Below are 71,450 nucleotides of genomic sequence, written 5' to 3' on the forward strand. Positions count from 1 at the left end.
TCACTGTAGTCAGGCAACATACTCTGTATCTTTTTAAATGTATTGAAACATTCTTTATAATCTAATATCTGGTTAATTTCTAGAAGTACCCACATGCGCTCAAAAGTCACGTATATTCTGCATTTTTTCAATGAAATGTTCTTTAAATTCACAATTAGGTTGATCATGTTGTTGAAATCTATATCTTCACTGCTTTTTAACATATCTGAGGTAGGTATGTTAAATCCTCCATGATTATGAATTAGTCTATTTCACCTCTAAGTCTATCCATTTTGCTTCATATACTTGAATCTATGTCATAGTCATATCAAAATTTAGAATTGTTGTAATTGTTGTATCTCCTTGGTTGATTGATCTTTTATTACTATAAATTTATCTCCTCCATCCCAAATAGCTCTTCTTGTTTTTCTTTTGGTTAGAATTTATATAGTGTATTTTTCCCATTCACTTACTTTAGATGTTTATGTGTTCCTATACTTAAGTTGCATGTCTTATAAGCAGAATACAATGGATTTTGTTTTTTATCCAGTGTGACACTCCTATTCTTCTAACTGGAGTATTTACTCTATTTATATATTTTTTATTTACTCCTCACTTTACTCCATTTATGTTTAGTTTAATTACTGAAATGTTTTTTTAAAGGTTTTATTTTATTTTTATTTTTAAATTTTTTTATTGGAGTTCAATTTGCCAACATATAGCATAACACCCAATGCTCATCCCGCCAAGTGTCCCCCTCAGTGCCCATCACCCAGTCACCCCAACCCCCCGCCACTACCCCTTGTTCATTTCCCAGAGTTAGGTGTCTCTCATGTTTTGTCACCCTCACTGATATTTTCACTCATTTTCTCTCCTTTTCCTTTATTCCCTTTCACTAATTTTTATATTCCCCAAATGAACGAGACCATATAATGTTTGTCTTTTTCCGATTGACTTATTTCACTCAGCATAATACCCTTCAGGTTTAAAGGCTTTATTTATTCATTCATGAGAGACATAGAGAGAGAGAGAGAGGCAGAGACACAGGCAGAGGGAGAAGCAGGCTCCATGCAGGAAACCCCATGCGGGACCGGATCTGGGACCGATCCCGGACCTCATCCCAGACTCCATCCTGGGACTCCAGGATCATGCCCTGGGCCAAAGGCAGGTGCCAACCCCCTGAGCCACCCAGGGATCCCCATTACTGAAATGTTTGTGTTTACATCTACCAACTTAAAAATTTGAATACAAGTCCCTTATGAGATATGTGTTTGGCAAATATTTTCTCCTCCTCTGTGGTCTGTCTTTTCATTCTTTCTTTTGCAGAGCAGAAGTTTTTATTGTAATAAATAAGTTGAACTTATCAATCTTTCTTCCGTGAATCATGCTTTTGGTGTTGTCTCTAAAAATTCATCATTGAACCCAAGGTTACCTGAATTTTCTCTTATATTATCTTCTAGAAGTTTTATAGTTTTGCATTTTGCATTTGTGTAAATGGTCCATTTAGGGCTAATTTTGTGAAAAAATGTAATGATGTCTGTGTCTAGATTATTTTTTTCCTTTTGCCATTGACCTATTTGAATCTTCTGCCACAATACCATGCTGTGTTGATTACTGTACCTTCATAGTAAATCTTGAGGTAAGGTAGTGTCAAACTGTGACTTTGTTCTTTTTCAGTATTGTGTTGGCAACTCTTTTGCATTTCCATATAAACTTTAGAATCAGTTTCTTAGTAACCACAAAATAACTTGCTAGGATTTTGGTTGGGATTAAATTGAATGTATAGATCATTGGGAAGAATCAACATCTTAACCATCCTGAGTCTTCCTATCCATGATCATGGACTATCTCTTTAGTTATGTAGATCTTGTTTGATTTCCTTCAAAAGAGTTTTATAGTTTTCCTTATATAGATCCTGTATACATTTCATTAGGTTTATGCCTAAATATTTCTCATTTTTGGTGTTAATGTAAACAGTGTTGCATTTTAAATTTAACTTTCCAATTTTTCATTGCCAGTATAAAGGAAAACAGTTGAGTTTTGTGTATAAACTTTGTATCCTTCAACCTTACTATATTTGCCTGTTTCAGTTTTTGGGTTGATTCCTAGGAATTTTTTATATAGTCATATTATCTGCAAAAAAAAGAAAAGACAGTGCATTTGTTCTTCTCCAATCTGTGTGCATTTTATTTCTTTTTCTTATCTTATTATACCTCAAATGCAATGTTGAATAGGAGTGGTGGGAGGGGGCATCATTGTTTAGCTCAGAATCTTAGGAGGGAAGCATATATTTTCTCACCATTAAGTATAATGTTAGATGTAGTTTTCATGTAGGTATTCTTTACAAAGTTGAAGAAATTCCTAGTTTTCTGAAAGTTTTAATAATCATTAATGTGTTTGATTTTGTCAAATGCTATTTCTACATCTATTGATATGAACATATGATTGTTCTTTAGCTTGTTGATATGATGGATTAACATTAATTGATCTTCTAATGTTGAATCAGCTTTTACCTATAATAAATAACCACTTGTTTATAGTGTATAATTCTTTTTATATGTTGTTGCATTCAATTTGCTAATATTTTGTTGAAGATTTTTGCCTCAATGTTTATGGAAAATATTTGTTTATGTTTTTCTTTCTTGTGATGCCTTTAGTTTTTATATTAGGTTAACACTGACTTCAGAGAATGAGTTAAGAAGTGTTTCCTGGGCAGCCTGGGTGGCTCAGTGGTTTACGTGCCTGTCTTCGGCCCAGGGTGTGACCCTGGAGTCCTGGGATCAAGTCCCATGTCGGGCTCCCTGCATGGAGCCTGCTTCTCCCTCTGCCTGTGTCTCTGCCTCTCTCTCTCTGTGTGTCTATCATGAATAAATAAATAAAATCTTAAAAAAGAAAAAAGAAAATGTTAAAAAAAAAGGTTTCTTTTGAGGGTGCCTGGATGGCTCAGTTTAGTTTGTTGACTCTTGATTTTGGCTCAGGTCATGATCTCAGGGTTGTGAGATCAAGCCCTGTGTTGGGCTTCATGTTCAGTGCAGAGTCTGCTTGAGATTCTCTCTCTCTCTCTCTCTCTCTCTGCTTGTCCCCCTCTGGCACTCTCTTTCTTTTTTTCTCTCTCTCAAATAAATAAATAAATAAATAAATAAATAAATAAATAAACAAAATCTTTTTTAAAAAAGAAGTGTTCCCTCTGCATCTAATTTTGAGAAGAGATGATAAAGAACTGGTATAATTTCTTTTTCAAATATTTGGTATAATTCACCAATGAAACCATTGACACCTAGTCCTTTCTTTTTAGGAAGGTTATTAATTATTGATCCTATTATTTTAGTATAAATAGACCTATTTACATTATCTATATTTTCTTGTGTGAATTTTTGGTAATTTGTGTCTTTTGAGGAATCAGTCCATTTTATTTATGTTATCCAATATTTGGGTATAGAATTTTTCATAATATCCCTTTATTATCCATTTAATATCTACAGGATCAATAGTGATAACCTTTCATTCTCAAGATTAATAATTTGTATTTTATCTCTTTTTTCTTGGTTAGCCTGACTAGAAGTTATACAATTTCATTGATCCTTTTAAAGAACTAGCTTTTGGTGTAATTGATCTATTCTATTGTTTTCTCTTTTCAATTTTGTTAATTTCTACTCAAATTTTGATTATTGCTTCTCTTCTGCTTGCTTTAGGCTCTTATTGCCCTTCTTTTCTTAATTTTCTAAGATGATAGTTTATAGATTTTTTATCTTTCTTGTTTTCTAAATATATGAATGCATTAAATTCCATAAATTTTCTTCTAAGCACTGTTTTCATTGCATACCACAAGTTTTGATAAGTTACGTTTTCACTTTTGTTTAGTTAAAATATTTCAAAATGTCTCTTGAGACTTCTTCAACCTAGGTTTCACCTAGTAACATGTTGTTTTATCTCCAAATATTTTGAGATTTTGTAGCTATGTTTCTTTTGTTGATTCTTAGTTCAATCCCATGTGATATGAGAGGATACTTTGTATGTTTTCTACTCTTTTAAACTTGTTAAGATGTATTTTCTGGCCTAAAATGTGATCTATCTTGGTGAATATTTCATGTGAGCCTAAGAAGTATGTGTATTCTGCTGATGGTGTTGGATGAAGTATTCTACAAATGTCAATTTAGATCCAGTTGATAAATGGTACTTTTTCTCCCCCTTTACATGAAACAGGAAGACTAGAATGGGGCTGGAGCTGACCAGTTGTTTTTCCTCCTGGGACAGATATGAAAAAGTAGCTTCTCTTTCAGAACAGCCTTGTTATGAAAAACCCTCTGGACATATTTCAGCATGGTTACTTTTCCGCTGGCCACAATTCAAACTGGTTATTTTTTCCTTCCCCTCCCAGAAACAGGAGGGGGTTTTTCCTCTAATTTTTGCTGTGAGAACCTGTTGGGGTTCCTTGAAGTAAAATCAGTGAATGTGTGCCCCCCCCAAATGCTCAGCCATGAATTTCCACTCTTAAGTTAGTACACACTCAGCGTCTAGCAGCTCATCAAATTTATCACGTAAGTGTCCTTTTTAAAAAAGATTTTATTCATGAGCATCCCGGATGGCTCAGCGGTTTAGCGCTGCCTTCAGCCCAGGGCGTGATCCTGGAGACCCAGGATCTGCATGGAGCTTGTTTCTCCCTCGGCCTGTGTCTCTGCCTCTCTCTCTCTCTCTCTCTCTCTCTCTCTCTGTTTCATGAATAAATAAATAAATAAATAAATAAATAAATAAACAATAAGATTTTATTTATTCATGAGACACACACACACATGAATAAATAAATAAGATTTTATTTATTCATGAGAGACACAGAGAGGGAGGCAGAGACATAGGCAGAGGAAGAAGCGGGCTCCCTGCAGGGAGCCCGATGCGGACTCGGGACTTGGTCCCAAGGACCCTGGGATCACTACCTGAGCCAAAGGCAGCTGCTCAACCCTTGAGCCACCCAGGTGCCCCATCACTTAAGTGTTCTAAGTAGTTATTGGCCCCAGAGACTTCTGCTTCAAGGAAGCTCACCTTACCTGTGATTTTGCCTATATCTCCAGATTTTGGGAGTGTTGGTTTGCCCTATCACCTCAGTTCTCTGACAGATCTTAGAAAAGTTGTTGATTTTCTATCTGTTCAGCATTTTTTCTTATTGTGAGGAGGGTGGTGAGGACTTCCAAGCTCTTTACATATTGGAGCTGAAAGTCAAAGTCGCTATTACATTTTTAGTTTTAGAATTTCCATTTATTCCTTCCTCCCCCATTTCAGTTTGTGGGTGAAATTGTCTACCTTGTTATCTATTTTCTTGAACATATTAATCATAATTTTATTTTTTTGGTATATTTTTCTATTGGAGTTCAATTTGCCAATGTATAACACCTAGTGCTCATCCTGTCAAGTGCCCCCCTCAGTGCCTGTCACCCAGTCACCACATCCCCCAGCCCACCTCCCCTTCCTTTCAAAGTCTGTGGGATGCCTGGGTGGCTCAGCGGTTGAGTGGCTGCCTTCAGCTCAGGGCATGATCCTGGGGTCCTAGGATCGAGTCCCGCATCAGGCTTGCCACAGGGAGCCTGTTTCTCCCTCTGCTTATGTCTCTGCCGCTCTCTCATGAATAAATAAATAAGATCTTCAAAAAAATAGTCTATGCTTGATACATCCAATAGCTTTATCTCCTATAGGTCTATTTCTTTTGTCTATTTTTTTTCTCTTGGTTTCTTTTTCTCCTTTTAAAAATAATTTCCATTTGTCATGTCTCTTGGTATGGTTCAGTTTGAATGTTGAACATGGATGAAAATTCTAGAAAATTGAGATGATATTTTCTTTATTCGTAGAGGATTTTCTTTTGCTTTGCAAAGGCAGTATAAAAGTAAATTAGCTTAAGTGAATGAAGAATTGAACTATTTTGAGGTTGGATTTCAATCTTTGTCAGATCTATTCTATTTCCAGTTCACTCTTACTTCTAAGGTGTAATCCTTCAGGGGTTCTGACAACCTGGGGAATTTATCAGTTCCCTCAATCTTGGAAGTCCCCAAACTCCATTTTTAAAATTTTCCTCTGTACTTTGAAGCTGCCAAAGCTTTATCTTCCCAGTCTCTCAATTGCCTCTTTCTACTTGGTTTCTTTACTTCTAGCTCTATACCTATTAAGAATTGGTGAATGCATAAAGGAGAAAATTAACTCAGACTGCTCATTTAATTTCTTTGTAATTTCCTTTTCTCCAGGATATTAGCCCATCAAAACCTGGCTGTCTAGTTGGTTCTGAGTTCTAGATTTTTAAAAAAATTTTTTATTTATGATAGTCACACACACACACAGAGAGGCAGAGACACAGGCAGAGGGAGAAGCAGGCTCCATGCACCGGGAGCCCAATGTGGGACTCGATCCCAGGTCTCCAGGATTGCACCCTGGGCCAAAGGCAGGTGCTAAACCGCTGCACCACCCAGGGATCCCTAGATTTTGAATCTAGATTTAGCTATGTGTGACTCCTGACAACTCTATTCAGGTTTCTGCCTCTTCACAGCTTGTTTTCAGCCTCTTGACCTATGTTGATAATGAACTGGTCAATGTCTCAAGAGGAGAATAGGTGTAAAATGTCAGGTTTCACCTATAAGTTTCTCTTCTCTCCAGGATTTTGGTAGCTCAATCCTGGCTGCTTTGGAAGCTCTCTGATGTCCTTAAATAATTTCATCTGTTTAAATACAATAACTATACTTCAGTTTTTCTTGTCCTAAGTGGGAGGATTGGTCTTCTATTAGTAGACCATTATAGCCAGGAGCAGAGTATCTTTCACAACTTTGAGCATAATATTTTCATTACCATCCCATGCAAAATGTTTTCTAATTTTAATTATACTTTTCTTCCCATGCATTATTTAGAAATGTATTTCCTAATTCCAAATAATATGTGGGTTTTTAGTTGCACTTTTATTATTGATTTCTAGTTAGTTGCACCATGGTTAGGGAACATAGTCTGTATGATTTTAATCTTTCTGAAATGTTAAAACTTGATGTATGGCCCCACATATGGTCAATTTTTATACATATTCCATATATTTTTAAAAATAATGTATCTTTGGGGTGGGGCCTGGGTGGCTAAGTTGGTTAATCGTCTGCCTTCAGCTCAGGTCATGGTTCCTGGAGTCCTGGGATGGAGCCTTGCATTGTGCTCCCTGCTCAGTGGGGAGTCAGCTTCTCTCGCTGCCCCTCTCCTCTGCTTGTGCTCTCTCTCAAATAAATAAATAAATAAATAAATAAATAAATAAATAAAATATTAAAAAAATAATGTATCTTTTGTACAGTCTCATGCCAACCAAAGTTTGAACTAATTACGTCAAGTTTGCTAATCATGTTCAAGTCTTTTATATCTGTGCTATTTTTATTTGCTTATTCTGTCAGCTAAGAAAAGGGATATATTAAAATCTTCCACTCTATTATTATTTGTCATACTGTCCATTTCTGGTTTATATATTTTGAAGCTATTTTATTAGATGCATACAAATCTAGAATTGTTATATTTTTCTGGTGGATTATACATTTTTCCTCATGAAGTAACCCTCCTTATCTGTAGTAATGCTTTTTGATGTAAAGCCCATTTTCTTGGATATTAGTATCTCTTTACTAACTTTTAGTTAGTGTTTTCATGGTATATATTTTTTCCTATTTTTGCACTTTCAAACTTTCTGTATCTTCAAGTTTTTAGATGTATCTTTTGTGAACAGCATCTATCTGGGTTTTGTTATTTTTATCCAATATTGCAATATTTGTGTTTGAATGGAAGCATTTGGTCTGTTTTTATTTAATGTAATCTCTGATACATTTAGGATTTAATTTCTTATCTTATTTAGTGATTTCTATTTGACCTGCCTACTCTACGTCCCAATTTCTTTCTCATCTTCTTTTGGATTTATTGAATATTTTATTATTCCTTTTTCTTCTATTAGCTTGATAATTGTACCAATTTACTATTGTTAAGTGATTATATATTACAGAATAGATTCTTGATTTTTCTTTTTTTAAATTTTAATTCTTCATTTTTCAAAGTTTATTATGAATTGGTATTTTTACCCCTTTTCCAGACAATCCACAGGATTTAAAATGCTAACTCCACTTACCCTCATCTCAATTTATATGCCATTGTTGTCATGCATTCCAACTTTCTATATGTTTTCAACCTTATTGTCTTTATATTTCAATGTTTTAAGCATTCTTACAATTGTTTCATATAGTCAAGATTCACATATTTGCACTTTCCTTTGTGCTTCTTTTCTTCCTACTTTGTAGGAAGATAAATTTTCATTATGTCTGAAGAACAACTTTTAGAATTTCTTCTAGTATGAATTTGCTACTGATATTTCTTTTGGCCTGAGAATGCCCTTACTTCACTGACACAGGTAAATAATATTGTCTATGGGAGTAGATCTAAATCGGCATTAATTTCCTTTCAACACTTTAATAATATTCTTCCATTGCTGTGCAAAAGCTTCTTATCTTGATGAAGTCCCAATAGTTCATTTTTGCTTTTGTTTCTTTTGCCTTTGTGGATGTATCTTGCAAGAAGTTACTATGGCCGAGTTCAAAAAGGGTGTTGCCTGTGTTCTTCTCTAGGATTTTGATGGAATCTTGTCTCACATTTAGATCTTTCATCCATTTTGAGTTTAGCTTTGTGTATGGTGAAAGAGAGTGGTCTAGTTTCATTCTTCTGCATGTGGATGTCCAATTTTCCCAGCACCATTTATTGAAGAGACTGTCTTTCTTCCAATGGATAGTCTTTCCTCCTTTATCAAATATTAGTTGCCCATAAAGTTCAGGGTCCACTTCTGGATTCTCTATTCTGTTCCACTGATCTATGTGTCTGTTTTTGTGCCAGTACCACACTGTCTTGATGACCACAGCTTTGTAGTACAACCTGAAATCTGGCATTGTGATGCCCCCAGATATGGTTTTCTTTTTTAAAATTCCCCTGGCTATTCGGGGTCTTTTCTGATTCCACACAAATCTTAAAATAATTTGTTCTAACTCTCTGAAGAAAGTCCATGGTATTTTGATAGGGATTGCATTAAACGTGTATATTGCCCTGGGTAACATTGACATTTTCACAATATTAATTCTGCCAATCCATGAGCATGGAATATTTTTCCATCTCTTTGTGTCTTCCTCAATTTCTTTCAGAAGTGTTCTATAGTTTTGAGGGTATAGATCCTTTACATCTTTGGTGAGGTTTATTCCTAGGTATCTTATGCTTTTGGGTGCAATTGTAAATGGGATTGACTCCTTAATTTCTCTTTCTTCAGTCTCATTGTTAGTGTATAGAAATGCCACTGACTTCTGGGCATTGATTTTGTATCCTGCCATGCTACCGAATTGCTGTATGAGTTCTAGCAATCTTGGGGTGGAGACTTTTGGGTTTTCTATGTAGAGTATCATGTCATCGGCGAAGAGGGAGAGTTTGACTTCTTCTTTGCCAATTTGAATGCCTTTAATGTCTTTTTGTTGTCTGATTGCTGAGGCTAGGACTTCCAGTACTATGTTGAATAGCAGTGGTGAGAGTGGACATCCCTGTCTTGTTCCTGATCTTAGGGGAAAGGCTCCCAGTGCTTCCCCATTGAGAATGATATTTGCTGTGGGCTTTTCATAGATGGCTTTTAAGATGTCGAGGAATGTTCCCTCTATCCCTACACTCTGAAGAGTTTTGATCAGGAATGGATGCTGTATTTTGTCAAATGCTTTCTCTGCATCCAATGAGAGGATCATATGGTTCTTGGTTTTTCTCTTGCTGATATGATGAATCACATTGATTGTTTTACGGGTGTTGAACCAGCCTTGTGTCCCAGGGATAAATCCTACTTGGTCATGGTGAATAATTTTTTTAATGTACTGTTGGATCCTATTGGCCAGTATCTTGTTGAGAATTTTTGCATCCATGTTCATCAGGGATATTGGTCTGTAATTCTCCTTTTTGGCGGGGTCTTTGTCTGGCTTTGGAATTAAGGTGATGCTGGCTTCATAGAACGAATTTGGAAGTACTCCATCTCTTTCTATCTTTCCAAACAGCTTTAGGAGAATAGGTATGATTTCTTCTTTAAACGTTTGATAAAATTCTCCTGGGAAGCCATCTGGCCCTGGACTCTTGTGTCTTGGGAGGTTTTTGATGACTGCTTCAATTTCCTCCCTGGTTATTGGCCTGTTCAGGTTTTCTATTTCTTCCTGTTCCAGTTTTGGTAGTTTGTGGCTTTCCAGGAATGCGTCCATTTCTTCTAGATTGCCTAATTTATTGGCGTATAGCTGTTCATAATATGTTTTTAAAATCGTTTGTATTTCCTTGGTGTTGGTAGTGATCTCTCCTTTCTCATTCATGATTTTATTAATTTGAGTCTTCTCTCTCTTCTTTTTAATAAGGCTGGCTAATGGTTTTGCACAGCAAAGGATACAGTCAACAAAACTCAAAGACAACCTACAGAATGGGAGAAGATATTTGCAAATGACATATCAGATAAAGGGCTAGTTTCCAAGATCTATAAAGAACTTATTAAACTCAACACCAAAGAAACAAACAATCCAATCATGAAATGGGCAAAAGACATGAACAGAAATCTCACAGAGGAAGACATAGACATGGCCAACATGCATATGAGAAAATGCTCTGCATCACTTGCCATCAGGGAAATACAAATCAAAACTACAATGAGATACCACCTCACACCAGTGAGAATGGGGAAAATTAACAAGGCAGGAAACCACAAATGTTGGAGAGGATGCGGAGAAAAGGGAACCCTCTTACACTGTTGGTGGGAATGTGAACTGGTGCAGCCACTCTGGAAAACTGTGTGGAGGTTCCTCAAAGAGTTAAAAATAGACCTGCCCTACGACCTAGCAATTGCACTGTTGGGGATTTACCCCAAAGATACAAATGCAATGAAACGCCGGGACACCTGCACCCCGATGTTTCTAGCAGCAATGGCCACTATAGCCAAACTGTGGAAGGAGCCTCGGTGTCCAACGAAAGATGAATGGATAAAGAAGATGTGGTTTATGTATACAATGGAATATTACTCAGCTATTAGAAATGACAAATACCCACCATTTGCTTCAACGTGGATGGAACTGGAGGGTATTATGCTGAGTGAAGTAAGTCAGTCGGAGAAGGACAAACATTATATGTTCTCATTCATTTGGGGAATATAAATAATAGTGAAAGGGAAAATAAGGGAAGGGAGAAGAAATGTGTGGGAAATATCAGAAAGGGAGACAGAACGTAAAGACTGCTAACTCTGGGAAACGAACTAGGGGTGGTAGAAGGGGAGGAGGGCGGGGGGTGGGAGTGAATGGGTGACGGGCACTGGGTGTTATTCTGTATGTTAGTAAATTGAACACCAATAAAAAAAAATAATATTCTTCCATTGTCTGGCTTTTTTTAAAATAAATTTATTTTTTATTGGTGTTCAATTTGCCAACATATAGAATAACACCCAGTGCTCATCCCATCAAGTGCCCCCCTCAGTGCCTGTCACCCAGTGACCCCCACCCCCTGCCCACCTCCCTTTCTACTACCCCTAGTTCGTTTCCCAAAGTTAGGTGTCCCTCATGTTCTGTCTCCCTTTCTGATATTTCCCACTCATTTTTTCTCCTTTCCCCTTTATTCCCTTTCACTATTTTTTATATTCCGCAAATGAATGAGACCATATAACGTTTGTCCTTCTCCGATTGACTTATTTCTTTTTTTTTTTTTCGATTGACTTATTTCACTCAGCATAATACCCTCCAGTTCCATCCACGTCGAAGCAAATGGTGGGTATTTGTTGTTTCTAATGGCTGAGGAATATTCCATTGTATGCATAGACCACATCTTCTTTATCCACTCATCTTTCGATGGACACTGAGGCTCCCTCCACAGTTTGGCTATGGTGTACATTGCTGCTAGAAATATCGGGGTGCAGGTGTCCTGGCGTTTCACTGATTCTGTACCTTTGGGGTAAATCCCCAGCAGTGCAATTGCTGGATCAAAGGTCAGATCTATTTTTAACTCTTTGAGGAACCTCCACACAGTTTTCCAGAGTGGCTGCACCAGTTCACATTGCCACCAACAGTGCAGGAGGGTTCCCCTTTCTCCACATCCTCTCCAACATTTGTTGTTTCCTGCTTTGTTAAATTTCCCCATTCTCACTGGTGTGAGGTGGTATCTCATTGTGGTTTTGGTTTGTATTTCCCTGATGGCAAGGGTTGCGGAACATTCTCTCATGTGCTTGTTGGCCATGTCTATGTGTTCCTCTGTGAGATTTCTGTTCATGTCTTTTGCCCATTTCATGATTGGGTTGTTTGTTTCTTTGCTGTTGAGTTTAATAAGTTCTTTATAGATCTTGGAATCTAGCCCTTTATCTGTCATTTGCAAATATCTTCTTCCATTCTGCAGGTTGTCTTTGAGTTTTGTTGACTGTTTCTTTTGCTGGGCAGAACCTTCTTATCTTGATGAAGTCCCAAAAATTCATTTTTGCTTTTGTTTCTCTTGCCTTCATGGATGTATCTGGCAAGAAGTTACTGTGGCCAAGTTCAAAAAGGGTGTTGCTGGTGTTCTCCTCTAGGATTTTGATGGAATCTTGTCTCACATTTAGAGCTTTCATCCATTTTGAGTTGATCTTTGTGTATGGTGCAAGAGAGTGGTCTAGTTTCATTCTTCTGCATGTGGATGTCCAGTTTTCCCAGCACCATTTATTGAAGAGACTGTCTCTTTTCCAGTGGATAGTCTTTCCTGCTTTGTCGATATTAGTTGACCATAAAGTTGAGGGTCCACTTCTGGATTCTCTATTCTGTTATATTGATCTATGTGTCTGTTTTTGTGTCAGTACCACACTGTCTTGACGACCACAGCTTTGTAGTACAACCTGAAATCTGGCATTGTGATGCCCCAAGCTATGGTTTTCTCTTTTAATATTCCCCTGGCTATTCGGGGTCTTCTCTGATTCCACACAAATCTTAAAATAATTTGTTCCAACTCTCTGAAGAAAGTCCATGGTATTTTGATAGGGATTGCATTAAACGTGTAAATTGCCCTGGGTAGCATTGACATTTTCACAATATTAATTCTTCCAATCCATGAGCATGGAATATTTTTCCATCTCTTTGTGTCTTCCTCAATTTCTTTCAGAAGTGTTCTGTAGATTTTAGGGTATAGATCCTTTACCTCTTTGGTTAGGTTTATTCCTAGGTATCTTCTGCTTTTGGGTGCAATTGTAAATGGGATTGACTTCTTAATTTCTCTTTCTTCAGTCTCATTGTTAGTGTCTAGAAATGCCACTGACTTCTGGGCATTGATTTTGTATCCTGCCACACTGCCTCATTGCTGTATGAGTTCTAGCAGTCTTGGGGTGGAGTCTTTTGGGTTTTCTATGTAAAGTATCATGTCATCTGCCAACAGGGAGAGTTTGACTTCTTCTTTGCCAATTCGAATGCCTTTAATGTCTTTTTGCTGTCTGATTGCTGAGGCTAGGACTTCTATTACTTTGTTGAATAGCAGTGGTGAGAGTGGACATCCCTGTCTTGTTCTTGATCTTAGGGGAAAGGCTCCCAGTGTTTCCCCATTATTTGCTGTGGGCTTTTCATAGATGGCTTTTAAGATGTTGAGGAATGTTCCCTCTATCCCTACACTCTGAAGAGATTTGATCAGGAATGGATGCTGTATTTTGTCAAATGCTTTCTCTGCATCTATTGAGAGGATCATATGGTTCTTGTTTTTTCTCTTGCTGATATGATGAATCATATTGATTCCTTTATGAGTGTTGAACCAGCCTTGCATCCAGGGGATAAATCCCACTTGGTCATGGTGAATAATCTTCTTAATGTATTGTTGGATCCTATTGGCTAGTATCTTGTTGAAAATTTTTGCATCCATGTTCATCAGGGATATTGGTCTATAATTCTCCTTTTTGGTGGGTTCTTTGTCTGGTTTTGGAATTAAGGTGATGCTGGCCTCATAGAACGAGTTTGGAAGTATTCCATCTCTTTCTATCTTTCCGAACAGCTTTAGTAGAATAGGTATGGTTTCTTCTTTAAACGTTTGATAGAATTCCCCTGGGAAGCCATCTGGCCCTGGATTTTTGTGTCTTTGGAGGTTTTTGATGACTGCTTCAATTTCTTCCCTGGTTATTGGCCTGTTCAGGTTTTCTATTTCTTCCAGTTCCAGTTTTGGTAGTTTGTGGTTTTCCAGGAATGCGTCCATTTCTTCTACATTGCTTAATTTATTGGCGTATAGATGCTCATAATATGTTTTTAAAATCGTTTGTATTTCCTTGGTGTTGGTAGTGATCTCTCCTTTCTCATTCAAGATTTTATTTTATTTATTTATTTATTTATTTATTTATTTATTTATTTATTTATTTTAAAGATTTTATTTATTTATTCATGAGAGACACACCCACACACACACACACAGCGGCAGAGACAGAGGCAGAGGGAGAAGCAGAGTCCATGCAGGGAGTCTGATGTGGGACTTGATTCCGGGTCTCCAGGATCACGCCCTGGGCCAAAGGCAGACGCTCAATGGCTGAGCCACCCAAGCATCCCCATTCATGATTTTATTAATTTGAGTCTTTTCTCTCTTCTTTTTAATAAGGCTGGCTAATGGTTTATCTATCCCATTGTCTGGCTTTATTTTTCCTGTAAAAAGTCAACTATCAGTCTACTTCTTATCCCTTTGAAGGTAATCTAAGGTTTTTATTTTACAGATACTTTAAGATATTTTTCTTGTCTTTGGTTTTCAGTATTTTTACTATAATATGAATAGGTGTGATTTTCTAAAATTGACCTTGCTTCAGATTTTAATGGCTTCTTATATGTGGCTTCATGTTTTGCAAAGTTCAGAAAATTCTCAACCATTACTTTTCCAGATATTACTTATGTCTCATTCTCTCCTCTGTAAATTTCTTTTTTTCCTCCCCTCCTAAATTTAAGTCCACATATGTTAAAACTTCCCTCTGTATGCTCTCTTATCCATTCTTAATTTTTTAAATCTTCTGTGACTCTGGAATTTATTCTAGATCATTTCTTTCAACCTACCTTCTTGGTCAATAATTTTCTCTTCATCCATGTATACTTTGCTGTTAAATCCATCTATTCAGTTTTTTTTCCCCAGTTGGGGATGGAGTCCAATGCAGATTCAACTCATGACCCTATGATCAAGACCTGAGCTGAGATCAAGAGTTGGATGATTAACTGACTGAGCCACCCAGGCACACTGCCTTTTTATTTAGTTCTTATTTAAGATTTTTAAATTTTTCAGTTCTAGAATTTCTTTTTTTTAAAAAACAGTTTATTTATTTATTCATGAGACACACAGAGAGAGGGAGAGGCGGAGACACAGGCAGAGGGAGAAGCAGGCTCCATGCAGGGAACCCGACGTGGGACTTGATCCCGGGACTCCAGGATCATGCCCTGGGCCAAAGGCAGACGCTAAACCGCTGAGCCACCCAGGGATTCCCATAGAATTTCTGTTTTATGCTTTTTTATAGTTTCCATTTATCTGCAGAAATCCTCTATATTGTCCTTTATGTCATTAAACATAGTAAGCTTATTTATTTAAAATCTATGTCTGACAACCCTAATATCTGAGGCCCCAATGAGTCTTTTTCTATTGTCTATCATTTCTGATGATTTCTGTTAATTTTGTCCTGTCTTCTTGTGTATTTGTTTGTTCTCTATTATGTGTCAAATATTGTATTTTATAAAACTTCAGAAATAATTTGAGAATGACATCTTTTCCCTCCAAAGAAAATTTATATTTGTGCTGTTAGGCATGTAGGAGTGTTAGCACTCTGTGATTACCTTATTCTACTTTCCAGTGATTGAGATTATTAAAAATTAAACTGATATACTTGTGACAGCTTGTCTATCTCTTGTTAATTCTGACTCTGAGGTGCAGCTTTTTCGACATCACAATCTAAAAGACACTGGGCTTCATCAGGTTCACCTCTAGGCAAGATTTTGATCACAATATCTGTCTCCCTAGCCTTCAGAGGCTGTCCAAAATTCTGCCTAGCCTCTCAACAACTGTACACTGGGAAAAGTGGCCTTACATTAAAGCTCAACTTCCCCCAATCCTATTCTGAACCAGTTAGTCCTAACTATCTTGTTAGCCTTCTAGTACCCTCAGGGAAGTTAAAAAATGTTTGGTTCTGGGTACCTAGATCAGCAGGAAGATTGGTTTCATTTACTCATCTCCCATTTCTGTAACTCACCATTGAGGCCTTTTGGTAAATTTTTGTTAAAATATACCAAATATACAACAAATTCTACAAATCTTAAGTGTTCATCTCAGTAAATATTCATAAAATGAGCAAGAAACAAAAAATTAACTTCATAGTGGAAGCTTCCTCCATCCCCCTATCTAGCCAATAACACATACCAAGGGTAACCACTATTCAGATTTCTAACACCATAGATTAATTTTTTGTGTGTTCTTTAAACTTTATGTAAGTACAATCACATGGTATATATTCTTTTGTATCTTTTTTTGCTAACATAGTCTGGGAAGTTAATCCATATTGTTGCAATGATATTCATTGCCATTTATGAATATAAATCCCATTTATGGGATCCCTGGGTGGCGCAGCGGTTTGGCGCCTGCCTTTGGCCCAGGGCGCGATCCTGGAGACCCGGGATCGAATCCCACGTCGGACTCCCGGTGCATGGAGCCTGCTTCTCCCTCTGCCTGTGTCTCTGCCTCTCTCTCTCTGTGTGACTATCATAAATAAATAAAAAATTAAAAAAAGTGTCACTGGAAAATAGCTATAAAAATAAATCCCATTTATGAATATACTGTATCTTATTTATTTATTCTATTATTGATGGATATTTGGAATATTTCCAGTTTGGGGCTATTATGAATAGTGCTACTATAAACATCCTTATATGTGTCTTTTGGTGAACATATGCATGCATTTCTGTTGTGTGTAAGGTCATCAGTTGTGCATATTTTGGACTGAAGACAAAATTAAGATTTGAGGCCTGGAGTGTAGCAAACTAAGCAAGGTAAATGCTGCCTTGTGTGGGTCTATCTGGAAAGCCAGGTGATCTTCCCCAAGAGACAGATTTGTTTATCTCTGTGTCCTATTGACCTTAACAGTTGGCACTGCAGCTAACATGTGTTTTGTCTTAAATCTTATTCTCAGAAATAACCAGTGGTGTCATTTTGACAAAAGTCACCGCAAAGAACTCCCTAAACACATGAAATCATGTACAAATATTTTTAAAAATCTAGTATTTCCAAGACATATGAGTGGAGACAATGAATAAATATTTCAAATTTCCCTTTCATGCCTTATTTCATGAAATCTGCTTTTTCCTGGATCCAAGAGACATGATGGATATTAGTGGCTGAGCAGAGAGGGAGTGAAGAGATGAGCTATTTATTGCTTCCTGTATTCTAGAAGAAGAAAAAAAGTATAAATAGTTGCTCCATGAGAAGATAAATTTTTTCCCTGAAAATTAGAGAAAGACAAATCTTAACACAATGGAAATGTATTTTCTTTTGGCTTTTAAGAGTGGTAAATAAAAAATGGATGACAGGTCTGATGCACTGGGGGAAGGGAGAGAAGTGGGCACACTCTTGAATCACTGATGGTGGAAGGGGAACTTGGGTGGAAAGGGATCATAGCTCATTGGTGATGTGTATTTCAGGTTACCAAGAATAGTGAAGAGGTGGTCTTTTTGGTCTTTCCATCAGCTCCCTGTCTAACTTAGAGAGATGTGTTCGTAGCTGAGTGAGGAAGGAAGAAAATTTTCTGGTTGTGCTCGGGTTGGTGTGAGAATGAACATTATCTGGGGAATCTTGGAGTCAGGATGGGGTTTGAGGCAGAGACCTGAAGGGGTAGAGTCGGGTTTCCCTACACCCCCAGGTTACCCACTAGTTCATTTTAGTTCTCTAGATTATGGACGGGGTCATGGGGAGAGTTGATGCTGGAATACAAGAGTGAAAGGTGAGAATTGGGAGCACCTGGGTGGTTCAGTGGTTGAGCGTCTGCCTTTGGCTCAGGTCATGATCCTGGGGTCCTGGAATCGAGTCCCACATCAGGCTCCCAACAGGGAGCCTGCATCTCCCTCTGCCTGTGTCTCTGCCTCTCTCTGTGTGTCTCTCATGAATAAATAAATAAAATCTTAAAAAAAGAAAAGTGAGAATCATTTGATAGAGTCCTGAATCCATAAAAGCTAAGAATTGTGGTTTACCACCCAGAACTAAATCTTCACCAACCGCTATCTTTTGGTTTCCTTGTTTGTCTGTAGAGGGCGGCACATCTCAAGGGAAAGAAAGAGAAAAAGGATATGAAACTTAGTAAAAACTAAAGTGTTTCTTCAAGGAAATCTGGAGTTTGAACTGCCACAGGGGGATGGTAGAGGCAAACTTGCAACCAGAGCCCATTCCTCAACCCAACCCTGTCTATCTTAAAAAAAAAAAAAAAAGAAAGCAATGCTTAATCACAATCCTTTTTGGCTCTGAGAGAAGCAGCAACAAAATCAATGGGGCAAAAATGAGGGGAAGGTGGGCATATGAAGGGAGATAAACGAGGTCAAGAGAGAGGCTGGAGGGCAAGGAAATGGAAAAAGTAAGCATTTGGGGGTGGGAGTGGGGTGGGATGATAAAAGTGTTTGGAACACAGGGTGGAGGGTGTGCCTGAGATCTAAATAGGAGACATTTGAAAACTAGATTTCTCACTCTAGGGAGAGGGCACTTATGTGCCAGTACATCTACCGATCCCCGTTCTCTCTTGCTTAACTGTAGACATAAATTTAGGCAAGGAAGGAAGGAAATTGCTCTATAGAGTGTGATATCCTGGAGATAACCAGTGGAGGGTAGAGATATCCAAGTCAGGATACAAGGTCCAGAGGTAACTCAGAATCTTCCTCTCCCAGCCTTTGGTCTCCTTCCTTCTTACTTTGGTGCTGGAAAAGTCCAGTGTTGTACCTCTGAGGAAACAGGGGAAATGAGTATAGAGGAAGCAGAGGGAATGAATATAAAGGAGGAAAAAGCCAAAGAAGAAACATTTGAAAATTTAGACCCTTGGTGAGGAGAGAAAGGTATTGATATCCTTGTATTCTGAGTGTTGACATATCCATCTGAGGAAACTCAGATAAAATATCTATGTATTTGCATTGCCCTATTGGATAGCAGTTAGCACAATTTGTGTCTAGGAAACGAATGTCCAGCAATCATCACAATTATATAGCATTTGCAAGAGGGTGAACTTCTGTGATTTGCATACGTTGGATGTGCTCAAGTAGGTGATTTAATGTAAACAGATCTGGAGGTCAGGGGTAGAATTTACTGAAGTGCTTACTCACTAATTAGAGAAGGGTGCAACCACACTAAAAGATGAGCAGAGCAGGGAACATCACGCAAGATGAGGACAATTAAGGATCTAGGAAAAGATAAGTCCATGGTATCTGGCTGAATGAACCATGCGTAGTAAGAACATGGGGCCTCCCAGGAGGACACTGTATGAATAAAAGAGAATCAACCTTTCCCCAACTAAAATTACCTGTTTTTTGGTGATGCTGAAGATATAACAACTTTTAGCTGTATTCTTGACCTCTCCAGGCATCCTTTCATTCAGGGAAAAATGTGGTTTGCTCAGCTCAAGGATGCTGGGTTTTCATTTAGCCACGATATCAATAGTCATTTGGCCAGTCTCCCCATTGTTGGAAACACGATCCTCACTCCCCACCCTGCTATTAAGGAGAAGGCTTTATGTGCTCTGGATAACTTGAATGCAAGTGTTGAAAATCAGGGCCAGATTAAGATGTACGTCAATGAAGTGTGTCGGGAGACTGTGTCACATTGCTGCAACTCATTTCTGCAGCAGGCCGGATTAAATTTGTTAATAAGCATGACAGTTATTAATAACATGCTTGCCAAGCCCATTTCAGACGTGAAGTTTCCTTTGATATCAGAGGGAAGTGAATGTGCTGAGGTTCAGGTTTTGAAACTGTTGATAGGTTTGTCTGAAAAGCCTGTCTTGGCAGGGGAATTGCTGGGGGCCCAAATGCTGCTCTCCTTCACGTCCCTCTTTATCAGGAACGCCAACAGACAGGTTCTCCCGCAAACCCTGGCCTCTTAAATGGCCACCTCGAACAGAATGGAACCGAATCCACCCAAAACCCTTCCGGTGAACACACACTCGTGTCGTTCTCATGCAGAGAATCTGCAGTGGATGCCATCGGAGATCCAGCCTTAGCCAATCACCACATCACGGGGTGAAAGTTACACTTGCTAAATCGAGGACCACACTCTTAGGGGCCAGGCAGGGGTTCTCACAGAGCTTTGAGTGACTCCTTGGTTTTGCAGTCAGTCTGCAGGCAACGTGCATTGTCAATGACTCCCTTGCGGCCTTCCTCGTGTGGCAAAGGGATCCTTTCAGCTGCCAGCTGTGGCTACAGAACATCATATTAGAGCACCGCGAGGGATGCCTTGCCTGTGCTGGTCTCCCTGTCTAAGCTGGACCGTTTGGGGGAGACCAGACGCATATCGGGCTCGTGCTGAAAATGCATCTGTTGCTGCTTAGGTTGAATTCTTTTTCCTTTACTCCTCCTTTGCGAGGTGATGGATGGTGAACCCGTTGATCCAAAAAAGTACACTGCCTTTCTCTGTGCTGTACTGACTTAACTTCACCCACCCACGCCTATGTTTGTATGTATCATCAATAAAGTTGTGTGCTTTGATTGACAAAAGCAAGACATGGAACTTGTCCTTGAGTTTACAGTCTACATGCAGAGGAAGACAAAAATATGCAACCAATGCGACCTAAGTAGGGTGCTTGCTCCCTGACAGGTGCACACTTCTCAGTGCTCCTAGGAGGCAGGGGGAGAGGCTGGCTGCATGGCTCAATATAAGCCTCAAGAAGGGGCTGGGTGCTGGGGGCGGAAGCAAGGGAGCAGAGGTGGGCTGTGTGGAATTAGGACTCAAGGAGACAGCACCTGTGAAGCAGGTGACTCAGAGTCTGGCACCTGGAGCAGAGCAATCCCTCAATGAAGATGCCTTTCCTTAACTGCCAGCCTAGACGGAAGGTCAGTATCCTTGGGGCTTGTCTGCACAGCCTTGGGGACCACTCGGCAACGCACCTCTGTGCATTTAATGCACAAGAATGGCAATGACAGTTGTCCTTTGCTGCGTGGTATAGTTCTCTCTGTCCTGCGAAGCAGCTGTTAAACCTACCTCCAGGCCCACTGCCTTCCTTGGGACCCCAAGCCCAAATCCCTGGCAGAGTGAGAAGGGTTGGCCCCGCTTCCTTTGGGGAAGCCTCCTTTCTGGCCTCTCCCCGGTACCTTTAGTGACATCCAAGAAGGGGCCAGTGAAGCACCCCCCTCCCCACGAACTCCCCATCAGGGTGGTAAGGCAGACGCTGGGGTTCCTGGCAGGGCTATGCTATGGCTGGTCCATCGGGAGACAGCTCTGCCCCTCCCCGCATCCAAGCTCCTGACACCACTTGGAGGAAAGGAGGAACCCAGCCCTGTGTACAGAACCACTCTGTGGATCCGGACGACTCATGCTGCCACCCCTCCCAGCACTGCCAGACCCCTCCCGGCAACCCTTGGCCCCTGCATCACCAAAGCCAGGTTCCCTTCCCTTAGGCAGTGCTGTCTCTGTGCCTATTGCCCTCTCCTTGTCTCGCTGGGATGCTGTCTGAGCCCTGTGCCCTGGGCATCAGCACTGTATGTGTGCTCTGCCCTCTGACTGCTCTCCTCCACACAGACCATAGTCTTATTTTTTCCTCCATTCTCCTAGAGTTTGGGTTGCGGGTAGATCACAACTCTTCAGCTTGTACCCATCTGCCCCGCACTTTGGGCTGACTAGCAAGTGCGGGTGGTTGTCTGCCAGCTCCCAGGACCATCTCTGGGGAGTCTTCTAACCTGCAGTGGGGACACTGCCTCTTCCCAGGCACTGGCACCTTAGATGGCCAGCATGTGACTTGTGGTTGCTGTGACGCCACACCCCCAGCAGGACGCGCGCGCGCGCGCACGCGCGCACACACACACACACGCACGCGCGCACACACACACACACACACACACACACACACACACACGCACGCTGGGTGCCACCCTCCCTGGGCTTCCTCTGCTGACTGCTGGATCCTGTCATGTTTGCTAAGAGTTGCTAATGCGACCACCCCTTTCTCCCAAGCCAGCCTCAGGTGGACTGGGCAATGTTTCCAGTCAGTTTGCTCTGCAGGCAGCTCCCACACTCACTTGTCCCAGTGGAGCATGCTTTGGTCTTTGCTGTCTTCAGCGACAGACACCTCTTTAACCTCAGCACGAAGGCAGGAGATTTTCTACTTCCTCCTGGATGGGGGTCCCAAATTAACAGGCACTTCCCTCCTCCTCTGTGCTCTGCCAAATCTCCATCTGAGTGCTGGCACAGTTGTCCTCCGTCTCCAAGGCAGGCACTTGGCACTTTCAGGCCACAGCTGACTTCTAACCCAGGGAGGGCCTTGGAGACTTTCTGCTCATCTCCTGAGCAACTGTCTGTCACAGGCAAGCCTTGGCATCCAAGGGTCTCCAGGGTGTAGTCTTGGCCCAAGGCAAAAGCCTCCTGTGCATCTGTTGGCCCTGCCCTCCCCCAAACACTCCCCTGTCTGGTAGCTCAGGCCCCCGGTCTGCCCTTTATCCCTTGGTTGGTTGCTGTGCCAGGGCAGGAGCCCTAGGGCCAGTGGAAGGGATTCGGGAGCAGGCCTGCCAGTCAGGACCTGATTAAGACATTGAGAGGCTATCAGCACCAGGAAGACCATGGTGCCCCCTCCCATACCTAATTCAAAATGAAACAGCATGGGACCACCAAGCACCAAACTTGCCTACCTGCCTGCTGCAACTAACAGATTCTTTCTGGGCTTCTCCATGGTAAACACTTGACAAGGTCATCAAAGCTGCAGCTGTCAACACTGTGTGGGGAAGTGCCCTGCCTTGATGGGGTCCACCCCAGCCTAGCCTGCCTCTTGGGTCACTCTGAGGGGCCTAGTTCCCACAGACTGCCTACCAGCTCCCGAAAAGGCCCGGTTTTGCTTCTTTTCATCTCCTGATGACATCTACATTTGGTGCCTGTAAGTACTGGCTGCACACTAACTCCCAGTGCCTCCCCAGCTTGCTACCTCTCCTGGGGATTTTGTGATTTAACCCCCACACTCACCTGGCCCCCAATAAGTGCACACACAGGAGGTTGCAGACATCCAGCTTCCCACCGCATACATCCAGTCTCAAACTTTGCCTCCTCGCCCGGTTTCAACCACCATCCCCTCACTTTGATGTGTGCCACCCACAGATAGGCACAGCCCTCACCAAGCCTATGTCTAAGCCACCACAGCACCATTCGGCTTAGAGTTTGACCACTGTGGCCATGACTGGCCCCAGGATCCCTTCTGGGGGCTCCCTTGGTCTAGGATTTAGATGGGTGCCTCACTATAGTCCAGCACAGTCCTGCAGAGGATTGGCCAATCAATCCCTTGTCTGCCACTCATGCTGCATGCATCACCCCACCCACCCTCTGTCACTTCCCTCCTCTCTTTGCTCCTGGCCTCCTGTTCCCCCTGAGGGAAGACTGCTTTTCCCTTATTGCCTCTTGTTTTTGTGTGTGGCTTAGGATGCCCTCCCTCATGCCCTGATTACAGAAAGAGTCTTCTGTAGGGTTTCCTTTTTAAAAATATTTCATTTATTTATTTATTTATTTATTTATTTATTTATTTATTTGAGAGAGAGAGAGAGAGCAAAAGTGTTGAAGAGAGAGAAACAGGCTGCCCATCCAGCAGGGAGCCCGATGTGGGGGCTCGATCCCAGGACACCGGGTTCATGACCTGGGCCAAGGGCAGCTGCGTAATTGACTCAGCCACCCAAGTGCCCCTCCTACATGGTTTCTTAATGCCTTCACGCTTTTCCTTGAGGACCATTTGAATGGTAAATAGTTCTCCAACCTTTCATTTTCAGGCTGTAGGTGTCCTTAGGTCTAAAATGAGTCTCTGGTAGACAGCAAATAGATGGGTCTTGCTTTTTTATCCAGTCTGAAGCCCTGCAACCCTGCGTCTTTTGATGGGATCGTTAAGCCCATTCACGTTCAGAGTTACCATTGAAAGATATGAATTTAGTGTCATCATAATACCTACTCAGTCCCTGTTTTTGTGGATTATTTCTTTGGGTGTCCTCCTCTTTCTTTTACAGAGTCCCCCCTTAATATTTCTTGCAGAGCCGGTTTGGCGGTCACATATTCTTTCAGTTTCTGCCTATCTTGGATGAATAACCCTCAATAACCCTCGTCGTTAGATCCTCCAGTTTGGATTGCATCTCATTCAATTGATTTTTAATTTCTGCCTGATTGGATCTAAATTCTGCAGTCATGAAGTCTCTTGAATCCTTTATGCTTTTTTCCAGAGCCACCAGTAGCTTTATAATTGTGCTTCTGAATTGGCTTTCTGACATCGAATTGTAATCCAAATTCTGTACCTCTGTGGCAGAGAGGACTGTTTCTGATTCTTTTGCGGTGAGTTCTTCTTTCTAGTCATTTTGCTCAGTGCAGAGTGGCTAAAAATGAGTTGTACTTGTTAGAAGCGCAAACTCTTCTCTCTGTAGCGTTCCGGCTCTTCTCTCTTTAAATCTCAGGTCGAATTCGTAGGTTTTCAGGATGATTTGAAACTTATCTAGGTAAGTTGGTGGGGACAGGTGACTTGGGGACCCTACTCCTCCGCCATCTTGCCCCGCCCTCGCCTTCACGCTTTTCCACTTCAAGGGTTGTCTCACAGATCTACTTGGAATTTACCTTCATGCAAGGTCGGAGGTGTGGTCCAACTTTACTTCTTCCCCCAAATGGATAACAGACTAAACCAGCACCATTTATCACTCCATTCTCATGCTGCTGTGTGACATGTCTGGGATGCTCATGCACGCAGCCGAGCATCCCCTCTGTGGCTCCCTGGTGTGAAGCCTCTCCTGAGGCACAGCTGTCTCCCAGGAAACTCTCACTCAGGGGCCCTCAGCTCACTGGGGCCCCTATGGCAGGTGCCTTGTGTGTGAGCAGGGAGGTGGGTGTTGGTGCTTGTGAGCAAGCCTCTGCCCCAGGTTCCTTCTCAGGACATACTCCTGCCTATAGGAAACTGTCCTCTGGCCTACTTTAGCAACATGGGGAAGTGGGGACTGGTTTCTTCTCTCATCAAAATTACTTTACTTGTGTGAGAGAATAGCAAGTTGAATAAAGTGTGTTGTCTGTATTTTCATCAATATTAACTATGTTATTGTATCATACATGTGATTTTACATTTTCTAGAGTGTATAATTATCTTTGTAATGATATACAAAGAAAGGCATAGCAGTTTCTACCTCTTGACAGATATATTGGGTGTGCATAGGAAAAATTCAGTGAGAGACTAATTTTTTCTGTTTTTTTTTGTGCTTTTTGAATTTTGTACATATATATATATTTCTATTCCAAAATAAATTTAATAAGAAACAATTATTATTCATTCATATAAAAGTTCCTGGTGTAGCATTATCATTCTATAGTCATTTTTGTGAACTCTCTTGTTAGTTTATTTTGCTTCCTTTTTTTCTGAATTTTAAGTACATAAACATAATTTACAAATTATGACAGTTTTGTCTTTTCCTGTACAATATTTTATAGCTCATTTCTTTTTCTTATCTCATTGTACTGTCAAAGACCTCCAGAGCAGCAGTATTGATGTTACAGTGCATGCTTGTCTTGTTTCCCATTTTAATGGTTGATATTTCAGCAGTAAGGTTGATGTTTGCTGTGTAGGTTTTTGAATAAGGAATCCATCATATATTTATATAACAGAATTTATAAAGCAGTAAAAATGAGTGGGCTAGATTTCTATATTTCAGTCTAGACAATTCTCAGTAACCTAATGTGTGAAATGAGCAATTTGTAGAAAGATATGGTATAATGCCATTTATATAATTTTAGGCATATGAAACAATCCTATATAGTATTTTGATACATTTATTTCTAGAGTAATTTAAAGTGCATACTGAAAGATGCACATCAATTTTACAATATCAATTACCTCTGGGAAGGGATGGAACAAAGTGTGACTCCAATGGTTTATGTTGTTTAATTTGATCTGCTAATACAAATCTTTTAAACAAATGCAAGAAAGTGTTCGTATTTATTAATTATGAATGATTTGTACATATAATCTCATTTTTCCCTGTATCTCTCTTTTTATTTTTTTTAATTTTTAGAAGATTTTATGTATTTACGACAGAGAGTACACAAGCAAGGAGAAGTGCAGAGGGAGAGGGAGAAGTAGACTTTGATGAGCAGAGAGCCCATCTTTGGGCTTGATCCCAGGACCTGGGGATCATGACATGAGCTGGAGGCAGATGCTTAATCTACAGAGCCACTCAGGTGCCCCATCTCTATTTTTTTAACTACAAAGAAATATGTACTGTTTGCCTAATACAACCAATAAAAAAAGATCCTCACCTAGGCATATCCTAAAATAAGTCTAGAATAATAAAGATTAAGAGAGAGGATTTTACCCTCTAAAATCTTTCGAGGGTAGGGGGAAAGTCATCTACAAATCATATTAGCATCAGACTTCTTATTCATAACACTGGATAGTCAATGTCAATGAATAAGTGTCTTAAAATCTTTAGAAAACATGCGTTTCTCTATTATCCTATCTCTAAACACACTATCAAGGGTTATGTGGTGACAGTAAAGATGTTTTTAAGACTGAAAATATTGGCAGCCTGGGTGGCTCAGTGGTTTAGCGCTGCCTTCAATCCAGGGCGTGATCCTGGAGACCTGGGATCAAGTCCCATGTGGGGCTCCCTGCATGGTGCCTGCTTCTCCCACGGCCTGTGTCTCTGCTTCTCTCTCTCTCTCTCTGTGTGTGTCTCTCATGAATAAATAAATAAAATCTTTAAAAAAAGACTGAAAATATTCAGGAAGTTTGTCTCCTGTAGACCTCCTCTTAGGAGTTATTTGAAAATGTCCTCCGGTAGTACTCAAGCCAAAGGGAAATACAGAATCAAGGAAATGGTGATCCTCACTTGGGAAAGCAATAAAGGTTAGTTTTAAGATAACAGCTAAACAGCACACTTTGTTGACCAAACCAAAGTGGAACAAGATGGCAGAGGATTTGAGGTAGTGGGTGAACTCATGAACAAAGGGGGACTTGATAAAGTCAGTTGAGAGGTTAGAAAAACTAGAGGCAAATAAGGGAGGAAAAACAAGTAGCAGAATCTCTAAGAAAATATTACAGTGATGGTTCCCAGTGAACCATGCCTTCCCGTATCCATACCATTGTGTGGTCCCCTCCCACATTGACTCTGGACTTGACCATGTGAATTTTGGGGGGCAGTTTGAAAATAAGGAAAATGACCCATAAAGAGGCTTGAACAGTGCATTTTCCATGGGGCTTGCACTCTTCCTACTCTGAAACCACCATGTGTGGAAGTCCAACCTAACCTGCTGGAGGAAAAAATCATGTAGAATAGACATGAACTGTCCCAACTGAGGACCCTTAGAAAGAGCTGTCAGATAAAATATAAGACTCTCAGTTAAAATTGAATTTCAAATGAACATAAAACATTTTTTCAGTATAAGTATGCCCCAAACATTGCATGGGACAAACTTATACTAAAACAATTATTAATTATTTACTTGAAATCCAAATTTAACTGGGCATCTTTTATTTTTATTGCTAAATCTATCAGGAGCAGGGGGAGGTGCAGAAGGAAGGGGGAAAGCAGACTCTCTGCTGAGCTGGGAGCCCGACTGCAGCATCATGACCTGAACTGAAGGCAGACACTTAATTGACTGAGCCACCTAGGTGCCCTTTAGTTTATTTTTATATTATGTTCTGTAACAACTGAATCTCCCAGTAAATTTTTTGCTTTCAACTCCATAAGTTGAAAATCATGAACAGAATTTAGATGATTGTAACTGTATAAATGATGCTCGTTGCTGAGACATGTAGCGTCCTAATACTCAAATCTATTTTGTATAGTTTTAGAAAATGATTCACATATCACCTTGGGAATGATATTTCAAGTTGGCAAAAGACAATAAAATACAGCTGGCATAACTTGGTATGTAGAAGATGATGAAAAAATAAAGGACAGTAGAGCTGGTATCCTTATTCTAGAAAGTGAGAAGTGAACAAATCCTGGTGGAAGTTTAGGGAAAAAATGTTCATGTATATCATTTAAAGTTACATTTAGCTACTTTATTTTAATTGATTTCATGGCCAGTTTCCTCCATAAGAAAGCAAGCTTCATAAAGGCTATTCTGTCTTGCTTGCTACCAAATTCCAAATGCTTTGAATAGTGCCTGGCACACATGGTGCTCAATAAATAGCTGTTGACTGTATAATGAATCTATGCTTACTAATAACACTATAAACATTAGGAATAAGAGAGGGGGAAGAAGAATTATAAAATAAGTGAGCTACAGTGTCCTATTTTCATAGCAGAAGGTCATTAGAGGTACAAGCGTATTTTTGGCATTTTGTAGAAAACCACAAGCTAGTTCTCAGTCTTGGCGCTAGAAGCATTTTGGGCTGGAGACTGTTCTGTGCATTGCAGTATCCCTGGCCTTTACCTTCCAAGATGTCAATAGTGCCATTTTCCTCAGTTGCGACAACTAAAAATGTCTCTAGTCACTGACAGATTTCCCCTGGGGGCGCAAAATTCTGGTTGAAAACCACAGCAACAGAAGGACCTAAAAATCAGAACAGTTGAGAAAGGTTCCCACTGGACTCTAGAGAGTGGTACCATGTCTAGGGAAGAACAGGAGGGGGAAATTATTCAATTTCATCATAAATTCTGTACAAAATGCATTGTTATCATAGGCATGTATTGGTCTGAGAAATATTAATGTTTATAGAAAAGTAGCAATGAAGCAGAATCAATGAGACTTTGAGAAAAGCTAGCAATATAGGATGAGAGAGAAGGAAGAAGTCAGTAATAACTAGGTGTCTGGCAGGTGCAACCGGATGGATGGTGGTTGTGTCCACGGAGACAGAGAAGACAAGAGGTGGAAACATTTTCATATGGGACTGGAGAATGATGGCTCCAATTTCAAACATGTTGAACATGAAATATCTGCAGTATATGCAATCTGTTGGCATTAATTAATCTTGAAACTCAGGATATATTGACTTATGAGTCATTAACATATAGATGATAAATGAAGCCATAGCAGTGGATGAATTTCCTGAAAAGAGAAGAGACCTGAAAACAGCACCTCAAGATAAAGAGTGTGTCACTTTCTGTTTTTTTCCATGCATCTGCATTTTAAAAATTAATTAGGACCACATCATAAATGTTATTTCACACATTTTAAAACAAAATTCTCTTTGCAAACATAATGCTTATTTATTGAAAATATTTTAAAAATATAGAGGTAAGCACAATTTCTTTTTTTTTATTTTTTATTTTTATTTATTTATTTATTTATTTATTTTGTAAGCACAATTTCTGTCCAGAATCAGAATTGCAGCTTTAATGCCAGACAATCAAATTGAGTAGGCACTGAGCACTAATTATGTGTGAGGCAGATGGAGATTCAATAGTAAAGAAAACAGTCACCATTCTTGTGTTCACAGAGCTTACCATGTAATGGGGAACACAGAAAACACAATGGAGTGTGATGAATGCCAAGAAAATTAGTGATGAAAAGCCACTTCAACTAAAGATGCAATAGGATATGATTTAAGCATCTTTTGTGTTACCCATTTTTCTCTTAACAGACACAAGCTTAGTTGCCAGGACAGGAAGAAACTGTGTTTCTTTCCCCCCTGTGCCATGTAAGAGAGCTCAGAAAGGCTGGCAGAAAACATGCCGTTGTTTGCCTTTCCTGGCCTGACTAGAGGCTCTGTTGAAACCAAGCCTGGGAGGATACTGAGCTCTAACTCCTTCACAGATAGCATCTCCATTAATTTGTAGTTAATTTTTTTTTTTTTAGTGTACTAAGAACACTCCGTGTGAGAAATAGTCTCTTAATAAATTTGTATATTTCTTAAAGCACGTACAAGTTGACAACAAGAGCCACTACAGAGCAGGATATCCATAATAAGAAGCATAGAGAAATGGGCAAAATAATGAGTAACAGAGACAGGTCAATTTGCAGGAAGTAATCTGTCACCAAGGTAGTGCTGGAGAGGAGTCTTCCCCTAAGCAGCAAGGAAGAGGAGAGACTGCACATGCTACAGCCCCATAGCTACCTCTGTCTAATGGGACAGAGACATAAGGAAATGGGACATAAGGAAAATTTTTGGTATCAGGGAAAACAACTCTGACCCTTGTCTTTAAAAAAAAAAAAAAAGATTTTGGGATCCCTGGGTGGCGCAGCGGTTTAGCACCTGCCTTTGGCCCAGGGCGCAATCCTGGAGACCCGGGATCGAGTCCCACGTCGGGCTCCCGGTGCATGGAGCCTGCTTCTCCTTCTGCCTGTGTCTCTGCCTCTCTCTCTCTCTCTGTGTGTGTATGACTATCATAAATAAGTAAAAATTTTAAAAAAGATTTTATTTATTTATTCATGAGAGACACAGAAAGAGAGGCAGAGACTTAGGCAGAGGGAGAAGCAGGCTCCCTGGGGGGAGCCCAATGCGGGACTCCATCCCAGGATTCTGGGATCAGGACCTGAGTCAAGGGCAGACGCTCAATCACTAGGCCACCCAGGTGCTCCCTGACACTTGTCTTTGATGGACTTTCTAAAAAAAGAACTGGTTCAATAAAACCTGATAGCCCTCAAAGATGAGGAATCAAAATAGAAGTGGCCCAATAGGTAAACATAAGTAATACACCACAATGAGAGAAAAAGGGCCTGAAAAATGCAGGACAGATAAAGAAAACTCATCAGAAAAAAAGTAGATGAAAATTGTCACCAAATATTTCTCCATGAGTTAGAAAGTTTTAATGAAGCAATTAAGCAAGAGCTCAAGAAAGGGATGGCAAGATAAGAATGAACCACAACATGAGCTGTCAGGCCTCAGGAAAAATGTTAGAGAATCACAAAGAGGAAAACAAAAGTGACAGAAGCACAGGGAAGAAAGAAACGATAGCAAAACTCTAGCAATTGCTGTCAAGTCTATGTAAATTTAGGACAAAGACCAAAACAAATGCAGTGACTGGTTATGGAACAAATGTAATGGTGATAACCCAGATGAAATAGAAATGATATAACTAACAGTAATTGGGAGAGGGAAGAAAAAGGTGGGAGGTAATATAAATATGGTGATGTTCTTATCCTTAGCAGCTGCAGTCAAAAGACACCATCTAAAGCAGACAAACCTGGCAATAAAGGTCTAAGTATATTCAGTAGCACAAAGGGAAACACCAAGAAATATAGCTTAATCAACTAAAATTGGGTGGATAAAAAGAGGAAAGGGAGAAGGGAAGAAAAGGAAATATGTATAAGCATTGAATCGTTATTTGTAATATCAAGAAAAAATAGGAAATAAAACACTAAATATCCACACATAGGGGACTATGTAATTATGACATATTTATGCAATAAAAGATTATTCGGCTATAAACCAAAAAACATTTTTATGTAATGATATCAAATGATTGAGAAGATTTTTATATATGTGTTAACACACACACATATGTATATATAATCATCTATGTATATACATAGATATAAAATTTCTCTCGAATGGTGCATGAGAAACTGGTAATATTGCCTGTGGTGGGGGAGAGCTGGGTAGTGGTGACAGAGAGGTGGGAAGGAGATTTTTAATGTATACCCTTTGTTATGTTTTGAACTTTTTTATCTTTTGAACTTTGAACCATTAGGATATTACTAATTTTTTACAATAAATTGAAGATGACGTATAAAGAATTGGTTGACCTATCTTTGCACAGCCTTGTGGACAGCACGTTATGTGAGATGCCTGATATATGCTTTGTAGAGCTTCGTAATTCCACATACAGTGTTTCTTGTTCCAGCCCCCAAGGACTGAGGCAAACATATAGGGAGGGAGGGCAGTGACCTGGTTACCTACTTGGCCCCCTGCATCCCCACCAATTCTTAACCTTGGTCTGGTGCAATCCCTTTAGCAAGTAAACATGATACTGTTACAAAAAATTCAACTAATTTGAATTACAGGGGGGAAATAATTCTCCCTGTAAATAATGTTCTTATGTAGCCCATTCACCATTAAAACTACTGAGGATTATAACCTCACACAAAGAGAAGCAAGCTACTGCTTGTACCTTGCTCAAGAAACCTAAAGTTCTTAAAGCTCATTTTAAAAACTTGTAGCCATCACTTTAGAGTTTTGCTAAATTCCAAAAGCTTTCCTTACACATCAGGAAGCAGGCCTGGAAGACTCTGACTATAGATCTTTGCTAGATGCTGTAGGTAGTGAGAACTTGGGACCTAAAGGAAGTGTCCATCGGAGAGGAATTTTGTGGAGGGAGAGAGAAGAAGGAATAACAACCAGCCATATCTTCTGGCTCAAAGCAATTCCTAGATAGAAACCCTGAGGTTTCGTCAATCTTGTCAATCATTTGATATCACTACATAAAATGTTTTTTGGTTTATAGCCGAATAATCTTTTATTGCATAAATACGTCATAATTATATAGTCAGTCCCCTATGTGTGGATATTTAGTGTTTTATTCCCAATTTTTCTTGATATTACAAATAACGATTTAATGCTTATATATATTTCCTTTTCTTCCCTTCTCCCTTTCTTCTTTTTATCCACCAAATTTTAGTTGATTGATACACCCTGGGGGACAGGGGTGTCTTAGAAATTATTAGATCAGCTATTGGAAAATCTCAGAGCACTGGGGTTAGTTTCTCACTTCCCTAGGCACAAACTGCAAAAAGTGTGGGGTCTGACACAGGGCAGCCCAGGTAGCAAGGTAGAACAGGCTGAGAGAGAAGACTGGTGGGAACTTACCCCTCTCCCCATTACCTCCCTTACCTTCGCATGCCCCTTCCCCCCGCCCTGTGTAGAGTCACCAAGTCCATCTACTACCCAATTGAAAAGTCTGGATAGTGAAAAACACAGAACTCTAGATACATATTTACACATTGACAATTGGTCCTTATGAGATGCAAATATTTATTCAAAGGGAAATCCATGACATGGTTATTTGAAGTACTTATTTGTAGTAATAAGTTGAGCCATCAAACTACCTTTCCTTCTTTCCAAATCATCCCATATCCATACATCCAAAAACAAAGGACAATAGAATACAGATGGCTAAACTTAATGGAGACCTTGTCAGGGTTAAAAAAAAAAAAAAAAACATGCTTGAATAAACCAGAAGAACCAGTCTAAACTACTCCATTGCCAGGGGAGAAGGAGCAAGAGAATACAAATGAAAAATGAAAGGGCCTATAGGGAACGTGGGGGAGAGCATTTTGGGGAACAATAGGACTTAACTCTTTTTTTATATATTTTAAGATTTTATTTACTTTTTTGTATATTTTTTATTGGAGTTCGATTTGCCAACATATATTACAACACTCAGTGCTCATCTCATCAATTGCCCCCCTCAGTTCCGGTCACCCGGTCACCCCATCCCACCACCCACCTCCCCTACCACTACCCCTTGTTCATTTCCCATAGTTAGGAGTCAATTCTTGTTCTTTTCCTTTTCCCTCCTCTTTAGGAGTGATCATGGTGAAGCACTGGAACTTTCCCCCCTTTTTTATTGCTGTTCTGAAAGCAGCAGAAACCATAGATAGGTCCAGTGTGTTGGCACATGGAATAAGAACAGTGAAATCAAAGTACAGGGCAGCCCAGGTGGCTCAGCGGTTTAGCGCCCCCTTCAGTCCAGGGTGTGATCCTGGAGGCTCCGGATTGAGTCCCATGTTGGGCTCCCTGAATGGAGTCGGCTTCTCCCTCTGCTTCTGTCTGTGCCTCTCTCTCTCTCTCTCTCTCTCTCTCTCTCTCTCTCTCTCTCCCCCTCTGTGTGTGTCTCTCATGAATAAATAAATAAAATCTTTAAAAAAAAGTACAATAGCATTGTAAGAGGAGGTAAAGGACATGCCTATTCACAAGGTAACAAAAACAGACAAATACGTGGGAATGAAACCCAGAAAGAAATGGGAAAGATCATTATAAAGAAAGCTTCACTAAGTGAAATAAAGATTTAGATAAACGTACCTACATGGGAAAATTGTAAAGATGCCAATTCTTGTCAATTAAACCACAAACTTAGTGCAATGTCAATTAAAACGTTTTAAAAAATTGGAAATCTGCAGGAACAGGGCGAGAGACTGTGGCGGGCCACCCTGCCTTCCTGCCACCGCCACCACGGCTGGCTCAGCTCAGGGCTGTGTGTCGCCAGGCCTGATCCCTGCAGCGCGGGGCAAGCAGCCTCGCCGGCCTCCGCCGGGCTCAGGGAGTCTGAGTGCGTCACCTGGACTCTTGCAGTTCCCAGCAGAGTACGTGCCACAAAGCAGATGTGGTGGGCAGCAGAAGCTTATAATTCTACAGATGACAAAGAAGCCCGTAGGTGGGGGATCCTCTCTCACCCCAAATCTGGGAGAGTGATTTCCCAGTGATTACTTTGGCTGACACAAAGAACAGGATTCTTCTCTTCTTTTTGGCCGCGAAATGCCTAAGTGCACCACACATACCGTGAGGGAAGAAAGGCAGAGCTTCTTGGATGGTGGTGGACATTCCACTGGAAGAATGAGGGCAGAGTGTGACATCTACACCACAAGGGTGCAGTGTGAACTTCCTCATCTCCCTCCCCATTCAGCTCCTTGCCTCCTCTATCCACTGTGGTGTTTGGTGAGTTTTTCCATCACTCTGGACAAGAGGAGGAATTCCTCAATTTTAACGTCAGGGAGGGGGTGGTGTTTTAAGCAGTGCCTCAACCAAAGCACCCTCCTGTGGTTTCCTCACACCAGAATCAAAAAGCTGCTCATGGGGGGGGGGGTGGGGGCTGTCTGGCCGTCCTGGCATCTGGCTCCCTGCATGGAGCCTGCCTCTCTCTCTGCCTCCCTCTTTCCCTCTCCCCGCCACTCTCTCTCTGCGCCTCTCATGAATAAATAAAATCTTTAAAAAAGAAAGAAAGAAAGAAAGAAAGAAAGAAAGAAAGAAAGAAAGAAAGCTGCTCACCCACCACTCAGAAGAGGCCTTTCAGAAGCCAGGGGATGAATACAGCAAGGCCAATAAAGAGTACTATTTTTTGAACACCTCCTTGTTCAGAAAGGTTTTGAATTTTTATTACATGGGGAGGTACCTGTCATGGAGGAGCTATATGTGTTTTTGATCTGCCAGAAGATGGAGTACTGGGGCATTGAGGAGCTCTTCATCAGCTTCTGCTGTAGTAAGCCCTACCAGGAAAGCAAGGAAGAAAACCACGGGGACTGGAACCAGAAAAGCAGGAGTACCAACTCCTCCTCTGAAGAGTCTTCTCTGAGAAGGAGCTGGAGAAGTTTGACAAGATGTGATTTGGTCAACTCTGGAAGAAGATCTGGATTTGAATGGAAAACCCAGCCTACTGCTTGTCTGCCAAGCTCATTGCCATCTCCTCCTTGAGCATGATGCTGGCCTCCATTGAGGCTATGTGTGTCCACAGTATATCAGAGTTTCAGAATGAGGATGAAGAAATGGATGACCTCATGCTGGAAGGCTTGGAGACCCATGCATCACTTGGTTCACCTGTGAGTTTACCATCTAGCTGGTTGCCTGCTCCCTGTCAAAAGAAATTCTGGAAAAACGCTCTGAACATAATTGACCTCATCTTCCTTATTCTCTTCTATATCACCTTGGCGGTAGACACCAAGGAGGAAGAGAGTGAGGACACTGAGAACATGGGCAAGGTGGTTGAGATCCTCAGGCTTATAAGGATTTTCCAAATTCCCATGCTTGTCTGGCACTCAGTAGGACTTTGGTCTCTAGGTCACACTGAGACATAGCTATCATGAAGTTGGGCTGCTGCTTCTCTTTCTCTCTGTGGGCTTTTCCATCTTTTCTGTGCTTATCTACTTGGAGGAGAAAGATAACCACATATCCGGCCTTACCAGCATCCCTCTGCTGGTAGTTAGCCATCATCAGCTTGACTACTATGGGTCACGGAGACACCCACCCAGTCACCTTGGCCAGGAAGCTTATTGACAGCATGTGCATTATCTGTGGCATCGTGGTGGTGGCCCTTCCTATCACCATTATCTTCAACAACTTTTCCAGAAGCAGGACACTGATGTGGACCAATGCAGTGAGGACCCACCAGAGAAGTATCATGAGCTACCTTACTATAACATCAGAGATATTTATGCACACTGGATGCATGTCTTTGTTACCAGTCTATCTTCCGTGGGAATTGTGATGAACAATCCCAATTCCTCAGATGCTTCAAGCATTGAAGACAATGAGGATGTTTATAACACAGCATCCTTGGACAATTGCACTGCAAAATGAGCAAGGACATTTGTGCCTGTATCTTGTTTCCTTTCATGATGTTAGGTTAATGGAACTTTATGAACCTGAATGGGTTCATTCAAATCATTTAATTCGGGATGCCTGGGTGGCTCAGCGGTTGGGCACCTGCCTTCTGCTCAGGTTGTGATCCCGAGGTCCTGGGATGGAGTCCTGCATAGGGGTCCTCACAGGAAGCCTGCTTCTCCCTCTGCTTACATCTCTGCCTCTCTCTCTCAGTCTGTGTCTCTCATGAATAAATAAATAAATCTTTAAAAAATAAAATAAATTCATTTAATTCTCAGGGTGTACCTTTCAGCCATATTTGGACATTCATTGCTCCAAAATGATAGAATCTCCTTTGTTTTGCTCATTTAAGTGAATTAAATGCCTTGCTCTGCAATTTATTTTTTTTACAAGAGAGAGTTTTGGGATGCCTGGGTGGCTCAGTGGTTGGGCAGCTGCCTTCAGCTCAGGTCGTGATCCCAGGATCTGGGATGGAGTCCTGCATTGGGCTCCTGTGAAGAGTCTGCATCTCCCTCTGCCTATGTCTCTGCCTCTCTGTCTCTGTGTGTCTTTAAAGAATAAATAAATAAATCTTTAAAAAAAACAAGAGAGAGTTGTGATAAGATTTTGGGAAAAATGATAAATGGTATTCGGTGGGATTTATTACTATGGCTTATGTATCAATCTGTGTTTGTCATTTACTCACACTAAGGTAACTGTAAATTACTGATAAGTAGAATCAAAGGCCGAACAACTGAAGACTACTTGCATGTAAGGTTCACAAAATGAGACAATGCATATAAACCCATGCTCATGTGCCGGACATGGAAATTAGGGGCCTAATAGACTTGCCTTATTCAGTATGGGGAAAAAATTGAATTCTGCAATAAATGCCATTAGTATAAGTAATTATACATGTATTTTTTAAAGATTTTATTTATTTATGTGATGGAGAGAGGGAGAGAGTATAAGCAGGGGGAGCGGCAGGCAGAGGAACAGGGAGAAGCAGGCTGCTGCTGAGCAGGGAGCCTGATGCAGGGCTCCATCCCAGGATTATAGGATCATGACCTGAGCCGAAGGCAGATGCTTAACTGACTGAGCCACCCAGGCTCTCCACTAATTATGCATTTAGAGAAAATTAGGATATAAAGTCTACCTCAAGGAAAATGTACACAAAAATGCACACATTACACATATACACCACAGGTAGCTTAAAAAAGGAGCTAACTGTAAAAGAAAAAAGAAAACTGTATTTATATTGGAAGGAAATATAGGCAAAACTATTCCAGTAAATGTGGGATGTACAAACTGTCCTAAATAAATAAAAATATAAAAGTTCAGTAGAAAACATTGACAAAAATACTTAAAGAAAAATTAAATTACAGATTGATCAAATATATCACACTCCTCCAAAAAACCAAGGGTCAAGAGAAACCATTGCAGCATTTGAGTTCAACATGTGATATTAGCTATATTTCAAGTGCAGCTAATGAGTACCATGTACAAAGCACAGCAAGTCTATACATAGAAAATGAACTTGCTATTCTCTCACACAAGTAAAGTAATTTTGATGAGAGAAGAAACCAGTCCCCACTTCCCCATGTTGCTAAAGTAGGCCAGAGGACAGTTTCCTATAGGCAGGAGTATGTCCTGAGAAGGAACCTGGGGCAGAGGCTTGCTCACAAGCACCAACACCCACCTCCCTGCTCACACACAAGGCACCTGCCATAGGGGCCCCAGTGAGCTGAGGGCCCCTGAGTGAGAGTTTCCTGGGAGACAGCTGTGCCTCAGGAGAGGCTTCACACCAGGGAGCCACAGAGGGGATGCTCGGCTGCGTGCATGAGCATCCCAGACATGTCACACAGCAGCATGAGAATGGAGTGATAAATGGTGCTGGTTTAGTCTGTTATCCATTTGGGGGAAGAAGTAAAGTTGGACCACACCTCCGACCTTGCATGAAGGTAAATTCCAAGTAGATCTGTGAGACAACCCTTGAAGTGGAAAAGCGTGAAGGCGAGGGCGGGGCAAGATGGCGGAGGAGTAGGGTCCCCAAGTCACCTGTCCCCACCAACTTACCTAGATAAGTTTCAAATCATCCTGAAAACCTACGAATTCGACCTGAGATTTAAAGAGAGAAGAGCCGGAACGCTACAGAGAGAAGAGTTTGCGCTTCTAACAAGTACAACTCATTTTTAGCCACTCTGCACTGAGCAAAATGACTAGAAAGAAGAACTCACCGCAAAAGAATCAGAAACAGTCCTCTCTGCCACAGAGGTACAGAATTTGGATTACAATTCGATGTCAGAAAGCCAATTCAGAAGCACAATTATAAAGCTACTGGTGGCTCTGGAAAAAAGCATAAAGGATTCAAGAGACTTCATGACTGCAGAATTTAGATCCAATCAGGCAGAAATTAAAAATCAATTGAATGAGATGCAATCCAAACTGGAGGATCTAACGACGAGGGTTATTGAGGGTTATTCATCCAAGATAGGCAGAAACTGAAAGAATATGTGACCGCCAAACCGGCTCTGCAAGAAATATTAAGGGGGGACTCTGTAAAAGAAAGAGGAGGACACCCAAAGAAATAATCCACAAAAACAGGGACTGAGTAGGTATTATGATGACACTAAATTCATATCTTTCAATGGTAACTCTGAACGTGAATGGGCTTAACGATCCCATCAAAAGACGCAGGGTTGCAGGGCTTCAGACTGGATAAAAAAGCAAGACCCATCTATTTGCTGTCTACCAGAGACTCATTTTAGACCTAAGGACACCTACAGCCTGAAAATGAAAGGTTGGAGAACTATTTACCATTCAAATGGTCCTCAAGGAAAAGCGTGAAGGCATTAAGAAACCATGTAGGAGGGGCACCTGGGTGGCTGAGTCAATTACGCAGCTGCCCTTGGCCCAGGTCATGAACCCGGTGTCCTGGGATCGAGCCCCCACATCGGGCTCCCTGCTGGATGGGCAGCCTGTTTCTCTCTCTTCAACACTTTTGCTCTCTCTCTCTCTCTCTCTCTCTCTCTCAAATAAATAAATAAATAAATAAATAAATAAATGAAATATTTTTAAAAAGGAAACCCTACAGAAGACTCTTTCTGTAATCAGGGCATGAGGGAGGGCATCCTAAGCCACACACAAAAACAAGAGGCAATAAGGGAAAAGCAGTCTTCCCTCAGGGGGAACAGGAGGCCAGGAGCAAAGAGAGGAGGGAAGTGACAGAGGGTGGGTGGGGTGATGCATGCAGCATGAGTGGCAGACAAGGGATTGATTGGCCAATCCTCTGCAGGACTGTGCTGGACTATAGTGAGGCACCCATCTAAATCCTAGACCAAGGGAGCCCCCAGAAGGGATCCTGGGGCCAGTCATGGCCACAGTGGTCAAACTCTAAGCCGAATGGTGCTGTGGTGGCTTAGACATAGGCTTGGTGAGGGCTGTGCCTATCTGTGGGTGGCACACATCAAAGTGAGGGGATGGTGGTTGAAACCGGGCGAGGAGGCAAAGTTTGAGACTGGATGTATGCGGTGGGAAGCTGGATGTCTGCAACCTCCTGTGTGTGCACCTATTGGGGGCCAGGTGAGTGTGGGGGTTAAATCACAAAATCCCCAGGAGAGGTAGCAAGCTGGGGAGGCACTGGGAGTTAGTGTGCAGCCAGTACTTACAGGCACCAAATGTAGATGTCATCAGGAGATGAAAAGAAGCAAAACCGGGTCTTTTCGGGAGCTGGTAGGCAGTCTGTGGGAACTAGGCCCCTCAGAGTGACCCAAGAGGCAGGCTAGGCTGGGGTGGGCCCCATCAAGGCAGGGCACTTCCCCACACAGTGTTGACAGCTGCAGCTTTGATGACCTTGTCAAGTGTTTACCATGGAGAAGCCCAGAAAGAATCTGTTAGTTGCAGCAGGCAGGTAGGCAAGTTTGGTGCTTGGTGGTCCCATGCTGTTTCATTTTGAATTAGGTATGGGAGGGGGCACCATGGTCTTCCTGGTGCTGATAGCCTCTCAATGTCTTAATCAGGTCCTGACTGGCAGGCCTGCTCCCGAATCCCTTCCACTGGCCCTAGGGCTCCTGCCCTGGCACAGCAACCAACCAAGGGATAAAGGGCAGACGGGGGGCCTGAGCTACCAGACAGGGGAGTGTTTGGGGGAGGGCAGGGCCAACAGATGCACAGGAGGCTTTTGCCTTGGGCCAAGACTACACCCTGGAGACCCTTGGATGCCAAGGCTTGCCTGTGACAGACAGTTGCTCAGGAGATGAGCAGAAAGTCTCCAAGGCCCTCCCTGGGTTAGAAGTCAGCTGTGGCCTGAAAGTGCCAAGTGCCTGCCTTGGAGACGGAGGACAACTGTGCCAGCACTCAGATGGAGATTTGGCAGAGCACAGAGGAGGAGGGAAGTGCCTGTTAATTTGGGACCCCCATCCAGGAGGAAGTAGAAAATCTCCTGCCTTCGTGCTGAGGTTAAAGAGGTGTCTGTCGCTGAAGACAGCAAAGACCAAAGCATGCTCCACTGGGACAAGTGAGTGTGGGAGCTGCCTGCAGAGCAAACTGACTGGAAACATTGCCCAGTCCACCTGAGGCTGGCTTGGGAGAAAGGGGTGGTCGCATTAGCAACTCTTAGCAAACATGACAGGATCCAGCAGTCAGCAGAGGAAGCCCAGGGAGGGTGGCACCCAGCGTGCGTGTGTGTGTGTGTGTGTGTGTGTGTGTGTGTGTGCGCGCGTGCGTGTGTGTGTGTGTGCGCGCGTGCGCGCGCGCGCGCGTCCTGCTGGGGGTGTGGCGTCACAGCAACCACAAGTCACATGCTGGCCATCTAAGGTGCCAGTGCCTGGGAAGAGGCAGTGTCCCCACTGCAGGTTAGAAGACTCCCCAGAGATGGTCCTGGGAGCTGGCAGACAACCACCCGCACTTGCTAGTCAGCCCAAAGTGCGGGGCAGATGGGTACAAGCTGAAGAGTTGTGATCTACCCGCAACCCAAACTCTAGGAGAATGGAGGAAAAAATAAGACTATGGTCTGTGTGGAGGAGAGCAGTCAGAGGGCAGAGCACACATACAGTGCTGATGCCCAGGGCACAGGGCTCAGACAGCATCCCAGCGAGACAAGGAGAGGGCAATAGGCACAGAGACAGCACTGCCTAAGGGAAGGGAACCTGGCTTTGGTGATGCAGGGGCCAAGGGTTGCCGGGAGGGGTCTGGCAGTGCTGGGAGGGGTGGCAGCATGAGTCGTCCGGATCCACAGAGTGGTTCTGTACACAGGGCTGGGTTCCTCCTTTCCTCCAAGTGGTGTCAGGAGCTTGGATGCGGGGAGGGGCAGAGCTGTCTCCCGATGGACCAGCCATAGCATAGCCCTGCCAGGAACCCCAGCGTCTGCCTTACCACCCTGATGGGGAGTTCGTGGGGAGGGGGGTGCTTCACTGGCCCCTTCTTGGATGTCACTAAAGGTACCGGGGAGAGGCCAGAAAGGAGGCTTCCCCAAAGGAAGCGGGGCCAACCCTTCTCACTCTGCCAGGGATTTGGGCTTGGGGTCCCAAGGAAGGCAGTGGGCCTGGAGGTAGGTTTAACAGCTGCTTCGCAGGACAGAGAGAACTATACCACGCAGCAAAGGACAACTGTCATTGCCATTCTTGTGCATTAAATGCACAGAGGTGCGTTGCCGAGTGGTCCCCAAGGCTGTGCAGACAAGCCCCAAGGATACTGACCTTCCGTCTAGGCTGGCAGTTAAGGAAAGGCATCTTCATTGAGGGATTGCTCTGCTCCAGGTGCCAGACTCTGAGTCACCTGCTTCACAGGTGCTGTCTCCTTGAGTCCTAATTCCACACAGCCCACCTCTGCTCCCTTGCTTCCGCCCCCAGCACCCAGCCCCTTCTTGAGGCTTATATTGAGCCATGCAGCCAGCCTCTCCCCCTGCCTCCTAGGAGCACTGAGAAGTGTGCACCTGTCAGGGAGCAAGCACCCTACTTAGGTCGCATTGGTTGCATATTTTTGTCTTCCTCTGCATGTAGACTGTAAACTCAAGGACAAGTTCCATGTCTTGCTTTTGTCAATCAAAGCACACAACTTTATTGATGATACATACAAACATAGGCGTGGGTGGGTGAAGTTAAGTCAGTACAGCACAGAGAAAGGCAGTGTACTTTTTTGGATCAACGGGTTCACCATCCATCACCTCGCAAAGGAGGAGTAAAGGAAAAAGAATTCAACCTAAGCAGCAACAGATGCATTTTCAGCACGAGCCCGATATGCGTCTGGTCTCCCCCAAACGGTCCAGCTTAGACAGGGAGACCAGCACAGGCAAGGCATCCCTCGCGGTGCTCTAATATGATGTTCTGTAGCCACAGCTGGCAGCTGAAAGGATCCCTTTGCCACACGAGGAAGGCCGCAAGGGAGTCATTGACAATGCACGTTGCCTGCAGACTGACTGCAAAACCAAGGAGTCACTCAAAGCTCTGTGAGAACCCCTGCCTGGCCCCTAAGAGTGTGGTCCTCGATTTAGCAAGTGTAACTTTCACCCCGTGATGTGGTGATTGGCTAAGGCTGGATCTCCGATGGCATCCACTGCAGATTCTCTGCATGAGAACGACACGAGTGTGTGTTCACCGGAAGGGTTTTGGGTGGATTCGGTTCCATTCTGTTCGAGGTGGCCATTTAAGAGGCCAGGGTTTGCGGGAGAACCTGTCTGTTGGCGTTCCTGATAAAGAGGGACGTGAAGGAGAGCAGCATTTGGGCCCCCAGCAATTCCCCTGCCAAGACAGGCTTTTCAGACAAACCTATCAACAGTTTCAAAACCTGAACCTCAGCACATTCACTTCCCTCTGATATCAAAGGAAACTTCACGTCTGAAATGGGCTTGGCAAGCATGTTATTAATAACTGTCATGCTTATTAACAAATTTAATCCGGCCTGCTGCAGAAATGAGTTGCAGCAATGTGACACAGTCTCCCGACACACTTCATTGACGTACATCTTAATCTGGCCCTGATTTTCAACACTTGCATTCAAGTTATCCAGAGCACATAAAGCCTTCTCCTTAATAGCAGGGTGGGGAGTGAGGATCGTGTTTCCAACAATGGGGAGACTGGCCAAATGACTATTGATATCGTGGCTAAATGAAAACCCAGCATCCTTGAGCTGAGCAAACCACATTTTTCCCTGAATGAAAGGATGCCTGGAGAGGTCAAGAATACAGCTGAAATTTCTAAAGCTTTGAGTACTCCAAGTATTTTTATGTTCATAGGGGAATGGGCGCTGTTTTACTGGGTATGTTCGGTTGGCCTTGCCCCCACCTGAGGGCCTGTCCTCGGTTCCACCAGGGGCCCCAGGTTCAGTCCAATCCCCATCCTCACTCCAGGGCCGAGCCATAGTTGTGAAATCAAACCAAAGGTCAGGTTCCTCCTCATCCAGCTCCTGGTCATCATCCCATTCCTCTTCCTCCTCCTCTGACTTGTCACTATCATCTCTTCCTATGGTTAGTTTGTAAACACAGTAGCAGGCACCAGCCCCAATCATCAGTCCTGCTGCCATCCAACCTACTTCCCGAGCCCGGCCCATGCTCAAGTGCGTCCCAGCCTTTGGACAGGACCAGAGAGGGTCTTGTTCCACCTGACTGAAGAGGATTCTTAGGGCCAGGGTTTACAATGGTGTAGTGTCGTCCTCTTCAGCCTCCCCAAGTCTCCTGTAGCTCTCTTCTCATGATCTATGGGTTCAAAATGGTATTAGGGCCTGTGCCGTATCTCAGTTTGTGTCTCATGACACAAATATAGTGGAGTCTGAGTTTTGGGTGAGACAGGTGGATTATTAGGAAACTATTTCTTTGTTCCTTTTTGTCATCCTCTACCCTCAGCACCCATTATTTCCCTTCCAGGCCTTACAGAAAAGGGCAGGGGATGGGGCTGTGCTATGATAGCCAGGAGTGTAGCTGGGAAAGGCAAACACTTGGGGTACTTTCCTCCACCATCCCCACCCCCACCCCCAAAAATTCACGGGCAGTTTCTCCCACCAACCTCCACCAAAGTCAGGTAAATTTCTTCTCCTTCCCTCGTCTTCTGTCAGTATTCCTTCCACAGGGATTGATGAACAGTGTGGCAGAAGGATGGCAAGATAGCCGGCTTTGGAGAACTGAAACTGGGGTGGATGTGATCAGCGCTGAGAACACAGGTCCTAAGGCCCGCTTTTCTGGTTTTTCGGCCTTTGACTTTAAAATATTTCTCAGACCTTCCCGATTTTCCAAACGCGGGTTCCTCCCCCATCTCCCCCCATTATTGTCCGCCATTTCCCCAGCAAAGGCCGCCACACCCCTTTCCCTGCACTGAAATGGGAGGGGGTGTGGAAAAAGAAGGGGCCAGGAGAGGGCGACTGGGACCGGCCCGCGCAGATCCCAGCCCTTCGTCCTCCGCCACCCCCACCGCCACCCCCATCCCGGGTCCAGGGATCATCCCACCTTTACCCGGATCTGCAAGGTTCCGAGGCAGTTTGCTCCTCCCCTCAGCACGACTTTTGGGGCGACCTATGGGCCAACGGACCGACAGACCTGCAAATGGACAGGGAACCGAGGGGACGGAGTGCTTGGTGGACGGAGCAGGACTCGGGACGCGAGTACCCAGATAGTGGTACCTTTCTTCGGAGTCTCGGTCAAAGGCGTTCACTCCCCTCACCCCCGCCCAAAGTCCGCCAGTTCTCTCTACTAAATGGGCACAAGGGAGGGGGGCGGCGGTATTTAGAAAGTAGGCGGGAAGGGGACGTAGCCCGGATCAGCCTGAACCGGGATCCGAGGCACCCTTGGCCCTCACCTATTCCCACCCGCCTCTAAGCAGAGCCCAGGCTCGTACCGACCTCGCGGTCCGGGGCTAGTTTCCTTCTTCCTTCACACGCCTGCAGAGTAATAGGGGGCTGGTACCCAGACGGAGGCGGCTAGCAAGGACTTCTGCTCTAGGCAGCTCTTGGTCACGTGATGACACGTCACCAGTGAGCTCTGGCCCCCAATTTCCACTCCCAGAAGCAGTGCGGCAGGCGCCAGCCTGCCCCGCACCTTCCCCCCTTCGCACTGGGCCCTGTCACTCTTTTCCTCTATAACAATACCATTAGGCCAGTGGCTCTCCGATGTTTGAATTTGCCTTTCTCTGAGTACGCGAAGGTACTGCATTTTTTCCTGGGTCTGCCGTTACTCAGATTTCTTGGGGGGGGGGGGGGCGATTTCTTATCCTTTGCTCTGAAACTCCGATCCCCCCCCCCGCCCCGCCATTCCTTAATTTCTGCCCTTTTGCCCTTTTGTTCCAGTCTCTGCACAAAAATTGGGGGTGGGAGGTTGCATAAAAGGAAGCTCAAGTAGTAGTGAGAAATTTAGTAATATTTTTGATACTTTTATGTTCTATTTCATCCTTCCTTTTTTACTGACGCAAGCTATGCTATTTTATCACCAGAAAATAAAATCAATCTATTTCACTTGGAGAAAAAAATAATTCAAGTTAGGTACATATGTGTGTGTGTATATATGTATGTAATAAATAAGATTTCCCAGTTGATAGGGAGGCCTCACTGATTTGGTTAAGTTGATTTGTACCCTGTTGAAAATGTTTTCTACTGACTGCACAGGGAATAACAGCTTTTAAACAGTATATTAAACTTTAAAAACATACCTTTACAAACAAAACCAGTGTGCTTTCAATATGATTTATATACTGATGGAGAGAATAAATCTATAGTGAGGTAGTCAGTGTTTTAATCGTTGCCATTTTTGATGAATGAATCATTATCCCTTTCTTATTCCTGGCTAAACTCATAGTATTAAGTATCAGATGGCTGAAAACTTCATAGAATATTACTGGATGGCTTTCACTCTGGCTTCAAAGGACAGACTTCAGCAGATCCTAAATTCAGATGAATCTAAACTGTTCAGATGAACTGTAGAAATTAATAACTTTGCAGATTAGCCCGTTTTCATTCAAAAGTCTTTATTTGAAAACTATTCTAAAAAAAAAACTATTCTAAAGTTTCATTCATGTAACCCATAAATTAGAGAAGTCCCTGTTTTCCCACTGATGAAAATGAGACTCAACAGATGACATTTTCATTTAATCATGCCACTAGTGAGAGTATCTCTGGGATTTGTTGTTCACACACTACATGTCATCCTAGCAGCAGCTAGAGTTCATTCGACATCTTCCAATGGAGACAGTGGTGAGGGTCTATGGGTGACTGTGAATCACTGCAACACCCCTGAGATCTGTGTTATTTGTCCCTCATGAAAAGCATGGTTCACCTGCTCCCAAGCAGTCACCAAGAGAAAGAGGCCTTTTCACTCCCTGCCTTTTGTTACTATTTCACTGCACTACCCATACAAGCCCCTCAGGTTAATCTCAGAACTCAGGGGCAAAGTATGCAGAAGTTAGTCCCCAGACATTCAGCTGTCCCTGCTAGGGAGTCATACTCTAAATATAGACCCTTCAGGCAGCCTCTTTCTTAGAATGTTGAAATATGACACGCCGGCAGGAAGCTCCCCCTGTGAGGGGCCCCGGTGTGGGGGAGGCCCTTTCAGGAGGTGAGCCAGGGAGCCCAGAGGGCCCTGCTGGTGAATATTCGCAAGTCAAGTACGCATCACAGCTTTCTGGTCTTCAAAACTTTTATAGTCCAAACTTCTTTCCCCAGTCTCACACCCTTTTTTTTCTAAAAACCTTCACCACATTTGTTTTGCATCATCTCTTTATACTGTTCTTTTTGTCTCCCTTTTTTTCTCCTAGACAAGTGAATTCGATTTATGAAGACTTACTAACAAATTTAACTGTCCATCATTCAATTTTTGGCTGCTAAGTAATTATAGGAGTGGGTTTTGTTTGTTTTGAATATATACATTAGAACGAACGAAGCAGTATATAAAGCTTAACACAGCTTCAAGGACAAAAGTCCTCTTCCCGCTCCTTGCTGGTATAAAATATCTCCCTCCCCCACTTCAGTAAGTTTTCCAGTTTATTCCAATGTATAACTCCCAACTAAGATTTTCCCAGTTTGGCAGACTTTTCCCTGTCAGACCTTTCTCAGTTGAATCCATTCCTTCTTTAAAACTCACCCTTTCAATTTATCTCACCTCTTTGTCATTTAAAGCCACAATTTCTACCAAGGAACCTAGAAACTAGCATTTAAAATCTACTTTGCTCTCCATTATACAACCATCAACAACTATTTAATGGCATGTTATTTGCCTGACAGATTGTTTCAAAAGCCAAAAAAAAAAAAAAAAAAAAAAAAAAAGGAAAATCCTTAAGCATTTCCTCCAACAAGCCTGTTAAAAGTTCCTGAGCCTGCAGAAGGCTATGTGAAGCCCCTGCTGAAAGGGAACCTTTTGGCTCAAATTGGTATGTGGTCATATGGGCTAGGTGTCTTAGAGAGTGCCCCAAACAAAAAAGCATCAGCAGATGGTAACACTAATAGGACTGCAGAGAGTGAGGAAAAAAATATAGAAGATTGTTATTTTAAAAAGCTGCGTTACTTTTTGTATTTGCTTTTGTTTGCATATTGTGTAATAGTTAATTTTGTTTGGTTGCAGGCAACAGAAACCAAACTAGGTTAACTAAAACAATGAGGGATTGTAGAAGACCAGGGTCAGCTCTGAGGGGTATAGGTAGGAGGAATTCACAGACGGTCTCTTCAGGATGCCATAATTCCACTGATTTTCGGTGTTTTTTTTTTTTTTAATCTGCATTCAATATTTAAATTTTAGTAAGAGAGTATTGAGCTGGTCTGTTTTGGTCACAATGCCTACCCTTTTGCTGGGGGGAATGAAAGGGGTATTTAAAATGTAAAATGCACTTTCTTTTTTTACCCAGAGAGAAATATAAAGTTGTTTCAGATGTTGATTTGCAGGAGCCTTTTAACTACTTTGGATATTAACCCATTGTCCAGCTATGAATGAGGTGCTGGGGGCCTATGTACCACAGAATGTCTTAGTTGTAATTTTCACATTAGCTAAACATCAGAGAGGTACAGTTCAGAAGTGGTAAACACAGAGGATTGTAGTCTAAGTCCAAGTTATCTGGCTTTCCTGACAAGATTCCACAGGTTGTATTTACAGTGTCTTGCCCTCATTGTTGCCTGATCAACCTCTGACTTTTTCTGAAAGCAGAGGTCTCTATCAAGGAAAGACCCCCATTCATAGAGACTTACATATAAATCTAGATCTAGGGGTGCCTGGGTGGCTCAGGGATCACGGGATAGAGTCCCACATCAGGTTCCCCCCAGGGAGCCTGCTTCTCCCCCAGCCTATGTCTCTGCCTCTCTCTGTGCGTCTCTCATGAATAAATAAATAAAATCTTAAAAAAAAATCTAGATCTGAACAGCCGAAGCCATGCATTAACTCTGCATTCTCTCTCTTCCAGTGGGCCAAAAGGGAAGCTAAGTCCCATTAGGAGTGACAACTGAATAATTTACCCTGAGAAATACAATGGTCAGAGGGTACTGGAGGTTTCTGTAAGTTTTACCAGACCATTCTCCCTGTAAGCAAGCTACTACGTGGGAAGCCGCAACCTCAGAAGGTTGCTTAGTGAGCCTGAAATCAGAGCAAGGGCATTGGTTCACCTTAAGTAGTGGCTTTCAGCTAAGGAAGCTTGAAGTACTCTTCCAGATTATGGGGATGGCTCTGCCAAGGAAAGCTGAATGTTCCATTCATCTTAGCCAGGACTTCCTCTCCTTCCCAGACAGCGCTTGGGTGGGAACTAGGAACACTTTCCTCTGACTCTTCTTTTCATACATTCCTATGCTCAAGTAAGCTCCATGCTGCACATGATCTTTCTCTGAACACAGAATCACATAGTCGATTTGGTTTTCTGTTTGCTAAATTTCAGTCATATCCTCGTACTGCCTCCTAGAAGTTCCACTGATACGGATTTCTCTGACTTCTGCCTATTCCCAAACTCTCCAGTCTTGTGATTTACTCCCATATTGTCTGTGGATTGTGAAAGTTATACTCAGATAATAACCTTATATCTGAACTATTAAAGACCATCCCATTGTAGATCCCAATGTTCTGACACTATTTTATTACTTTTCCCAAAACATAAAAAAAAGTTCAATCATTGCTGACAGGTAGATCATTGAGCTCACCAAACTAATCAGTGAAACGGTTCCACACTAATTACTAGAGGCTGCATTCAGCCAATTTAATCTTGGTCTCATTGTTTCTCTAACACTTATTTTATTTAAAGGCGATATTCTCTATTTGTGCTCAAGTATATTTTGTAATGTTCTTTTATGCTATTTACTTTGTCGGTGTGCATGGCTTTTTGGACAGATACCTACTATGTAGCTGGGACTTCTACTCAGCCTTTTCTGTGTTACTACCTTCTGAGGGCTCCATGCCTCTTCCTTGCTAACCCGTGCAAGGGAAAGTGTGTAGCTCTCCTGTTTAGAACACTGGCCTAGTCAGAAGATTTATGCAATCTTAAACACTCTAATGAGCTCAGGGTTGTGTTATGTGCTAGGCCTCAAGACATTAAGATTGTTTGGAGTGAAGTGTGTAACACTCCCCATGAGTGAGAAAATGTGGGGCTTTTGGAGGCCATCACCCAACATCACTCTGTGACTCCCACTCTTTTTTCCCCCTCAAATGAAAATAGCTTTATAGTATTTTTTTTCCACAAAAGAATGCAGGCTGGGGGCGGGAAAGGGCAGAACAAAAAGAACAAAAGAAGTATTTAAGAAAGTAAAAAAACACAAAACAAAACAAAACAAAAAGCCACTCTCACTCCAGGTCTCCTTTTCTGATGGCTTTTTCGTTTCAGATCTGGGACCAGATTTCAGAGGAAATGATAGACATTAATAGCTGGGAGGAGGGGAGGCTGAAAGAGAGGTTGCTGTCCCAGGAGTTTAGGGAAGGAAGAGGCAATTTTTCAAAAAGTGTAAGTGGCCAGTAGCCCCAGGGGAAGATGCTGTCCCTTCCTGGTAATCCGAGGAAGGCAAACACAACTACGGAGAGATGGGATTACCAAAGAAGAAAGAGTAACAGGCCTGGTGTGGGGGAGGGAAAGAAGGGGGGCGGGCTCTCCTCTGCCGCACTGCTGGTGGGAGGGGAAATTAGGGACCCGAGTTGGTGGATGACGTAGCTCTCACGTGACCAAGAGCTGACGTGTGCAGAAGTCCTTCTTGTTCTGGTCCTTGTTCCCGTCTGAGTACCAGCTCCCCATTGCCCTGAGGGCCAGCGGGCCTGCGGCAGAGGGAAGGAGGAGGAGAAGAAGGAAATTGTCCCGGATCCTTGCAGGTCAGTGCCTGGGAGATTCCATAAAGTGGGGGGGGCCCAGGGCGTAGGGCGGAGACCGTCGCGGGTCCTGAGGCGCCTCCGCCGTCTCTTCCCCTCGCCAACAGCTTTCCCCGACATCTGTCCCGCCCGCAGCCCATTTCAATCCTGCGAAATGGTGATCAGGGGGCTGTTTGGGGAGGAGCCCAGAGAACGGGAGTGGGGAATCTGCGGGGAGCTGAGGCCGTAATCCGGAAAGGGAGCCGTGGCCTGGGTGTTGGCCCCCGGTCCTTCAGGACAGCGCCGGCGGGGAAAGGCTGGACATTCGGGGAGGGGGAAGGTGCAACGTGATGTGTCAGCAGAACCCTAAGACGGGTTAATAGGGGTGGGGAACCTTTGACAAACAGGCCCCTGAATTAGGAAAGAGTTTCATGTTCTGGGGACTGGTCGTCCACCAAGCACTCAGTAGCGGCCGTTTCCCGTCTTTCTGACTGTGGCTGTGTCTTCCTAACCATGGCTCTGTGTCTAGGGGGTCCAAGCCTCTCCCGGGTTGCCAGTCTTTCCGTAGGTTGCGGCACTACGCCAGGCAAGAGAAGAGGAAGGAAATTAACCCCAATCGGTGAAGGTCGATTTGAGGGTAAGACGATCTGGAGACCCTAAGAGGGGCGGTGGTGGGGGTAGGGAGAAGCCAGAGATGGCAATAATCTGGGTTAGGGCTGAGTCTGAGTGTGTTTCTTGCACTCTCGGGACTGTGGTGAAATGGCGTTCGGTGTGTGTGTGTATGTGTGTTGTGGGAGGGGAGGGCTGGGGTGTGGGGGTGGGGAAGAATGACAGAAGGGGAACCTATCAGAGAGTTTGTTCATAATCCTCCTCTCTCTCAACAGCACTTAGTCCCCATGATTTCGATCTGTCATCCTGCAGGTCTGCTGTAGCAGGTGGCACCACTTGAGGCGAGGGAGGAAGTTTCCTCGGATCAGTAGAGGTTGGTAGGCGTGGGGTCTGCCTGGAATAGGGGAGGGCCTGGAAATCAGCCACAGTTGGAGGAGTTCATCCAATCCGACCTTATTTCCCTAACATCCCTCCCGTTTCAGGTTAGGAAAGGGGCAGGCTTCTGCATGTTTTGGATGGCATAGAGGTTAAAAAAAATCTGACAGCGTGGATGGTGAATCAGGAAAGCTAGGAATGTGAACAATCAATCCATCAAGTCCTCCCTTCTCATTGGTTCTGGTCTCTCTGCAGATTGCAAGGGTTGTTGGGCGTGGCACACCTCCAGGGGAGGAAGAAGGGACAAAGTGCCTGTCTGGAGGAGGTTAGTGCAACAGTGCCACTCCCTGGGGACACCTGAGGTTGGGGCTGGCCCAGGCCCCAGCAGACACTAAGGGTTCCATTCCTTTATTTAGGCTCTGGGAGGGGGTGGGCTAGGGAGGGTAGAGGAAGTATATATAGGGTTTGTTAACAATCTGCATTTCCTACTGGCTACTCATTTACTCTCCTGTCCTCCTGTAACTCCCTGCATGGGACAACACAAAAGAGAAACTCAAACCCCATTTCCTTCCTGCACCCCCAGGTCTACCTCCAGTGTCAGCTGTTGTGGCCTTGAAGTGGCTGAAGACGATCACCTTTCACAGACGTGCACCCAGGCCCATAGCCCTTCTCTCCTAGCCTGAGTGAATACTTGGTTCCTTGGTCCCTGCTATTGTCAGGGACGATTGCATGGGCTACGCCAGGAAAGTAGGCTGGGTGACTGCGGGACTGGTGATTGGGGCTGGAGCCTGCTATTGCATTTACAGACTGACACGGGGAAGAAAACAGAACAAGGAGAAAATGGCTGAGGGTGGATCTGGGGATGTGGATGATGTTGGGGACTGTCCTGGGGCTAGGTACAATGACTGGTCTGATGATGATGATGACAACAGTGAGAACAAGGGTATAGTGTGGTACCCACCTTGGGCCCGGATTGGGACTGAGGCTGGAACCAGAGCAAGAGCCAGAGCAAGGGCCAGGGCTACTCGGGCTCGCCGGGCTGTTCAGAAACGGGCTTCCCCCAATTCTGACGATACTATTCTGTCCCCTCAAGAGCTGCAGAAAGTTCTTTGCTTGGTTGAGATGTCTGAAAAGCCTTATATTCTTGAAGCGGCTCTAATTGCTCTAGGTAACAATGCTGCGTATGCATTTAACAGAGATATTATTCGTGATCTGGGTGGTCTCCCAATTGTTGCAAAGATTCTCAATACTCGGGATCCGATAGTTAAGGAAAAGGCTTTAATTGTCCTGAATAACTTGAGTGTGAACGCTGAAAATCAGCGCAGGCTTAAGATATACATGAATCAAGTGTGTGATGACACAATCACCTCTCGCTTGAACTCATCGGTGCAGCTGGCTGGACTAAGATTGCTTACAAATATGACTGTTACTAATGAGTATCAGCACATGCTTGCTAATTCCATTTCAGACTTTTTTCGCTTATTTTCAGCGGGAAATGAAGAAACCAAATTCCAGGTGTTGAAACTCCTTTTGAATTTGGCTGAAAATCCAGCCATGGCTAGGGCACTGCTCAGAGCCCAAGTACCATCTTCACTGGGCTCCCTCTTTACTAAGAAGGAGAACAAAGAGGTTATTCTTAAGCTTCTGGTCATATTCGAGAACATAAATGACAATTTTAAATGTGAAGAAACTGAACCTGCTCAGGATCAATTCAGCGAAGGTTCACTGTTTTTCTTTTTAAAAGAATTTCAAGGGTGTGCTGACAAGATTCTGGGGATAGAAAGTCACCATGATTTTTTGGTGAAAGTAAAAGTTGGAAAATTCATGGCCAAACTGGCTGAGCGTATGTTCCCAAAGAGCCAGGAATGACTTCTTGATTTTGTAGTTTAGAAGCAACACACATTGTAAACTATTCCTTTTCTCCACCTTGTTTATATGGTAAAGGAATCCTTTTAGCTGCCAATTTTGAGTGATGAATATCATTGTATCATCAATGCTGAGTTGGTTTTCAAGTCTAAACTGGGTGAATGAATATCACTACCTATTCTGAAAATATGTTTGTTGCTTTTTATCTCATTGCCTAGATTGAAATATTTTTACTATTTCTTTTGCGTGACAGTGAACCGGTCGGTCATAAGTAAGCTCCCTCCTGTCATTTGCATTAACTTCGTGTATCATCAATAAACTTGTGTGTTAATGCCGAAAAAAAAGAAAGAAAAAAGAAAGAAAGCATTCATGTCCTTGGTTTATAATCTAGTTGGAGAGATAAGAAATATACAAACAAAAAGATAACAATATCTGGAGCATATGCTCATTGTCAAATGTGTGCTCTCAGAGCATAGAGGAAGCAAAGGCTTCTGTGGGATATAATAGCTACAAACTTCTGGAGGAAGCAACCATCGAAAATGAGTCCTGACTGGGTTAGGTAGTTAGGCTTTCCAAAAGCAAGAGTGAAGGGGCGTTAGAGGTAGGAGGCATAGAAGTAGGACGCCTTTTCCTATGACTGGGAGGAGATTAGTCACCTTAGAGTGGAGAGCGTGGGGATTGGAAGTAAATAAATTTGGAAAGCTGAGTGAAGCCAGTTTGTAGAGAGCTGTTTGCATATTATCCCACTGAACACAAAGAGCCAGGAAATATTTTTGACTAAAAAGAATAATTGGAATTCATATTGAGGTCTCTCGCTCACCAGCTATGCAGTGTCCGCAAAGGTGTGGAAACATGGATCCTACCAAACCCTGGTTGTAGGAATGAGTTTACACTGAGTTTGCACAGGTTTGTGGAGGGCCATTTGATAATACATATAAGCCTTAAAGCATGTAAAAACCCTTTGTCCTAAGGAAATAATTGAGTAATTGGCTAAAGACTGTATGTACAAGGCTCTTCATCCCAGCATTGTCTGAAACAGTAAGAATTGGAAGTAACCTAAGTGTAGCACACTGAATTTGTTAAATAAGTTAAGGAATGTTCACATGGTATATATGATAAATATGTCGATTCAAATCCATATTGCCCGGAGAAGATATTCATTCTGCATTGTTAAATGAGAAAGGTAGGTTAGATAGCAGTGTTCATAGAATGATTCTATTTCTTTTTCAAAGATAGTAAAACATATATTGAAGTAGACATTAACAACTGTGGAATTAAAAAAAAAAAACTGTGGAATTATAAATATCCAAACAGTAACTGGTATATTTGAGTGGAAGGATAATGAATGATCTTTACCATTTTACTTTTTATTCATTTATGTATTCTCATTTATATGAAATGAATATTGTTTTTTTGGAAATTTTTGTAAAAGAAAGTGTTGGGAATGAAGCAGGTGATTGGAGCATGTACTGAGTAGAAAACAATTTAGATTAAAAATGAGATAGGTTGAAGCTTCCTCTCTGAAATGATAGACGAGTGATGAAGATGGGGCTTGTCATGAAGATTAAGTTAAATAATACATGCAAAATACTTAGAATGTCCTGGCACAGAGCAGTTAATTAAGAAAAATGAGCACCCTTAACTCCCTAGAATGTAGGGTTGATGGTTTTTTTTGGTTGACCTTTGTTTTGCTGGGGGCATTCTGCCGTGTGTCAGTGTCATTTAGTAAATAATAACAATAAAGGTTAGCATTTATTAAGTGACTAGTGTGTAGAGTTCTGTCATTCCTGCAAGACAACTGTTAAAATAACTTCTCAAAGGAATAAGGTTTTCTTACTTCCAAGGACTCAGTATTTCCTCAGACATGATCCCACCAACCTCTACAACATATTCCTAGTGAGATCAGGAAAGGGTAAAATCCTCTGTTCAGTTACCATCTGCTTCCAGCCCCAGGCTTCCATATACCTATCTTAATGTTGTCTATATTAGATAAAAGGATCAGAAACTGATTGGCTTAAAGTCATTGCATATGGTGACCCTATTGAATCACATACTAGTGGAGACTCATTTGACACTAGTTTCATGGGTGGGCACTGGAAAAGGCAACTAACATTTTTCTTGCTCTATTATTAGGTAGGAGAAAGAGATTTGGGAGGGGAAGGCTAATCCACTTAAAATAAACTGAGTTTGAGGTATCTATGTGACATCCAGATGGAGACAGCCTATTGTCATTTGAATGTATTCAGCTGGCACTCAGAGGGAAAAAAAAGATTTGAGGGCCACCAGAGGATGAATGGTAATTGAGGACATGGTTGTAGATGTGTTTCCCAGAGAAAAGGTACAGACTGTAAGAGTGGAGAGGCGCCAAGAAGAACTTTGTAAGGAACTGTGGCAGTTGGAGAGAATTGAAACTGAGTGTATACCCATTCAGGCACTTTCACTATCCATATTTCTATATATTCTATGTGTAAAATTAGATGATACTATAAATAAATTTTGGGAGCCTGATTTAAAATTTTTCTAATTTTCTCCTAAAAAATATTCATTGGAAAGACTTGAGAAATTAGAGACAATGAGAACACAATTGTTTTCTGACCCAGGTATGGAGCTTGAACATTTAAAAACAATATTCACATGAAGCCATGTTGGATTTGGGGTGCTGAGTGACTTATTACTTAACATCATTTTAAAGGTGGGTAAAAATGAGGTTAAGTAATAAAAAGCCACCACATGGCAGGGGCATAGGCCTGACTAGCATCCATCTGCTCTTGGCAGATTTCTCCTCCTCTCCTTCCCTCCCACTTCTATCTTTATTTCCTCCTTCTGGGAGATGACTGGCTGCAGGCTCTCTGTGCCTCTGTGACCATTTAATTCCCATGACACCAGGTCAAGCACCAGTGGGCATTTAATACAGAATAATAATTCTCATTGCTGTGGTAATGTGGTGGCCCAAGGTGTGACTGGATGCCAAAAATTTTCTGGAAGTCTTGTTGAACAGAGACTGGGAAGGAACTAGTCTTAGCGTGGCACAGCCCTATGTACCCTGTGTGTACTTTTGATGTCCCACACCTGGTAGTATTTGGAACCTAATCACCTGGACTTTGGGAAGTGCTATGTGAGACAGATGTGTGACAGCCTGGTCCAAGAAGGCCATATGGCTGGTCAAGTCACACACTGATGACCTGATGTTTTCATATTAGCGAATGCTACTCTCAGGCATTTTGGGAAGGGTACAGCTCTAGGATTGTGGCCAGGATTGTGGCAAATCATGGGGGCAGAGAGGAGGCAGTGTTCTTTCTTTAGAGATGATGGCAGTCCTGAGAAACCAGGGAAATTAGAAACTCAGAGGATATTTTGGTTTTGTTCTCATCTAATGGTTTTAGGAATTTGAGTGGATCTACCTCAGTCAAATGTGTTCAAAGGTAATTTTACAAAAATAATAGAGTATAGTTCTTTTATAAATTGTCACCCAAAGCATAATATTGTAAGGCTCAGAAAACTGGCTTTCTTTTTTTAAATTTGTTTTTTACTTGCCTTGTCTCAATAAATATCCCAAGTGTTGGTTTAGCAAATTGATGTGGTTCAGGCAAATTTTGTGTTTATACCTCTTTTTTTGGTTAATTTCTCTGTTAAATTCCCTTGAAAATGGTTTTTCTAAGAATGACTATGACTATTTTCAATATTATCATTGTACATTAGTTTTACATCACTTCCAGACTGAAGGTTTTTTTCCTGGTTTCTCTATTTGAACAATGGTTCTTCTTTGCCTTTAAACAAGAACTATCTTACTGCCATCTTGGGGTGCAGAGAACTAGGATAATAGTCCCTGATCTGCCCTGCCCCGAGGTGTGGTATTAAGCAGGAGAACAGATATTCATGTTTCAGAATGGTGTACTTCCACACTTGATTCTGTCCTTTGGGTCCTCCTCAGGCCTTGTGGTAAGGGTTTGGACGACATGTGTGTTTGGAGAGGCCTGGGGAGAGGAAGAAGGGAGGTGGGGAGAGCAGGACGTGCTATTGGATGGGTCACTTTACCTTAGAGGTTCATGCACAAATAGTTCAGTCCACCATTGAGTTGGGCTTAGTGTAACTCTTTGGCCCTGTTGACCATTTATATTTCAAAAAGTGAAAAAGTAAGCATAATAATACAAAGTCTTTGCTTGAGCAGTCCTCTGTTTATTGAGCATTCCTGAGTTTGCAGAGAAAAGAACATATAAAGTGGGGTATAATTTCTTCTTGAAAATAAAAAAGAATGATAATTTATTACTATTAGAAAGATAATTACCAAGTAGGTCAGGTTACCAGTGTTTGATGCTCAAAACGTTCTCTCCCTAACATCAATCTGTATCAGAAACCAAATTATCATCAGATGATACTTTATTTAGTATTCAGGGAATCAGGACAAGCTGTTTTAGCTAGATATTGGTGCCACCAAAGCAGAAGAAACTGGTGCATTCATGTCTGCTGTGGGAATTGACTTGTTGCAAAAATCAAATACTTGTATTCAATAGTTAGAGCATATTTCTCCCTGGACACAACTATAAATTTTGTGTGTTTGGATACCCCCATGACAGAGGCAGAGTATCAGTGGATGGCAGTTTTATGACTATAAAGATGTATTATCAATTAGCTTTCGTACAGAGTTTGAGAGATGTATACTTTTACAGCAGGAGGAAACTAGTATTTGCAATGCATTCTTCCCTACATGTTGATTAGTTCCTCCCTTTTCTGGATTATTTTTGTTTGATGAGTAATGATAATTTGTTATTAAATTTTTCCGAAACCCAAGCAAAATGAATGGTCACTTCTTTAATTACTTTTTTCCATTTCCATTTCAGTCTTCTGTTCACTGAAATGTGATTTAACTGTGTTCACGCTAATTTTTATGGCTTTCTTTTGATAAACTGTAATGACAATCCAGACAATGACATGGATTCATAAAGCAAAACTTTTAGTTTTTACTTTCTTTTATCATTTAAAATGAGTTAAAGGGATTCCCTTTTTCTATTAGAAAAATGGAATTTAGGCAGGAACAAATAAAAGCAACAATATTTTATAAATTGGAAATCCATTCAAACTGACTTGGACAATGATTCATTATAATCAGTTACTTTTTTTTTTTTTAATCAGTTACTTTTTAACATCATCAATCTTCACCTCTTGTTAAGGTGGTCCTTGTAATCTACAGTTGAAAATTGGAAGTATTAAATCACACCATGTCACCTATGAAAATTCAATAAATTCCAGTTTGTTTTCTTCTAATATAAAGATTAAATCTTTATGTTGTGAATATCATAACTTGTGAATGTCTATAAATGTATACCACACATATGTGATTGTTTGTTTAGGTGGATATGGTTATAACCAGTGGATTATTAAGATATTAGTAACACCCCGGAATTGTCTTTCAGCTATTTTTAAACTACTGATAGATGTCCCAGATATATTTGTTTTAATGTGGAGAGGGGAAGGATTTTTTCCAGCTTATTTTGATTCTTTTTTTAATTTATTTTTTATTGGTGTTCAATTTGCCAACATATAGAATAACACCCAGTGCTCATCTCATCAAGTGCCCCCCACAGTGCCAGTCACCCAGTCACCCCCACCCCCCGCCCACCTCCCTTTCTACCATCCCTAGTTCGTTTCCCAGAGTTCGGAGTCTCTCACGTTCTGTCTCCCTTTCTGATATTTCCCACTCATCTTTTCTCCTTTCCACTTTATTCCCTTTCACTATTTTTTATATTCCCCAAATGAATGAGACCATATAATGTTTGTCCTTCTCAGACTGACTTATTTCACTCAGCATAATACCCTCCAGTTCCATCCACGTCGAAGCAAATGGTGGGTATTTGTTGTTTCTAATGGCTGAGTAATATTCCATTGTATGCATAGACCACATCTTTATCCACTCATCTTTCAATGGACACTGAGGCTCCTTCCACAGTTTGGCTATGGTGGACATTGCTGCTATAAACATCGGGGTGCAGGTGTCCCGGCGTTTCACTGATTCTGTATCTTTGGGGTAAATCCCCAGCAGTGCAATTGCTGGGTTGTAGGGCAGGTCTATTTTTAACTCTTTGAGGAACCTCCACACAGTTTTCCGGAGTGGCTGCACCAGTACACATTCCCACCAACAGTGCAGGAGGGTTCCCCATTCTCCACATCCTCTCCAACATTTGTTGTTTCCTGCCTTGTTAATTTTCCCCATTCTCACTGGTGTGAGGTGGTATCTCATTGTGGTTTTGATTTGTATTTCCCTGATGGCAAGTGATGCAGAGCATTTTCTCATGTGCTTGTTGGCCATGTCTATGTGTTCCTCTGTGAGATTTCTGTTCATGTCTTTTGCCCATTTCATGATTGTATTGTTTGTTTCTTTGCTGTTGAGTTTAATAAGTTCTTTATAGGTCTTGGATACTAGCCCTTTATCTGATAGGTCATTTGCAAATATCTTCTGAGGGGAAAGATTTTAAAAAGCATCTGGAGAGTATAGGCTCTGTATTGGTAGACAACATTATGCCCCCAGCTGGGCATTTGACTACTACTTTGAGACAGATTTGAGAGTTACCAGCATTCTGAGAAGTTATTTTTCACAATGAACTCAATTTTAATTTTCTTTATTGTGTTTTCTTAAACCACAGAAATAACTCATGCCTATTAAAAATTAAAACAGATAAACATATAAAGTAAAATATAAAACTACCCCCCTCTTTCCCATCTTTACAGTTACTCCTATTAAGTCCAATGTGTTCCATGCATATACAAACATAAATAATAATACTTATTTACATTGTTATCAGAAAATGAACTCATAGTCCATTGTTCTGTTTTGCAACTCTTATGTCACTTAAAATATATCACCTGTATCTTTCCACGCATCTCTTAGCTCATTTAACTTTGTTCACATTGTCTTTCTCTGGAGATGATTTACATTTTTAGGTAGTCATATCACTCAGCCTTTCTCTTTAGGGCTTCTAGGTTTGGGCTCATGCTGAGGCAGACTTTTCCCATCCCAGGATTTTAAAATAAGTTTTTATATTTTCTTCAAGCTTTTAAAAATGACAGTGTGTATATGAGTGTGTGTTTAATCCTTTTGGTATATATTATGTAAGTGGTATAAAGTAGAAAAGTAATTTTACTTTTTACTTCTTTTTCCCAGCCCCAGTCATTGAATATGCCATACTCTCCTTTACTTTTTGGCAAAGCTTTTCATAGTTATTAGTCTAGGTTATTTACAAAATGTTGTTCTCTGTAAATGGAAACATTATTGCTCTTTTTGCTATGTTTGAGGTATGGTACACTGAGGACTGTAGGTGAAGTCCTCTATCATGGAATCATTTTTATTAAAGATAAAGTTAATAGTACTGGGTTGTGACATTAGTAATTCATTGTATTGTGAGTCCATTATGAAAACATTTAAAATACCAGAAGGATAAATACAGTGTACTTTGGACTAGGAGAATGCCACAATCTGTAAAAGGTAGTCTAGCAGATGACTTCGTAAGTAGGACAACACTTCACTCAAAGCAATCTTAACATTGTCCTGGGATACATGATAATGAATGAACTGATCAGTGTATTTGATAATTTGAAAATGTACTAGCTAATTCAATCTTCCAAGCAGAAGAGTTATATATTGTTATATGTACCTTGGAACCAAAGATAAACTGATCCTTTTGAGTCATGGAATGAACTGTCAGATCTAGAGCACTTGAGCGCTATGAATTAAGACACTTCTGTGGACACTAACAAGATAAAGTGATATTCTTATAAAAAACTGGAAGAGGGCACCTGGGTGACTCAGTCGGTTAAGTGTCTGCCTTCGGGTCCTGGGATCAAGTCCCATATTGGGCTCCCTGTTCAGTGAGGAGTCTGCTTCTCCTCTGCCCTCCTTCCCCAAACGCTCCCCCCCCCTGCCCCGTTATGTGCGTAAGCACTCTCTCTCTCACAAAAAATAAATAAAATCATCCTTAGGGGAAAAAAGCTGGAAGAGATGGAGATTTAAACTTATAAAATACACCTGAATACAAAATAAGAAATAATATAATAAAAAATGAAATAAATATCAGTGGGACATTGACACTAAAATAATATTAGGCCAGAGTACAGCTTTTTCTTGCCCAACTTCTAAGTTCTATTTGTTTATATGTCTTATAATTTGCTAGTATTTTGATTTTACATTTATTATTAGTATTGTTTATATAGTTCTCCTTTATGTACTATCTTTAACAGGTTTGGGTTATAGGGTTGCTAGTGTTAGAAAATTCATTAGTGAGCTTCCAATTTTTTAATTCTTTTCTGGTAGAGCTTGAGTAACATAGGTATTGTCTCTTCTTTAAAGATTAGATAGAACTGAACTGCAAAATCATTTGCTTCTGGTTCCTTTTTTTGGGAAAGATTTTATTATTTATTTGACAGGGCACAAGCACAAGCAGCGGGAGTGGCAGAGGGAGAAGCAGGCTCCCCACCGAGCAGGGAGTCTGATGTGGGGATCAGCCAGCCCAACTGACTTGTGCACCCAGGCACCTCTACCCTGGTTCCTTTTTTAGTGGTAGATCTAGAATCACATTTCCAATCCTATCTCTAGTAATTTGTCTACTCAAACCCTCTGTTTCTTGAGTTAATGTTGGTAACTTCTATTAGGAAATCATCCATTACTTCTAGAATTTTTAATTTGATGTCATAGATTTATATGTAAAATTATAATTCTTTTAATTACATATATTTATGTAGTTAGACTCTTTATTATTCATAATTTGTATACTTTTGCTTTTTCTCTATTTTCACTGAGTTGTACTCATGAAGAATCTGTTTTATTGGTCTTTTCAATGAACCAGCCTTTAATTTATCACTTTTACAATTGTTTATCTTGGTCATTATTTTTATCTTTAACTTTTCTCATTTCTTCTATTTTAGGATATATTCTGTTGTATTTTTCCTTATCTAATTTTTTTTATGACAGTCACATAGAGAGAGAGAGAGAGAGAGAGAGGCAGAGACACAGGCAGAGGGAGAAGCAGGCTCCATGCACCGAGAGCCTGACGTGGGATTCGATCCCGGGTCTCCAGGATCGCGCCCTGGGCCAAAGGCAGGCGCCAAACCGCTGCACCACCCAGGGATCCCCTCCTTATCTAATTTTTAAAGAAGAATGTTTATTTCCTTTATTTATGCTCTTCTTAAATAATAATGGTAATTAAGACTTTATTTTTTCTCTGAATACAGCTTTAGTCATGCCCTATAGGCTTTGATATGATGTATTCCCTTTTTCTTTGTTTTCCAGATAGCTTGCAATTTTAGTTTTAACTTTCTCTTTGACCCAGTGGTTATTTTAAAGGACAATACTATATTATCAGGCAGTTACATTTTATGGTGCTCTTTTATTATTTATTTCTAATTTTGTTAAGATAAGAGGGTGTGCCTGTAAATTCTTTAATTTTTAAAATATATATCCTTATTCATATAATCTGAGTTTTTAAATTTGAAAATTTTATTTTTCAGTCCCCAAAATTACTTTTCTTGCTTTAATTATAGTCTTTGCAGTGGTATCATTATTTATTTTGCTAAAGATTATATCTGATTCCTTTGATTGTTCTATTTCAGTGGGAGATAATATAAATTTGCAGTTCACAGGCAATGGATATGAATAGTCACTTATGGAAATGATACAAGGGACTGGAGAAATTTGGAGGATCAAAAACTCCAAGGAAGGTCTTCTGGGAGCTATCCTGTGGAGGCAGGACTGGGATTTGACTGAAATTTGTTTGAAATCAATTTTATGATTCTGTGTTTATTTTTCCACCATATTCACATTTCCTTCACTGTTTCTTAGACATACCTAGTGATGCTTATCTAATAGTACATTAAAAAAATTTCAGAAAGTGTCTTGAAACTGTTACCCATCATTTACCTGTTCTCTCTCTGTCTCCCCAACCCCTTGCAGATCAGTAATGTATCAAATTAGCACAGTGTTCCAGCTATTGTATTTTGTGTTGATTACTTTAGTTGTAGGGTAAGAAAGCTGTGCTCAGAATTTAGTGTCTAGGTGAAAGCAGAGTGCAAGCAAATAAGTTGTGTAGAGACCATGGCTTGATGAACAGCCGATATCATTTCCCAATGGGCTCATCCTGCTTATGTCTCCCAGGAAAATCTCTCAAGAGTAAGAAGAAAGCATACAATTATTTACTAATGGATGGAGTGACAGACATTGAAAATTATTGAACATTTCGAAGTACTTTCTCACTGGAATACTGGAAAGAGAGTGCCATTTCCTTCTTCCCTTGAAGATGGTTTCTTATTTGATCTTAAAGTAGAGATTTAACATTGCACTGGGGATTATAAATATATACATATTTGCCTGTATGCTTATATGATAGAATATTATGTTTTGCTTATGATAGAACATTATGTTTTAGATATAAACCTGTGGTCTTGTTCTTCTCTACCACAATATTTCTTACTTTTTTCATTTTCCTCAGGAAAAATTTATGGAAGGGGTTTGGAAGCCCAAACATATGAAAATATCATACTAGATATAGTTGGTGCTCTGCCCTGAGATGTATCTGGTTACAGTTTTATTTGTATTCAGCCTGCTGAAGACTCAGTGTGTTCAATATGAGTCTTCATGTCTTCCTTCAATTGTGCCACAATCTCTTCATGTATTGCCTTTTCCTTATTCTTTCTAGTCTCTCTTTATGGAAATTCTTCCAGGCATATTTTAATTCTTTTCATTCTTTCTGCCATGTAGTCTAGCTTCTCATTTATATTTTGTATCACTTCATCTTTTTGGGCTCCATTCTGGGTAATTTTTTGAGATTTATGTTTGGATGTCTTAATTATCTCCTTGCTTTTGAGTTTACTTGTGCTAGGACCATACACATTTCACCAGTTCCAGATTATTTTTATGTTAATTTATATCCTTTAGTTATCCAACATGTAGGAAGTGTGAATTCAACCACACACCTATGGGTGGAGTTGGCCTGGGTTCTAATTGCTCCCAGAAGGCCCTTTATCTACCCACATCCTCACATAAAAGATAAGCAAAAAAGTATTTTTCCTGTGAGGAAAGGTTTTCTAGTCATCATTTTGTGTCCTGGTTGTGCTTCTCGGTAGGATCTGGGTTTAGACAGGAGCTCAGTACTAACTTCCCATCTTCCACTGCCTAGAAACATTGCCTTCTGTCACTAGGTAGGATTAAAACCCTAGTCCCAGGCCCTTAAAACCAATATCCATCTATTTGTCTTTATCTTCTGCTCACTGTTAGTTCCTTCTTTGCTTTCTGGGGAATTCCATTTCATTATTATGAGCTTGACTGTATTACTACTTTTAGAGAGGTGCATATTCTATCATTTCTGTGAGTTTCAGGTGGGAAGAGGAAAGTTTTCCAAGTCAGTTCAGACTTCCACTGACTGGAAACTTCTCAGATAGGTTTATTGGATTGGATTGTGTAGGTGACTTATGGTCCTATCTCTTAAGATACATTTGTGGGTGGGAGATGGCTGCTTTATATTAGTCCCAGCCAGATAGTATAGAGTCTTACCAAGCTTTCTATGTCCCAGCATAGCAATGGCAGGACGCAGCAGAAAAAGTCTTGATCAATCAAGGATGACCCAGAAGCAAATAGAGAGCCACCACGTCTGAAGGGGCCACAAGGAAGGAATGGGAATGTTGAATTTTGTAGATGACACTGGAACCATATGGACTCCTTCCTTCCAACAATTGTAAGGCACTCTATAAGCATCCTCAAACTTAAACACAACCATGGAGAAAATGGTAGATCTTGAACTGATCTTGACTGATTTCAGTCACCCCCATGTAGTGAGACAACAAAATGGAAATCATGAATATTGCTATAGAAAATAAAAGTTGGATGTCTTAAACACTTGAATTTGTGGACTGAGATTTATTCCAATTTCATGAAAATATATCTACATATATGTACATACAGATTTATTTATGGATAGTAAAACAGCTGGAAGGGTATATCACAGTGCATTAGCTATGGCATTCTGTAGCAGTGAGATTACAAGATATTTATAGTCTTTTTTGGCTAGGTAACTCTACTTTTCCTTATTTCAGCTCAAATTTCACTTCCTTAGGGAATTTTTCCTGTCCCTGTCTACTGCCTTAAGGATGTGTCTTGATCTTCTGGTATATGCTTTTTAATGTCTGTGTTCTAGTCCTTCTCTGTACTTATATGACATTATAATTATACATACACATGTGTGATTACTTGGTTAATGTATATACTCCACTAGGCTGTGAGCTTCATGAGTGCAAAGACTCAATCTGTTTTTCTCACCATTGTATTCTCAGTAACTTGCATAGGCACTTAATAAAGACTTATTAAATGAATTGATGAATACATTTCTGCATTGTTTGAATATTTTTACAATGATTGTAGTAATACTAACTTCATTATTAAAAGAAAATAAAAATCATCCTATTTAAAAAACAACAACAGATCATCTATTTAGTCTGATTCTTAATATCTTTGAGGGTCATACTAACCATCAAGAATATGTTGGTAATTATATTCTCTCTCTCCTGAAAAATCCATACACCCTACACTCCCTTCACTCCCAACACACAACCGTGCGTATACTTTCCAGGTATTTTTTTTTTTACTTGATCAGAGAACACTTGGTCTAAGTTAATCAGTATGGTCAGTGGGTGAGAATTCCTTGGATACTGGCCTAAGCCTGGCTGAGGGGCCACCAGGGAGGTGGTGGACTGGCAGGCAACTACCTTACTGGAAGGCTAGGTTACTCCTGGGTTCTCTGGAGTTTGGGAATAAGAGACTCACCAGGATGCACTCTCTGGGCCAGGTGAGAGGCAGCAGAAATGATTCAGGGCAGATTCTACTCAGGCATCATGGATAAAGGCTGAGAACAAGTGGGTCTTGGGGGCTTTCCGCACAGTTATCACTTCTCTGTGCTTCGTGGAAACCCTCAGCTGCAGAGATCTAGGAGGGATCTCATTCTGGTTTCCATTGGTAGGAACAATGCTTCCATTTATGCTGGGACTGAATCATCTCTATGGGAAACTGGAAGAGGGATGGAAATGGCCAAAGGCATTTACTCAGGTCACCTCCTTGGTCACCTGTCCATGTATATCCTTGGAATGAGCAACAGAGTTAGGTGCCCGAATGCAAAGAATGAGAGGCTCTGAAATATGGGAAGAGGTCAGGAGATAGCACCTTTCCTCACTCTTTTTTTTTTTAAGATTTTATTTATTTATTCATGAGAGACACACAGAGAGAGGGTGAGACATAGGCAGAAGGAGAAGCAGGCTCCCTGAAGGACTCGATTCCAGGATCTGGGGATCATGACCTGAGCCGAAGGCAGATGCTCAACCACTGAGCCACCCAGGTGCCCCTCCTTCCCTCACTCTTGACAAGACAGGGAGGATCAGACCATCTCTGCATCCCTCACACTCCACACTCTCAGCTGCCTCAGCCTCACACTTCTTCCCTTTGTCTAGAGTTGAATCTCATTGTTTAGAAGGATTCAGTCTAAAAATGTATTAAATATCTTAGCATGTTTATTAACACTTCTTCCATAGAAAAATGATACAATTGTAAAACTTAATTGGACTAAGGCACTTGAAATGATGCCTTCCTCTTAGGTTGGAAAATTTTTTTTGTGACGGATTTTTCCTCATATTGATTCCTTGTTATTTTTTCAGTGAAAATAATTTCATGGCCTTTTTTCTGATGGTAAAAATGATTGCATGCTGATGCTTATTTTTAAAGGCTGAAATAGTATTGGAAAATATGAGGAAGTAAGTAAAAATCTCATGTTCACTCCCTGCCTCTATTGCTGACCTCCTGCCAGCTCTCCAGCCCCAATCCCTGCCCACTCCACCCTCCATTTTGGTGGGTGGACATGGTTGCTAGGGAAATGGAAGGTAGTACTGCCTGTGGGATTGAAGGAGAGAGGGGTCTGGGCCCTGGGGGTCCCATCAGCTCTGAGAAAGGTATGAATGAATCTGAAAACCTTCGAAAACTGTTACCCAGAGTCAGGAAAAGCAAGCACTGTGACCAGTATCCTGAATGATTAATATCTTTTAATAACATTTTATAACTCCTTTTACAAAGCTGTTGCTTATTGTGGCATAGGCTGTTAGTGTTCCCCGATATCCACACTGTCTGCTTCCTCCTGGGCAACCAGCTAGATGACAATGATCAGTGTCCCTTATGAATGAATGGGGCTGTAAGACTGAGTTTAGTCCAATGAATTGCAGGAGTGGCGAAGTTCTCCCTCAAAAAACTCCATGCCCGATCCGTGCTCTTTTCCCCTCCTACCTACTGGTTTAATGGAGAGAACTCTGAGTACTTAGTGGAGAGTGGAGTATAATAACATGGAATGAGCGAGGGACTCTGAATGACCATGGCAGCAGAACCTCTCTGCTGACCTGGAACATTAACTTAAGACTCTTTTGTGAGCGAGAAATAATTTTTTCAAAAATTATTTTTGACTCTTTTTTAAAAACTATTTTTGAGTTTTTTGCTACAAGAGTTCTAGCTTTTTATGCTATTATGACATTAATAGATTTCTTTGCTTCCTTCTTTTTTTTTTTCGACTTCAGATGATGAGGATTATACGAACTATATTCCTTCCTTCATATCATACCATCTGCATTGGTCAAATCAAAACCTTCCCCTCTTTATTCACTCATTTACTACTTTGTTTGCTTTCATCCCTATTCCTCACTTCCATCCTCCTCCCCAGAGGCTACTGTTCTAATATATTTGATGTGTATATTTTTGAGTTCTTTTAAAACTTACATTATTTTGTATGCATGAATTTTTGTGCATTTTTATTTGGGGGGCTATACTTGATATACACCATACGTTTATTAGTAAATATCCCTCTAAAATCAGCAACAATATTTTTAAAAATCATTGCACTACTTGGTCAAGCAGAACTAGCAACTTTCATTTTATTTTATTTTTTTAAAGATTTTATTTATTTATTCATGAGAGACACAGAGGGAGAGAGGCAGAGGCAGAGGGAGAAGCAGGCTCCATGCAAGGAGCCCGAGGTGGGACTCGATCCCACCACCCCGGGGATCACGCCCTGAGCTGAAGGCAGACTCTCAACCATTGAGCCACCCAGGCGCCACACTACTTTCCTTTTTAAAAAGTACAAATCTATTAAAAATTTCAATTAGTATACACACATATATAATACAACATACTAATGTTAGATGCTACAAGCCAGTGTGAATCCAATGGAATGGGAAAAACCCACACATCTAAGCTTTAAGAACCATTTTTTTCTCTTTATATTAGCATTTTCTCAAATACATACATGGAAAAAATGAGGTAACTGTAAAATGTGCATGGAATAGACCCCTCCCTCCAAATTACATCACAAAACAGGTGCGGGGGCCCAGTGAGAGGTAGGGGCTGGGGGAAGGTGCCCACTGTCACGCAGAGGCTAAAAGTTGGTAAATAAATGAGTAAACAATGACAAGCTCCCACCACAGGAGAGCTTCGGTTAACATGACATCTATAGCAAGGTCGGCAAATCCCAAACATCCTAAATAATAGTTTTATAAATCTTTTTTGGGGATGACTTTTTTTTTTTTTAAAGGTTGCATTACCCTCCCGCCCCGACCCCCTATAGCTGCTCCTCGGAATCTGTGCTGCAGCCCATGACGATGCACAATCCTGGAGCCTGTTTCCGCCTACCCCCCACCCCCAGGAACCTTAAGGATTCTGAAAACCTTTTGTTGGGGTGGGAAAAAGTCGAGGGTTGGAGGGGGCGGTTCTCTGTGTAAAACACGTGGAATTTCAGCAGTGCTATAAATATGGAAACGTCACCAGGAGTTATATACAGTGAGACTTTGAGTTCTCCGTGAGAGTGGGGCCAGGCTGATGAGGTCCCAAGACAGGCTGAGGGGAGACAAGGAGCCAAGGCAGCTTTGAGAGAACGAGGATGGTTGGAGCATCCTTGAGGCAGCAGGCGCCAAGGGCTGCCTGCTAGGATGTGCCGGCCCCACACGGAATTCGTTCTGGGCTGCAACCCCAGCTGGGGGTTTGACAGGGACCAAGGATGGCCCAGACTCTATAGGAGCCTCCTCCAGACCTTGGAGGGCAGGGCTCAGGCTGGGAGGGGGGCCCCACGCCCTCTCTGGTCTCTGTCTTCCTGGGACTTCCTTGGAGGAGACTCGCCCAGGCAGGTGCAAGACAGGGCCCTGACTGGAGGGAGAAATGCCCTGCAAAGTGTATGGTCCTGGAAGGCTCTGAGGATGGGTGTAGTACAGTGCATGGCAGTTGTCAATCAGTTGAGCACAGACCATCAGCCCCCAACTCCACCCAGCACTACCAGCAGCCCACTCCAGCCCAGCTCCAGCAGCACAGGTGTCTGCAGACCAGGTGGTGCCATCAGACCATTCCCTGGCCCCTGGGCATTGGCCCTGGTTGGTCCCTATGTCCTCCTTTAAACCAAAAGAAAACAAAGTGTTTAAAAACCCACACCCCCAAACCCTACATGCAATTTTGAGTCAAATGAGTAAACGATAATTGCTGCTTCTCACGTTCACACACAAAAAAAAAACCAGAAAGGAGAGATGGGGCATGGGTCTGGCCCTCATCACTGCCAGGGAGGGGTGGCCACCAGAAACAAGGAGGTTACTCGCCCCTGCATGGCCCAGGCCCCCTCAGGATACATGCCACCCCATCTCAGGGCCTGTCTCTCATCTGTTCAGGAGGCTGGTTTTGATATATTTTTTTAAAGATTTTATTTATTTATTCATGAGAAACACACACACACACACACACACACACACACACACACACACAGGCAGAGACACAGGCAGAGGGAGAAGCAGGCTCCATGCAGGGAGCCTGACGTGGGACTTGATCTGATCTCCAGGATCATGCTCTGGGCTAAAGGAGGTGATAAATCGCTGAGCCACCCGGGCTGCCCGATATTTTAAATTTAGATAATGGTATGGTGCTGTGGTTCTCATTGCTTTTTTTTTTTTTTCTGCTCAGCAGCATTTAAAAAAATATGTTACATGTTACTCTGTGTACACGTAGTCTGTAGTTTCTAACTGTTGTATGGTGTATCACAGTGTTCATGTACTCTAATTCACTTTTTCATTTTCCTAGAAACAAAATCTAGATTGCTTCCAACTGCATACTACCTCACTGTGATGAATGCCATTAAACATATCCCCTTATATGCCTGTGTAAAATGTGTTCTGGAATATATGTCAAATAAATAGAATTGTTAGGCCATAAGGAATATCTATAATTAATTTGATTAAGTACTGTCAGATTGTTTTTTGGAATAGCATCTCCAGTCTAAAATCTAATCAGCTGTGTGTATTGAAGTTCTTATGTCTCTGGACCCTTACTAACAATTGTCATGTCCCAGCTTTCTAATTGCTAACCAGATAAGTGTAAATATATTTGTAATTTTATTTTAGTTAGCAACTGCCTGATTAATAATGAGTTTGAACAACTCTTCATGTATTTTTAAGGATTTTGTTTTCCTCTCCTCTGAGTATACTTGTTATATATTTTGCAAATTTAGGGTGGTGTGTTCCTATTCTTTTCTTTTTGATTTGCAGGAGTACTTTATGCTAGATATTAATTCTTTGTTAGTTTAACATATTGCAAATATGTTTTTTCTATCTGTTATCAATTAACTTTGTTCCTGGTGTCCTCTATTGAATAGAAATTCTCATTTTTAATTTAATCAAATCTATTAATCTTTCTTTGGCTTTTTTAAAAAAGATTTTATTTATTTATTTATTCATGAGAGACAGACAGAGAGAGAGAGAGAGGCAGAGACTCAGGCAGAGGGATAAGCAGGTTCCCTGTAAGGAGCCAAGTGGGACTCGATCCCGTATCCCAGGATCATGCCCTGAGCCAGGCAGATGCTCAACTGCTGAGCCACCCAGGCGTCACCCTTTTTTGCTTTATGGTGTGTAGTTGTGAGGTTTTGTATAAGCCATTGTTATCCAGGGCACCTGGGTGGCTCAGCGGTTGAGCATCTGCCTTCA

At 41.7% G+C, this 71,450-nt stretch overlaps 3 protein-coding genes and 1 pseudogene across 10 annotated transcripts; 3 read left to right on the forward strand and 1 right to left on the reverse strand.

The window, feature by feature from the left end:
• Positions 1 to 17,924: 17,924 nt before the first annotated feature.
• On the forward strand, positions 17,925 to 20,697 carry LOC119868318 (protein ARMCX6-like). Its single transcript, XM_038588817.1, has 2 exons — positions 17,925 to 17,947; positions 19,543 to 20,697. Exons 1-2 carry the CDS (start codon positions 17,925 to 17,927, stop codon positions 20,081 to 20,083), a joined length of 564 nt encoding a protein of 187 aa, XP_038444745.1. The 3' UTR covers positions 20,084 to 20,697.
• An 11,103-nt stretch (positions 20,698 to 31,800) lies between these two features.
• Positions 31,801 to 36,367, forward strand: LOC119868319 (annotated as a pseudogene).
• Positions 36,368 to 42,398: 6,031 nt separating this feature from the next.
• LOC119868218 (protein ARMCX6-like) lies at positions 42,399 to 45,354 on the reverse strand. Of its 5 annotated transcripts, none has more exons than XR_005386390.1 (4): positions 45,197 to 45,354; positions 44,811 to 44,894; positions 44,368 to 44,488; positions 42,399 to 42,785 (listed from the first exon to the last, which is right to left on the reverse strand). XR_005386390.1 is itself a non-coding variant. In XM_038587887.1 (4 exons), the coding sequence occupies exon 4, from the start codon at positions 43,913 to 43,915 to the stop codon at positions 43,013 to 43,015; it is 903 nt and encodes a 300-aa protein (XP_038443815.1). In that variant the 5' UTR covers positions 43,916 to 44,060; positions 44,368 to 44,488; positions 44,811 to 44,894; positions 45,197 to 45,354; the 3' UTR covers positions 42,399 to 43,012. The 5 variants fall into 5 exon arrangements, 4 of the variants coding, with proteins under 4 accessions (XP_038443815.1, XP_038443816.1, XP_038443817.1 ...); XM_038587887.1 differs by having other exon boundaries at positions 42,399 to 44,060; XM_038587888.1 differs by having other exon boundaries at positions 42,399 to 44,060; positions 44,805 to 44,894.
• Positions 45,355 to 50,441: 5,087 nt separating this feature from the next.
• ARMCX3 (armadillo repeat containing X-linked 3) lies at positions 50,442 to 55,943 on the forward strand. 4 transcript variants are annotated; one of them, XM_038587885.1, is made up of 5 exons: positions 50,442 to 50,609; positions 51,115 to 51,222; positions 51,470 to 51,567; positions 51,825 to 51,894; positions 52,153 to 55,943. In XM_038587885.1, exon 5 carries the CDS (start codon positions 52,299 to 52,301, stop codon positions 53,436 to 53,438), a length of 1,140 nt encoding a protein of 379 aa, XP_038443813.1. In that variant the 5' UTR covers positions 50,442 to 50,609; positions 51,115 to 51,222; positions 51,470 to 51,567; positions 51,825 to 51,894; positions 52,153 to 52,298; the 3' UTR covers positions 53,439 to 55,943. The 4 variants fall into 4 exon arrangements, with proteins under 4 accessions (XP_038443813.1, XP_038443811.1, XP_038443814.1 ...); XM_038587883.1 differs by having other exon boundaries at positions 51,507 to 51,567; XM_038587886.1 differs by having other exon boundaries at positions 51,143 to 51,222.
• Positions 55,944 to 71,450: the final 15,507 nt, after the last annotated feature.

This window comes from Canis lupus, chromosome X, assembly GCF_011100685.1.
Source record: "Canis lupus familiaris isolate Mischka breed German Shepherd chromosome X, alternate assembly UU_Cfam_GSD_1.0, whole genome shotgun sequence".
Classification (NCBI taxonomy): Eukaryota; Metazoa; Chordata; class Mammalia; order Carnivora; family Canidae; genus Canis; species Canis lupus.

Bases quoted from the DNA above. Each gene is read 5' to 3' on its own strand.
- ARMCX3 (XM_038587885.1), top strand. From the start codon at position 52,299: ATGGGCTACGCCAGGAAAGTAGGCTGGGTGACTGCGGGACTGGTGATT.
- LOC119868218 (XM_038587887.1), bottom strand. From the start codon at position 43,915: ATGGGCCGGGCTCGGGAAGTAGGTTGGATGGCAGCAGGACTGATGATT.
- LOC119868318 (XM_038588817.1), top strand. From the start codon at position 17,925: ATGCTGGAATACAAGAGTGAAAG. The intron at 17,948-19,542 runs GTGAGAATTGGG...AACAACTTTTAG, and splicing joins CTGGAATACAAGAGTGAAAG to CTGTATTCTTGACCTCTCCA.